At 41.9% G+C, this 61,159-nt stretch overlaps 1 protein-coding gene and 1 pseudogene across 2 annotated transcripts; both read right to left on the bottom strand.

Annotated features, from left to right (window-relative positions):
• Positions 1-22,792: 22,792 nt before the first annotated feature.
• On the bottom strand, positions 22,793-41,017 carry LOC121443630 (glutaredoxin-like protein C5orf63 homolog). 2 transcript variants are annotated; one of them, XM_041645453.1, is made up of 5 exons: positions 40,992-41,017; positions 39,106-39,207; positions 28,310-28,427; positions 24,359-24,415; positions 22,793-23,751 (listed from the first exon to the last, which is right to left on the bottom strand). In XM_041645453.1, the coding sequence occupies exons 3-5, from the start codon at positions 28,418-28,420 to the stop codon at positions 23,566-23,568; spliced, it is 354 nt and encodes a 117-aa protein (XP_041501387.1). In that variant the 5' UTR covers positions 28,421-28,427; positions 39,106-39,207; positions 40,992-41,017; the 3' UTR covers positions 22,793-23,565. The 2 variants fall into 2 exon arrangements, with proteins under 2 accessions (XP_041501387.1, XP_041501388.1); XM_041645454.1 differs by lacking the exons at positions 39,106-39,207; positions 40,992-41,017 and adding an exon at positions 38,195-38,312.
• Positions 41,018-55,326: 14,309 nt separating this feature from the next.
• Positions 55,327-55,796, bottom strand: LOC121443647 (annotated as a pseudogene).
• Between the last annotated feature and the right edge of the window lie 5,363 nt (positions 55,797-61,159).

Below are 61,159 nucleotides of genomic sequence, written 5' to 3'. Positions count from 1 at the left end.
GCATTGTTCTTTTCGCTCAAGATGGCTTTGGTTATCTGTGGTAGCCAAATATGAATTTTAGGAAATTTTCTATTTCTGTGAGGAGCATTTTGGGGATTTTGGCTGGGATAGCATTGAGTCTATGGATTGCGTTTGATAAGATGGTTGTTCTCACAATATTAATTCTACCCATCTATGAACATAGGGTGTCTTTCCATCTTTAGGGTCTACAACCTCTTCAGAAATGTAAAGGACTTGACATTCTACTCCAGAGATACTTGCTCTGCCATATTCATTGCTGTCTGATTCATAATAGCTAAGGAATGGAAAGAACCCAAATGTCCTTCAACTGTTGAATGGACAGTGAAGATATGATGCACACACAGTGGAATTTTATTCAGATGTAAACACACAATTATGGAATTTACAGTTAAATGGATGAAAGTAGAAAATATTATATTGAGTGAGGCAACTTAGACTCAGAAAGACAAATGTCTTGTGTTCTCTCTTATTTGTCCATCCCAGATCCCAGCCTGGTCTACAAAGTGAGTTCCAGGACAGCCAGGCCTGTAACACAGAGAAACCCTCTCTTGACAAAAACAAAAACAAAAGTAAAGACTAAAACAACAAAAACAGATCTAAATTTCCGAATCTAAGTATATAACTTGGAGTGATTCCAGAAACTAGGAAAATAAGGGGAGCAGGGAGGTAGGAAGTGGCGTTCTAGGGAGGGGGATAGTAGGACACAGGTGCTATGAATGGGGAAGTGGAAAAATGGAAATTTAACTAAGAAGGGGAGGGAGGGCAGCATAGCAGGAGAGGGATGGAGGAAAGATAAATAACACTAACAATATTTGAAAATGCCATAGGGAAACATTATCTTATGTTTACTTTAAAATACATGTTTAATATATATTAAGTTATAAAGGTAAAATGCTCACCCTAAGAAATCTGTACGCTAGCTAATAAAAGCTAATTGAACATAGGCCCACTCATTAGGAGGGAATTCATGCCTGGTACTGTAAACTTATCCAACTCCCTGTGGTTAGTGGGTGTTATTGACCCTAAAAGGAACCCACTGTGCCATTTTCCCGAAGCAGTACAATTTCTCACTGCGTTCTGAATATACATCCTTATACCCACAGGTAAGTAGACCTCGGAGAGCTCTTTTGCAGTCGATGGAGACTATTATAGACACCCACAATTGGTCAAAATGTAGAGAAAACCCGGCCATTGGATGTTCAACCCCAACATCTACATCACAAATTCCACATCCGAAAGCCTGGGAAACATTGTAGAAGAGGGGGCAGAAAGTTGGAAAACTCAGAGGACTAAAATGTCTGCCGTGAGATTGTGTCTTTTACATGACAGGGCTGTACCCATAAAATCTCAACAATACGTCTGTCTAAACAAGACCTGAACAATGACAATGCCAGTTGGCATGCCAACGTGGAGAGAGGAATCTCTTAAGGCCCTACCCTTATGTGAAGAGTTACAGGCAATTAGTGGCCACTTTGAGAAGCAGGATCAGTCTTCTTCAGAAATAAGTCCCTCATAGGTGATCCAATCCTAAGCAGTCAGCCTTAAACATATACACACATATGAGCAACACTAAATGGACTCAACAGGAGATATACATACATACATAATACATAGCTTTAACAACAATTAAGAAGTCATAAATTTGAGAGGGACTGGAGAGGGCATAAGAGGGCAGAGGGGTGGAAATGATACAAATAAAGTACTCAAGTATAAAATTCTAAAAACACATTTTAAAAATAATGAGAAGACTCAGAACCATGGATGCAGGATTTTCCCCTTGCGGATGAGAGGCAAATTTGTTTTTCGGCAGTGTGGTCCCTCTCTGACAAGCTATACTTTAGAACCTTTCAATGGGCTGGGACTGGTAAGAGCCATGAGTTTCAATCCGAACAACTGCCATGGTGAGTGCTTCTGGCAGTCACTTAACCTCTGTTTACCTTTCTTCCTTGGCTGTGAAACAGCTGGCAGAATTGTCCTGCTGCTTTTAGCTGCTCAGGGGGACCCCATGGCAGTGGTTACTATGCGCTGTAAATACTTTGCATTTATAGCGCACTGACTGCCGAAAAGGGGAAGAATGTGAGGCTGAAATGGGGAAATAGTGTGCTCTAGATAATTGCTTACATGTGCAATTTCTATCTATTTAGATTTCATTGGACTCTTGTCCTGTAAATGGAAATGAGGGGAAAGGGTCCTTTAAATCAAAGAATGCTTCTTTGATTGCCAAGTATTTCAAAAGATGTTAAAGAGAATACATAATGGCTGGCTAGTCATCTGAGAAGAGAGATCCTCAGTTGAGAAAATGCCTCCATCAGACTGACCTGGAGGCAAGCCCATGGATCAATCAATGTCTTGACTGATGATTGGCATGGAAAGACTGAGACCACTGTGGGCAGTGCTGTATCTGGACAGGTAGTTCTGGAGTGTATAAGAACAAAAACTGAGTAAGCCACGGGAAGCAAATCACTAAGCAGTGGTCGTCTACGGTCTCGGCTTCAGTTCCTTCCTTCAGTGGATTGTGACTTGAGATGTGTAAGCCTGACAAACTCTTTCCTCCCCAGGTTGCTTCAGGTTATAGTCCTTATCACTGCGAGAAAAGCAAACCAAGACCCATAGGGACAGACAAGAGGGCTCCTCAGGTAAAAGTCCTCATTGCATGGCCTGATAATGAGTTTGATTCCCAGAAAAGTGGAGGTAGAGAATCCACTCAACAAAATCGGCACAGGTAAAATGGCCACCCATCTCCCTCCTCCCCAACACACACGCTTTAAAAAGGAGAGAATTCATAATTAAAATGGAAAGAGTTGAACCCCGGCTAGAGTTGAAAAATCTGCTTAACTAAAGAGTATATTTCCCCTTCTTCCAGCCCCACCATCTCTTTTTAACACAGATTTACTTTGAGAATTGTTGACAGTTTTCGCTGGACCACCCAAAAGATTTTGTAAGGAAATGCAGAAATTTATAAATCCCTGCGAGAAGCTATACACCTCTTGGGAATCGTTCTGAAACCTTGAACAAGTCATTAACTTCATCAATTGTGTGACAATGCAGTGATATTTCACACAGATGGGAGGGATAACTAACAATAAAAGAGCCTGAAATACTAATTTCTGCATAGACTACAGAATATCAGAAGGTGTTTTTGGACAAGTGGAATGGTTTGTATACATTAACAAGAAGAAATTTTCATAAGAGATTTCGATGACACAGCATCTTCAGCCAGTGTGTCATCACCCACAAAACAGTGCAGTCTTCTGTTTGGATGTCAAAGCAACTTCTCCATTGGAGAGTTAGGTTGGTGAAGGTCCAACTGAGATGAAAATGTGCTAACAGAAGTGGGTAGAGAGGAGCAGTTTTTGTTCCACAAAAGATTGGGATTTTAACATACGTTCCCAGAAGAAAAACTTCGTTGAACTTCTTAAAAATTTATACTACGGAGGACAAATCTAATGGAAGACTCTAATGATTTTGAAAAATGCTGGCCTAGTATAAAACTGCACCAGGTGGTCAGGAGTCTACCAGGGGAAATTCAAAACAAACAAACCTAGTTTCAGTGAAGTCAGGCACAGTGGTGCACGTCTCTGATCCCAGCACTCAGGAGACAGGCAGGCGGATCTCTGAGTTTTGAGGCTGTTCTGGTCTACTTAGTGAGTTCCAGGACAGCCAGAGCTACTAATAAGAATGAGACCTTATCTTGTCAAAACAACTTGGGGGGTGAGGAAAGAACAAAAATCAAACAAAACACTTTATAGTGAAATGAGCAATCTCGAGGGATTAGGCAGTTGTTGTAAAAGGGAGGATTATATGCTCAGGGTGGATGTGGGGGAGGGGCATGGATTTCACTGTGGGGCCCTCCAGAGCAACAGAACCAATGGGATCTATATAGGCATACACAGGAAGAGGCTCACTATGAGAAACCGACTCACTCATGGAGGCCAAGAAGTCCTCTGATCTGTTTTTTGTAAGCTGGAGAACCAAGAAAATCAATGATTCAATTAATTCCCTATCTAAAGACTTGAAAGGCAGGTGGGTTGGTGGTCTTGACTGTTGAAATGACGAGTGTTCCATCTCAAGCAGGCAGATAGGAGGTGGGATTTTCTTCCTTGTGTTTGTCAGTCCTGCACAGATTGGAGGATGCTCACATTAGGGAGAGTGGTTTATTGAATGCACCTGTTCAGGTGCTACTCTTCTCCAGAAGCCGCTTTATTTCAGTGTACAGTTGTAGTCCACCATGCAGGGAAGTCAGGGCAGGAACTCAAGGCAGGAACCCAGAGGCAGGAACTGAAGCAGAGACGGCAGAGGAACACTGCTTCCTGGCTTGTTCCCATGGCTTGCTTAGTCTGTTTGTTTTATAACTCAGGACCACTTGCCCAGGGGTAGCACTATCCACAGTGGGCTGGGTCTCCTATATCAATCATTAATCAAGAAAATCCCCTACAGCCTCGCCTATAGGAAATTGGAAGGAAGTGTTTTCTCAACTGAGATTCCTATTCCCAGATAACTGTAGCTTGTATCAAACCAAGACATCACCACAGAAAGATCCAAAAATAATATTTAATCTAATTATTCTGTGGGTTGGTGAAACTGACACATAGAATTAACTGTCACAAAAGAATTTCTTGCTCTCTGAAGAAATCCCGTTCTTTGGAAATCCTATTGCTGAGGCTTGGGAGTATGGAGGTTATTAGATCCCCCAGACCCCATTAGCTTGTTATGAAGCTTGAGTGAGAGCGCAGGGCCAGGCTTGCAGAAGGCCCTCTACTGATATATTTACAGAATACTTACTAAATATCAATTCTACCTTGACCCTTTAACATGGAAGGACTACTCCCTTGATCCCCGTGACAGCCTGTCATCTCCCCTTCTTCAGAACTTCTAGGCTGAAGAACTATTATAGGAAAAAGAGAAGGCTGTGTACTCATAGGTCCAAAGCTCTTTGAATGAACTAGTGATACTATAGGAAAATTTATTTTTTTTATTGGCCACCTCTTGAACATATTAAAGAAGAAAATAGCATCTTTAACTAGCACTGATCTGTTTCAATGTGGAATTCTTAGGACATCACATTGCAATGAGTGCTTGGTGACACAAGGGAGAGGAAGGCCATAGAAAACAAACAGCGTTTTAAAGCCCGAGCCATTTCCAGGTCTCATTGTAAAGCTCCTAGGCGATTTAGGCTTCTAAAAAAAAATCTACATTTATCAACCAGATTTTAGACTTAATGGGAGCTAGTTCCCTGAAGGCAACCCTATTGGAATAAAAACTGGTCAGTCAAGGACTGAAAAAAGAAGAGGATTATCCCTTAGAAATGAATTGTATCATTAGTTATTATGAATACCCCAAATTATGACAGATTCACGTGTAAGCCTGCCAAGGAAAAGTAGCCGTGATCTATAATACACAAAATTGTTTATTACCCAGGAGAATCTGGGTACTAATGTGAACAGTATTGCATCTGTGAAATCCTGAAACCCACAAAGGATTTGAAGATATAAAGCCAAATAAAACATAATACAGAAGGAAGAGGTTTTGATTATGTAACATTTATATATAGCATCTCATTTTACAATTTTAAATTGCTTTTCAGTCATTGGTTTATTCTTCCCGCACACCTGGGGAGTATGCCTGTGCTGTTATCCTCTGTTCATAGCAGAGGCATCGAGACTGAAAGAGGCAAGGGGTTTTGTCCAAACGCACAATAGGGGCAGGGTGAGAAATGGTTCATTCAATCAGATACTATTCAGTACTACTCTTGGCAACGCACCGAAGTCTGCGTAGAGGCGGTGCACAAACGTGGCTACCTTATGTGTGGCCTCTGCCTCGCAGCAACGTGCATTCTGCTGGACCAGGAAGTGATCTGTCGATCAGGAGTGCCCTGTTGAGAAAGAATCCCAGTTTAGAGGAGGAGGAAGTGAGAGTTTGCTAAGATTCCTGGAGACAGTGGCATTCAAAGTCACTGAAGGGTGTGTCAGTTTTGACAAACGAGGGCTGTGGGAATGGCACAGAAACGTGAAACTGGGCAAATATTTTAATACAATCCAGGAGAATGACTAGCTGTTGCAGAGAAGTTGTGGGGAAGGGACCAGAGGGCAGACAGGAACAGGTTTTCCAGGTCATTTAGGTGCCCAGATAAAATATATGGACTTCAAGCCAAGCCTGTGGGTAGGCCTAAGGGGCTGGACTCAACTCATCTCTGACTTCTCTTATTTTCTCATTCTAACAGTGACTATATTGAATGCTAATATGTTCTTAGTCTGCAAGTATTTTTCTTCACATTAGCTTTCCATCACGTCAGTTTACAAAGATATGTTTTTTGTTCCTTTTTATGAATGTGTGTGTTAATATGTATTTGTGTGTATGTGCACATGTTTGCAGGTGCCCACAGAGGCCAGAGAGGCCCCGGATCCTCTGGAGCAAGGATTACAGGAAGTTGTGAGGGTCCCCCATGAGATTATCTACCCAGTAACTGACAGACATGGGGCTCAAAAACAGGACCCCTGACTTCCCACTTGGGAGGAACAGGTGCAGATGCTGGAGTGTGTGTGCACTCAGGATACCCAAAGAATAGCATGCCCCCTTCCCTAGCCGAGTATCTTTCCAGAAATAAGATAAGGCCTTAACATTCAGGGTGTTTATGTCTACATCCAGCTCCAGGACAAAAAGAAAGAGCATTTTCCTGTGTTATTTTTCTACTCTACAATTACAGTAAATATTGGCATTTTGATGACGTTCTTCTTGTGGCTGCTGCATACATTTTGATCTAGGCTTAGTCTTCAACTAAATAGACTCTTTCTAAAAAATTGTCATTTCTCTCACTAGTTCCTGCTCTTAGCACTGCAGTCTAATCCATTTAACCTCTGCCTGTCTGTTTATAGCTTTGCCTCTCAAAAACATTCTCTCTCTCTCTCTCTCTCTCTCTCTCTCTCTCTCCTCTCCCTCCCAGCTCCTTCTTCTTTCGTCCCTTCCTCCCTCCCTCCTTTCCCCCCTCCCTCCTTCCCCCCTCCCTCCCTCCCTCCCTCCCTCCCTCCCTCCCTTCCTCCCTCCCGATCTTCAGATACAGGCTATTCTTTGGCATTTTTGCTGTCTAATTATCTAGATTAAACAAGAGGAGTATTATCATTAACCCCAAAAGATTTTTGAATGAAAATATTGCTTATTTAAATTTTTCTACAGGGAGAAGAAACTCTGAGGAGGCTACTTATATAACATAAAACTTAAAACACAGAAACTTTTTCTATTTGTCAAATAGGATGCTTCTTTTCACTGATCTGGTTTAGAGCTAAAAAATTCTTACCAATAATCAGCAAAAACAGTCTTTAGACAAATAGGTACCGTATATGATGGGCCAGACATTTAGGAAAATATCAAAACGGGTCCTACTTCTTGCCTTTTAATCCTCCAGTGATGTGTTTGGTTCAGCTCAGACTTATGACCTAAATCATCAAGAATAGTTAAGAATTTCTCCATGTTTCTTGTAAAAGAAGTTGTAAGAGAAAGAGAAAGCAAAATTAAGGTACAAAGATGATTAAATTTTCATACAGGAATTTAAGTTTCCCCTAAAAGATGTAGAGAGCATGCATTAGGCCATAAACTTGTTGTCCAATCTTAGAAGTGCCGTGACCCTTTCCTCCAGTTTCAGAAACAGCAGGTAGAATACGGGGAGCTGACATGTCACCAAGGAAGGTGATGGAATGAGTCCATGATGCTTAACCTGGTGGATCTGCAAAGCAGAGAATCCTTACCTTAAGATATTGGAAAAATAGAAATTAGAGAGACTCAGAGGAAATCACATAACCTTTTGTAATCATGTGCATCTCTTTACAAAGGGAAAAAAATCTACAATACACCCTTCTGGGGATTTTCCATATTAGTGAAAGAAAGTGTTAAAGATACTTAAGTGAATCCCACTGAAGGCCTAGATTAGCATTAATATCTTCTGACTATTGCAATGAAGTCTACGTGGCTCTTTCTTCCCCTAAAATGCTCAGAAAAAAAAAATGCTGAGATCCTTAAAGATTCTTGAGGTCGAAACATCCTTGAATTAACCTTATTTTAAAACAGTGGCTGCACATACTCTATCATCTCTCCAACCAATGAGGCTCTGTGTACCAAGGCTCCTTTTCACTGGGGTTTCTGAATTCTGATTAGGGTCTAAAAACTATCCCGGGGCAAAAAATAAAAAGTATGTTTCAACTGCCTGTTGCCAAAGGTTAGTCTAGTAGTCCCTATAAAACTGGAGCATCAGCCAACCAAATTTTGGGGGGGAGGGTTCTCTGAGGGAGGCTGTGTTCTTCTAAGTGAAGGTCACTGAACTGTGGAAACACCGAAACATCTCAAAGAACTCAGGTAGGCTCCACAGCAAGGGCTGTGATATCACCCACACATGTCAGGATTCAAAAATATTTATCACATAGAATTTAATTGTTACAAATCTTGAGATTAACCAAAGAAATCAACTGTCCTCAGGGATTTAACCTACCCCTCAAACACCCAAAGAGATATGCATGAGGTCAAACTCAAGCGCCGGGAAGACCTGGCTCCTTTAGGCTTGTGGATCACATTAGCTAGTGTGAAGAGTCGCACTCCCCTGTGGATTAAACAACATGCAAAGTGAACCTGGCCCTTTAAACATTGGCCTTTTCAAAGCAAAATGTAGGAAAAAAATTAAAATACAGGATAAAAACCAGGCTCACTTTCTGCTCCTTCTTCCGAGAAGCAGAGGATGCCAAACTGAGCTCTTAGCTCTGGGTCAGCATGTTTATAAAACCCAGGCAGACTCCCAGGCGACAGAGTCCTGTCTCCTCCTTCTCACCCAGGCCCACTGTGACATGGAGGTGAAGGTCTCACTTGACCACATATTCTTTCCATCACTTGAGAGAAATGAGGCTAAAAGATGCAGAAGGTATCAGTGAAGAAGAATACAACTTCCAGCTTAACATCAGCAAGGGGTGAGAAGTGTTAGCTAAGGGACCTGTGTGAACATGCATACTTTTTTGCATAAATATTTTTCTAAGAATTGTTTTTTTTTCAACAAGTGCATTTATAGGTATAATCTCTAGTTGCCTCTTAAGTAGGTAAGAGACAGCAAACTGATTTCAGGACTTCTTTCTATATGTATTTACTGCGTTGTCTTCCTGTGACCACAGTTTGCGTCTGCTCGTTAGTTTTTGGGAGCGTGACAGAATTGCTATATGTTCACGTTGCGAAAGGATCTTTCAAATGATGATAAAGGTTTCCAGAAGGCCTACTTAGGTGTTTCTTTTGGTATTTGTCTCACTTTAAAAGGCTGTGACTAGGACTTCATACCTGTCTAATAAGCACGCATGGAACACTCTCGTGTTTGGTGACTGCTTTATAGGCCTCCATTAGTGTCTGTAGAATCCCTTAAGGGTGGGTCAGTACTTGCACCTACAGTTTACACATGAGGAAATTTAAGACACAAAAGGATTATGGGATTTGTACAAGGTCACCCAGCATGTGAATCTCGCTAATAAACGATGACTGCAAACTCTTTCCACATAAAAAGGGCTTACAGACGGGAGGCAGCCTTAGTAGCATAGTCTCAGGATGAGCGAAGAGCTGTCCAGGACTATGATGCTTGCGTCATTCTACATAATGAAGTATTCAAACTGCAGGCTAGCTTTGAGACAGTCATTCTCAAACTGGAAATGTGAATACCTGGCCCTTTCTCAGCCTCTAGACTGGCGGGGGGCGGGTGCGAAGAAGCCAGGTCATCTGTACCTGGAAAAGCTCCTGGTTGGGGGTTTCGGAGAGAGGTCTGATGCTCAGCCAGAATCAAGAACCACCACTCTAGAATTCAATCATAGGTCAAATCTAACCCCAGAACACCGTGGTTCAATTCAGGGAAGGAAGTCCAGCGTCTCCAGGCCTCCATCCAACCAGATCACGATTACGATCAGGAAAGGAACCACATGCATGAAATAACTATGACAACCACATGTTGTCCCAGGAAGTGATGCAGAGATTAAGGTTTATTTAAGAACCATCAGTCTTTGGAATTTATAATTTACTGGGTAATTATACCGTTGCAGTCTTTAGTTATTGTTTGGTTCACTTTAATGTAAGTACCTTGTATTTCTTCAGAAATCCACAGGAGGAGAACCAACAATACCTGCTCAGGCACCCTTCTGTCAAACAGGTACTGAATGCTTGCATAGTTATAGGTAAGACCAAATGTTTTTATAAAAAAAACTCTAGAATACTAAGCCACGCATTAAATGTTAATAAAAAGTAAAGGTATGTGTTAGGTAGGCATTCTTCGTAACAGTTTAAAGTAGAAACAACTCAAATGTCTGTATTCTAGTAATAAATAGGTAAATGTAATGAACCATCATTCAACAATAAAAAAAAAGGGCTGCAGATATAAACCCATGGTCGAGTTACACATGCCTAGTTTGTGTAAGGTTTGATCCCAAGCACAAACCATCACCACTAAAAGCCATAATAAGGTGTAATGGAATAAGTTTACATACTACAACACAGACGGACCTGGGAGACATTATGCTAAGTGAAAAACAGTCACAAGGAGTGTAAAAATCAGATTCAAAGAGTACATACTATCAATGCCATTTGTATAAAATGTCCAGAAGAAGCAGATACATGGTGGCCTCAGGCTGGCAAAGGAAAGGAAGAATGTGTGGACTGGCATCTAATGGAAGTGGGATTTGAAAGGCGATGAAAAAAAATCTTCAAAATTAATTTTAATAGTTGCACAAATGTTTTGATTATACTAAAGCTACTAAATTGGATGCTTTAAATGAGTAAATCAGATAGCTTTAGAATATCTCAATAAGGGAGGGAGGAGAGAGAGAGGGAGAGAGAGAGAGAGAGAGAGAGAGAGAGAGAGAGGGAGGGAGAGAGAGATTAGAAGAAGAGCAGCAGAGAATTCTGTGAAGGAAGCAGCATCTTGAGCTGGGTCAGGAGGTGACTCTGGAAGGTATATTGGGTAGTGAGTCACGCTCAGGGCTGACACACAAATAGTGGGTGATGCTTTTCCGCAAAGACAAATTACCTCGAATAAACCGAGTTTAGGACACATGAAATGGATGGTAGGTGGGCTCTGGACGACAGCCCGAACCCCAGAATTTGTTTTTTTTCTTACTTTTTCCCCCCCCCTTTTGGCAAGGGAGTCATAAGCTTATCAGCAGCACCAGTGGCTTTGAAAGGATTACGGCAGACAGATATCGACGGGGCGAGAGAGCAGTGAGAAAGGGAAACCATTTAGGAAAAAAGGTTTTTGAATTGTGTGAGTGAGAGATGGGTCGAAGGAAGGAGACAGATGTGACAAGATGGTTAAGGAGTAGAATTATAAAACCTGACGACACTGGGGAGCAGGCGGAAAGAAAAGCACAGGTGTATACCTCGCCATCTCTGACTTCATAGAGGACTGGATCTGGTTTGATTTGTTATTTAGAATCATAGTATAAAAAAATATTGTTCAGATGGCACCCGGCGACCAAACTGTAGCTGTTTAATGCCTTGCCAACAGAGGTTTGGTTATAGAAACTTTGACATTTTTAAACAAAGGAACATGCCTTATGCATCTAGAGTGGACCGGCGAGGAAAATAGCATCCTGCCATTCTGTGAGCACTTTGAAAACAGACCTCTCCCCTTGCTGGTGAACTGGTCATTTACAGCCTGTCCCAAATGACTAAGTATTTACCACTTGCTCAGATAGCGTCCCTAGAAACACTGTCTTTGGTGTGAGCAACTTGGATTTACTGCCTGGGCAACACCTCCCATCCACCACCCACACAGCTACTTGGCTCTGTCCTCATCAACAGGTGTTCTTAAGTATCATTTTGTTTTGTTTCTAGTAAGGGTACAGACTCCGAAAAGCATAGGCTGAATGGAACGCACATTTAAACTTTCCCTTACAAGTGTTCAATAGGAAAGATGGGAAATCGTGACGTCTTAAGAATGGGGAGACAAGGGCTGCTGTTGCTCTTAGTCACCTCAGGCCTTCTTTGTGTTTCCCATTAGGAGGAGAGGCAGCCAGATCCTGAGCTTTAGAAGTAGTTTCTTCCACTGACTGCTGCTATGCTGCCTGGGGACCTGTCAAGGCGTCCCTGGTGGGCTGTGGGAAGTGTCGCAAGGGCCCTGCCTGCTGTTTGTGGAATTTGAGAAGTGTCCCGGAGAGATGCCTTACCGGAGTTTACCAAGCAGGTTGCACCATTTAGGATACCACTCAGTGAGATGTGCTTACCTGAGCCTGTCAATGAACGACGATTGCAAGTCATTTTCATTGACACTTGTCTCTGCTGGCTAATGACAGCATTCGCAGGTGAGAAGACTATATATATTTTTATAAACAGTCACCTTTGAGAGCCGGTATCACAGGTTCTGTGGAGGCCAGAATATGTGAGCTTATTTCCACATTGACCAAAGGTCAGAGAGTTGGAACTTACCTCTATTCCTTCAAGGTTATTGTGTTTCTACTTCAAACAAACAAAGGTCTCACCTAGATTTAGAGCAGAGAGTTATACTCTCTCCTGGTGTGGTTAATAGCCAGACCTTGTATTTCAGGAATAGGGAAGTAGATGTGTTTCTATCTCAAACAATAGCCTAAGGATCCAACTGTGGTTCCAGTTCCTTTAAGGAGATACCATTGGATTCCACTCAGGGAGTGTTTTGCCTGCAGAATATTTTGGTCTAGGGTGTGAGCATGACTTGTTTTGTTCTAGCAACAGAATATTTAACTGTGGACGTAGCCTGTGACCTTCAACTGGTCTGTTGATTTCCTCGCGTTAATGTAGTTTTTTTTTTTTTGTCTTCTACCTTTTGGAATCAGGAGTACTTTAAGCAATTAAAAATTAAACGTGGGCGATTTCAGTATTCACTAGAACTCCCTCCCAATACTATTCTATGTTTTTCTGTCTTATTATTTTCATGTCTTCACATTCTTTACTAATATTTCTAAATCCCCACGCCTCTACCCTGGCGAGTGGTATTTTTGCCAAACCCTGACAGGCTCAGGACAGGACGTCTCAGGTAAGCAGTGGGATTCTTCTGACCAAAGATTGCTATAGAAACAATGGGGAGAAAGATCAAAAGGGTCAGATAAAGGTTTAAATAACATGGCACTGGTACAGATATCTGGTATGAGTTAGTTAAAATGGCTGCCACTGGCTATGTGGGCAACCATTAGTATACAATCATCTTGACTGTCTTGCAATTTGTTATGTAACTAGTTTTGGCAAGAGGCCACTTTTGTATGATTATTGCATAAATGTCCTTGGTACCCAGAGCACATTCTTTTTCCAACTGTTACACTGGCCAGTGGTTTGACCCATCTTCCTTAATTTCTCAGCTCTTTTAGCCCCTCAGACTCTGTCTCCTCCTAGTCCCAGGTAGAGTCTTTATTAGGGAACCTCAAGCTTTGTTTTCCACTGACTCTGAATAGTTCTTTAACGATGTTAAAGGTTTGCTTCCTAGCTCATAGTATATTGGGAACTGATGGAACTTTTTAAAGGGTAGGAAGGGCCTAGTGGGAGGGAGTTAAGTTGGTGAGGGTGTGCTCTTGGGGAGGGCATTATGAACTTGGACTCCTGTGTGTTTGCTTCCTGGCCACTATGAGGTGAGAACTTTGCCATGCCCACCCTGCTATTGTATAGTAGTACCTTGCCGTGGGCCCAAATACAGCAGAGCCCACGAATAATGCATTAAAAACTCCAAAATTATGAGCCCAAATTAACCTTTCTTCTTTTAAGTGCATTATTTCAGATGTGCTATTACAGTAACAGAAAGCTGACCACCACACTCATCTTTAGATTTGTCTCTTTTTCCCTAGTTACTCACTTACTTACTTGAGACAGGATTTTCCCATGTAGTCTGGCTACATGCCCTGACTAGTCTGGAACACAGTGATCTACCTGCCTCTGCCTCCTGAGTGCTGGGATTAAAGGTGTGCATCCCCACAGTGATCTACCTGCCTCTGCCTCCTGAGTGCTGGGATTAAAGGTGTGCATCCCCACACAGGGCAAGAGCACCTTTTTTGATGCAAATTCACTTCCAGTATAAAGTGTGGAGGAAGTCCCTAGAAATCAGAAAAGGCCAAGACTCTGTGACATGGCTTGAGTGTGAAATGTGCCCCAAGGTGTGTGTATTTGAACACTCAGTCCCCAGACGTTGGTGCTATTTTGTGAGGTTGTGGAAACTTTAGGGCAGATGGGGCCGAGCTAGGTCTTGTGTGACTAGCCTCACTAGTCCTCTTCTTCCTGAGCTACTGAAATAGTGCCTGTGTGGGTGGAGCCCCTCTGCCATGTCTTCCTCACCATTAATTCATTCTTTCCTCATTGATTTGCTTTCTCCAGGTATTTGGACACGGATGGAGAGAGTAACCAATACCTCTGCAATCATCCTGTCTCCTGTTTCTGTGTCTCTCATCTGGAGGATCTCTCTTTCCTGTGGGACACCTGACTTGGCCACCAAAAAAGCATCCCCTCTGTCACTCTGGGGTTTCAGAGGACACTTCCCAAACAGAATCAAAGAAAGTCTGTTCCAACCTATGCTGATCACATCTTAACTGAAGTCTACAACTATATTCCTAGTCCTGATGAAAATCACAGTGGGCTTCTCACTGGGCAAGGCATGTTCTCTTGTCTGCCAGTGCCATGCCAGTGATAGGAAAAGATCATCTTATGGGTTTAGTTAAAAAAAAAAAAGATTTAGTTTCAAAGTTTGAAGATTTAACTTTTTGAGAGAGCAAAAAGGTCAGAGCATTTAAAAGATATCAGTGAAAAATGATCGTGCTCTGTGAACAGAAGGAACCAGTCTTGATTTCGAAATAATAATGAAGATTTAGAAGGCTTGCAGATCCTTGGTTTAAAGATGATGATTTGATAATAGCATGCCAGTGGGACGACCAGACCCTTAACTGCTCCCTCCTGGTAAGGCGATGTCTCTATTTAAATGAACATCTTGTGTCAAGTGTTTAAAACTCCCTTCTTTTCTCCTCCCCATTATTTAGTTTTTTCCCCAATGTTCAGCATAACTAAAGAGTCTTAAGCAGGGAATTGTACATAATTATAGGTTCTGCACCACTGGCAAAATGAAGCTTCTTCTCAAGTGTTCAAAATCATCAGCTTTACTCTTCTTCTCTCAACTGGACACTTTAGTTAAAATGGCAATAGCATCTTCTGCTACCACTGAAGGCATCATCTGGCCTTACTGTGTACATTACAAAACGCATCAAGAACTATACAATATACGTTCCATGTATAAACAGACAATACCACTGTGCATGAATAGGGTAAAGGGGAGGATATCTGAACTTTTATCTATTAATAAGGCGAGGAGATTTAAGACTGTCGAATTCAATGTCCCTAACTCCGCTGGACTGGTGGTGGCCCGTGTCTTTCAGCAGCGGCCAGCGAGGTTGCAGGGCTGTGGGTGGAGCTCTGCAGCCCCACTGCTCTCTCCCCCTTTCCTCTCTCTCTCTTCCCTTCTGCCTTTCCTCTAGTCCTGGTTGTACGAAACCAGCATCGCTAAAACCCCTCACTTGAAAATGCTTTACAGAGCAGGATTCTTGCCAAATTCAGGGATCTTACTAGTCTGCAAGGCAAGAGATGTCATGCAGAACAAGACTGGTACTAGAAGCCAGTCGTCACAATGGGAATAAATCCTTCAATCTGTAGTTTCAGAATGTCTTAATTTCTCCAGCCTTCAGAGTGAGACTGGCTTTATTTTTGCTAAGTTTCAAACCCAGGACGAACGTCTGAGATGCCTATTTAACTTATCAAAACGGATATGTTTTGATATCTGGTATTTGAGTGTTTATATCTGATATTTGAAAACTGGCCTTCAGGTTCTCCCAGCATCCCTTAGTCTCTACCTGTTACAGGTATGGCTGGCATATCCTGCCCCTACTCTAAACTCTCCAACCAGGGGCTGATCTGCCCTTTCCCCAGAGGCTCTTTCTTATAATTCAGGCATTTTGGTTACTCTTCCCTTTTGGACCTTTGGCCTCCTGGCTGCTGCACCAGGTTCTCCCCTCTCCCTTCCCCTCCCCCTTTCCTCACATAGACAACTAAGTCTGGTCATGTCCACCCTGGATTCTCCCAGATGTCCCTGTCCCTGCCTCTACCTATGTCCTCCCTTTTATCTACAACACACTCTCTCCTCCACCATACCTAAGAACAGTCATGACCTTTCCTTTCGATTTCTTTTTTTTTTAAATTCAATTTTGAGAATACATTTACAAAGTAATATTGGATGAATTATAGTTAAGTCCTGAATCTCAGCTCCTCTGGCAGTTCTTTCTTAACCCATCCCTGCCCTGCATCTCTGTCAGTATCTCTTTTCTTCTCTTGACATTAAATTCGTAAAGAAGAACACAAAGCAATACTTTACTGATCAAGCCAAGGAAGCTGTTCTATGTAAGGAAGCTTTCCAAGTGATGGTTAGCTTAGAGCCATTATGTATTTGAACACTTTGATTCACCGTTTTATTTCTGTGTGTCCACATGGGTCATGCCTATGGAGCCAAAAGACAACTTGTAAGAATTGGTTCTCTCCTACTGTGTGAACCCCAGATACTGAATTAAGGGTGTTAGGTTTGGCATCAAGTACTTTTATTCCCAAGCCATCTCACTGGCCCCTTTATTCATTTTTTGAGGAATTTGTTTATATTTTTATATTGTTATAAAACTTGTCTCAGTGGCCAGAGTAAGGGTTGATCTTGTGGTGAGGACTTGGGAGGATCTTCTGTAGAACCCAGTACTGCTATCAGGGTTCTTCTGGAGAAAGTTATAGTATGTTGGTGCACGTGAGTAGCTTATTTTGGCGGACTCAACTTGCCTTTAGCTCGTATCATCTCCATATCCTGCTGTGACAAAATCACTCAAGAGTCTCTAGTGATATCAGCCTACTTTGCTCTTAAGGACAGAAGGCTTTCTATCATGAACACCTCAAATGGAGCATTTCTATACTCTCTTGACTCTCCTATGGGACCCTGGCCAGACTTGTTCCTATTCCATTGACTGGCGCTGTGTTTCAGTGTTATTATTCTCCATCTTTCGTATGACTCTAATATTTCTCTCTTTTTTTTCCCTGAAGGTTTACATTTCAGGTTTTCCAATTCAGAAACTTATCTTTGGTAGTCATTTTCTTTGAACCAAAGGGGTGGTAAAATGTAAAGTGTCAGTGCTTAAACTGGACTGGCCACAGGCCAGTCTATGCTGGCCCTGCCTCCAAGGTCAACATGGATTTCTGCCTTCATAGAAGATCTGTGGCAGATTCCTAGTATAGTGTATCCTGGTCTTCATGGTGAACAAGGGTGATGTATCTTTGGACCGAGGAGGGTTATCATAGTTTACTCTTCAGAGTTAGGGTTAACCTGGGGACCCCAGAACTACATTGCTAGGCACCAACCTTTCCTAAGAAAGGCTGAAGATAAAGACTGCCGAGGCCTGGTACTGCCTGGGACTGAGAGATAATTAATCTTTCAGATCTTTTCTGAATACTTTTTCTTAGAGGCTCAAGTGGGGTTTTTGTGAAAACTTCTAAGAGATGGAAACCTTCTGAATCTTTGACCCATCCTACTATAATTTCTTAGTCTACCTCTTCCTTCCCACAAAATTGTTCTTACAACGCCAACAACTGTATCTACTTCCTATTGCCATGGTAACAGTTGAGCACAATTTTGGTGGTTTAATAGAACACAGATGTATTCTCTTTTACTGCTTGTTAGTTATTTTTCTGCTGCTGTGATACAATATTAGACCAAAAGCCACTTAGAGAAGAGTTTATTTTGGGTTATGGTCCCAAAGGCGGTGCCCACAATGGTGAGGAAGACAGAACAGCAGGCAGCTGGAGTAGGGGCTGAGAGATCACATGGCAAACACAGACAGGAAGCAGAGAATGTGGAAGTAGAAAGTGGAAGAAGACTTTTAACCCCGCTTGCTCTCGGTCATATACTGCCTTCAGCAAGGCTGCCCTCCTAAAGGTTCCATAACAGCACTGCCAAATACATGAACCTGTGAGCAACATTTTTCATTTAAACCATTTCTGACCACTAGAAATAAAAAATAACTTTCAGTGGACTTGAGGTGTCAGCAGAGCTGCTCACGCTGAAGGCTCTGTGGCCGTGGTCCTCAGCCTTCCTAACGCTGTGACCCTTTAATACAGTTCCTCATGTTGTGGCTGTGGTCCTCAGCCTTCCTAATGATGTGACCCTTTAATACAGTTCCTCATGTTGTGGCTGTGGCCCTTAGCCTTCCTAACGCTGTGACCTTTTAATACAGTTCCTCATGTTGTGGCCGTGGTCCTCAGCCTTCCTAATGCTGTGACCCTTTAATACAGTTCCTCATGTGTGGTAGCCCCAACCATAATTAGTTTTCTTGCTACTTTGTAACTCTAATTTTGCTTCTGTTATGTATAGTGATATAAATATCTGAATTTTCTGATAGTCTTAGGAGACCTGTGAAAAGGTCACCAGACCCCCTAAGGGGTCATGGCCCAAAGGTTGGGAACCACTGCCCTATGACCTTTTGCTTTTTCTACACTCTGGAAGCCACCAAGGTTCCTAAGCTCATGACCCCTTTCTTGTGTCAGGCTAACCTCATGCTTCTGTTTCCAGATTTCCTCTTTCCTTCTCTGCAGTCAAGACTCCTGTCTCCCTCTTAATAGACATGCAATTAAATGTGGATAATAGAATTTCTCCATGTTGAGATTCATCACAGTTTCAAAGTTCCTTTTCACTATAAGAAACATTTCCAAGTCTGGGGACGAGGACTCAGGGATCTTGGGGAATGTTCAGTTTATGGCAGCACTGATTCCCTTGTTTTAAACCTGGAGTCTCTTTAGCCACTGTCCTAATTCTCCTGACAGTTAAAGCTCTCAGTATGCAGGAAAGGTCCTCTTCTAAGAAGACAGCTATTTCCATCGATGTGGGCTTTCTCTTGGATGCAAGCCCCCAGGAGAAGGATCTCTGGCTATCGGGTTTAGTGTGTTATCTTCGGTAGCGCTGGTACCATCAAATCACAGCTACCATATTAACAGGAAATGGACAAGCTCCTACTGTTCCCAATTCTGTCAACTCTCATCCCTCCAGTGGCAACTTTCTCTGTTTTTATGTAAAGATAGGTATACTCCAGGTCGCTTTCCTCCTAATATGCCAAGTGGATAAAATTCCAACCATATCCTGTGGCTCTTAAATATCTGCACCTCAAGCCTAAGACCTGTGTGTCACACTTTGGATTTTAATCTTTACCAGGATGAAGCACAGCATGGCAAATTCACCATGTTCCGTTTTCCTTACCTATCAAATACAACACAAATCTAACTTTCTCATCTTCTTACACCTTCTGTCTCAAGGAATAAGTCCCAGGTTTTACGCAATGGTAAAGCAAGAACACTGGCCATTAACTGAGACCTCACAGTTGTGTTCCCAAACTTCACCATCATCACCTTCCCAGTAATTCAATCATGCATTTCTTAAATTCTTGATAATTTTTTTGCCTAACATTCTGGTTCGAGACTTCTTCATTTCTACAAAGAGGGATATGAATGAACTCACCATCCTCTTGACTTTTGGTGAGTATAGTGAAATGACACATTTAAATGTTTGGATGTGTAGCAGTTACTGATCACTATGCCTGCCCTGCTTCCATTCTATGATGCATGGACAAGGACGATGGTCACGATCTGCATGCTACATGACCTTTATCACCACAGCCAACTGGGCTAGGGAATGGCCTTCGTCCAAAAGGTGGCTCATAGTTTCAGTACTCTCAGACTTTCAATTACCTTACAATTTAGGTGGCTGACTGTAAAATATCGGTAAAATTTCTACTGAGATTCCAAAATGGAGAAGCTGAGGAGAGCTGGCCTTAAGCCACTCAGAGCGTTGTACTGTGGAATAGAAATCTCAGAAGGAAATATGGGCATGGGCAGGCTGCAGCTTTGCAGTGGTCTAGCACGTGAGCAGGGGAATGAAAGAAAGGACGCCAGGACACTGTGAGAGGGCAGGATCTGTTTCCTATGGCTTGTCATGGCATGTTGTATTGTGTGTTGTATCACTTGTCATGGCATGTTGTATTGTGATTCTGCTGTAGATGCCCATGAAGCTGTTACATTATTAAATCAAAAGCCTTGTCTGAGTGAATCCTGTTTGCTCAAAGGAACTGCCCAAACAGTATGTACTCCAGGAAGTCCTTATGACACCCCAATAAGGCGTCTGTAAAGAAGAGACCAAATGACTACTTGAGAGCAGCAACAGAAGACCCTAACTCAATGTTCCTTCTAATCCTTAAAGTATTAGCTTAAAGGAAGGGGGTGGGGGAAGGAAAGCTGCATCACTTTGCGGGGGTAGATGTTGAGCTTATGGTATAAATCTGTACATTAAGAACAAATCAGTCTCTGTGAAGGTAATTTCAGACAAGCACCTGCTGCTACAAGTATCACAGGAAAATGCCTGCAAGTGACATTCTGAGACTTGTCAACAGTGGCATAATCAAATTGCTTTTTAGATACCACATTTCCAGGTATCTGGCTTTCTCTTTTGCCAGCTACCAGGACCAGAAAGATTGTTGAAGATTTCCAGGAATCTTCATCACATAACCACTGCTCTCTATTGAGAAGTAAATTAGTTGATATCTGCAACTAGGAAACATTAGGCTATGTAACCAATGCTCACATCATAGGATAGCTATAGTGAGCTTATAATGCTATAATAGATAAACAATACATGTAGTAAATATATCTATATTTATATCTATAAATTAATTTTATACTGAAGGGACCCTACACTAAATGCCTTCTTTCCTGCTTGGCCCACATTTGGTCAGGGAAGCAGGCAGACACGCAAATACACACACAGACACACACATTTACTGCTCTGGACAAACTTGTAGCTTTCTTCATAACAACTGTCTCTCCATTGACTGCCAAAGACATACTTGGACCACTGTATGTCTCACCTCAGGACATACACCAGCTTTCTGATCATCCTCTTTCTCTCGAGAGCAGGTGACCCCATGCCTTTGATTTTGGTAGGAACTAAGTGAGAGCTCACCCTTATTATGTTTTTTTTTTAAACCCTCTCAGTATCCTCTCCTTAATCTCCTGCAATCATGAATGTGACGTAATAGTTTCTGGAATTGGTATTATTGTTTTAATGTCTTTATCAATACCTTCGAATATCTTGGAAATAAGCACAGTGTAAATTTTTCTTTGGAACAAAGGGTATTGTTATATAGCTCTGGCTGTCCTGGAACTCACTATATAGTAGCTGGCCTTGAACTCACAGAGGTTTGCCCACCTCTGCCTCCCGAGTGCTGGAAGTAAAGGTGTGCACCACCACACAGCACCACATTATAAAATCTGACTGTGGAAGCTGTGATGAAGTGCTATTCTTTAGCTGCTGCATCCCTACACAGCATCACCACTGGGCGAAACTCAGCAGGGCAGTGCTTCAGACAAGCCAAGTTGCATGCTCTATGGTTAACCCTACTGTCTGAGCATCTGGAGTGGAGTACTTGGATGCTCTGACCAGAGACTCACTGAGCTAAAGTTGAGGTGCTACCTAGAGCAGTAGTTCTCCTTCAGGGCTAGGTCCTCTGTAAGCTCATTGACTATTGATAGAATTTACTTCCTTGAAGGTGTAAGACTAATGTCTCCACTGTCCTGTTGGTTACTGTCCTCCGGTTTCTTGCTATGTGGCCCCAAACAGGCAGCTCACAAGACACTTTCTTGCTTCCAGGATAGCTAGAAATGACCTCTTTGACGCCTCCGAAGCTTTCAATGGCTTACCTAATCAGAGCAGGAACACCCAGGACAATTTCTATTTTTGGTTTTTCAAGACAGAGTTTCTCTGTGTAGCTTTAGTGCCTGTCCTGGAACTTGCTTCATAGGCCAGGCTGGCCTCGAACTCACAGAGATCCACCTGCCTCTGCCTCCCGAGTGCTGGGATTAAAGACGTGAGTCACTACCGCCTGGTCCCTTTGCCATATATCATACAGCTACAACGACATTTCTATTCACTCATCGGGGAGGGAATTATTCAGGGGTGAGGACATCGGTGTCATTCTAGAAGTCTGTCTATTAAGGGGCTTAATAAATATAGTACCAACATGTGTAAATTATGAACACTGCTCTCCAGTTATAAGGACTTTTTGATTTTAATTTTTGTTAATTTCCTTATTTTACTGATTGTGTATGAATGTTTTGCCTGCATACATGTACATGTACCACATGTGTTCCTGTTGGATCCCCTGGAACTGGAGTCATGGATGGTTGTGAGCCAACATGTGGGTGCTGGGAAACGAACCTATGTCCTGGAAGAGCAACAAGTGCTCGTAACACTGAGCCATCTCTCCGGCCACTGTAAGTTTTTTTTTCTTTTTTTTAGACTTTGGACAGTTTATTTTGTGTTGAACCCATACTGGTTGGAGATGCTGTATTTGAAACAATACAATTGAACAACTACTGTAAGTCCAGAGAACAAAAGAAATGCCAGGGTTCTGGGCAAGACCTGGCCAAGAGGCCGAGTGGCTGGGTGACTATGGACTAACTCCCAAACTCCCTAAACTTTAGATTCTTCCTCAGGCATAATATAAGGACAGTGCCAAAGGGTGATTAAGGTGAGTGGGCTGTAATATCCTATACCTTAAAGACTAAATCACACTGCTCACTTATGGTCTAGTGGCTCACGATATGTAACAGTGTATAGAAAAACTTCATGGTGATCTGACTTAAGAGGAAAATAATGAATCCATTCCAATGTTTGACAAATCTGACAAAACACAAATAAGGGTACAAAACCACATTTTAATACTTTATATAACATGGTACTTTAGATTTATATACATATATGTTCAGTTATGATGAAAAATGAATTTTCCCAAGATACTAAAATTTGACAAAGTTACTATCGTACAATTAGTTGAATTGACTTAACTGATGAGAACTTAAGGCAGTCTTCAACATTACAAGTCAATTCCACGAAGACATGAACAGCGGAGTCTGTTATATACATTCTGGAGGGGTAAATCTCCTTTGTCTTTCTGAAGAGAAGCCTCCTTGGCTAGGATAATTATTCTCTTCTACTCAACAAAAGTGAACACTAATTTTAAACAGGTATTATTAAATTCCACTGAAATAGCTGCGTGCAGATGTATTCATTAAAACACCCCTTTATTGACTGTGCACAGTTATTAACAATTCACATTTCAGTTTATTTAGTGGAAGAGCATTTACGCCACTAAAAGTAATAGGGCTGCTTAGCAGCAGGACTGCAGCATCTCCTTCCCATCAGGGCACTGTCCAGGACACGACATGTGCTTCCACATTCACACAAAATAACCACCAAACAGACCCCTCCCTGTCTACAACTTCCCCTTCCATACAGTGCACTAGGTTACACAATGCCCATACGTAGACTTTTCTCATGTAGGTGCCTGCATCAATCAGAGGAGTAACGGTAACATATTTATGTTATACCATCATAAGGGCACTGTGAAGGTGACAAGGACATCCAAGACCCCAGTCACCCCCTGGGCAGATGCCTTCTGACAGAGAGGGAGGAACTCATGAGACATTTGTCTCCAGCACCTGCTGCTCAAGTTTCAGAAGTTGCTTCTCAAGCTTGGAGGTGTTTACTCGATGCATCATCAGAAACTGGCCATTCAGGTGGAAGACGGGGATGTCAAATTTATACCGTTCATACCAAGTAGCATTTTCTGGAAGTGTGATGTCCACCTCCTGTAAAATAAACTAAGACATGGAGAGGTTAAAGCCCTGTGTTTTACAGGCCACGGAGCAATGCACTGACTGCAATGATGCACCAACTGCAGACGTTGTAATGAAAAACTTGTAGGCCTACAGTAAGCCAGTGGCCCCAATTCCCAAAGCCTGACTGTTTTCATCACATATACTCCACCTCCTGATTTCCCTACTTCTCTGTTACACCTGCTCCACTCAGCACCAGGGTTCTGCCCTGTTCCTAATGTCCGAGCTGGCAAGTGGCCTCGAAATAAGGATGTAGGTGTTCTGGTGTAAGAATGGCCAAGCTAAAATGGTTTGCTAAAGGCAAACACAGCCATAGACGTTGCAAAGTAAGAGAAAAGGAATGGGACCAGAGTGGAAAGTAAGCATGAATGCTCTTGGTAGTTAACTCTGAATCAGAGAGGAAAAAAAATCCAGTAATATTCAGAGAACAGCACTTCGGGGTAATGGGTTTCATGGAAATCAGTCCCTAAACTCTGCGAGGAATAAAAACAAAATCTAAGTGAAAAATCATTTAATCTCTTTTCCCGAAGAAAGGATCTAAGCAGATACTTTATGCAGTAAGCTCTATTTACCCCATATATATGAAAGTTACCCTGTCTTTATAAGGCTTGAGGACTTCTTTGGCTTCATCACAGAGTGGGCATGGATTCTACAAGAAGAACAAAAGCTGTTAAGCCCACAGGCAGACATTTGGAGCAACACCTCCCACCTAAGAAAAAACCGAACACACAGCAAAGGCGTATTACATTTACTTCCAAGGATAGTCTTCTACTAGGTTAATCACACGGCTTTATTTCCAAAGCAAAACATCACCACAGAATCTCATTAAACAGCTACTATTTCATGGTAGATGCTCTCCACACTTTTTGGGTGTTGTTTTTATTTTCCTCATATGTGTGTATATACCTACTGGTGTGTGTGTGTGTGTGTGTGTGTGTATGTGTGTGTGTATGTGTGTGTGTTTGTGTGTGCATATCACATGTTCCTTATTTCTCACTGACCTATATACCTAGCTAAGGGCTCTGTCCTAAGTAAAGAGCCAACTTGGTGGCTCCATACAATGGACCTGAATGGTTTAAGCCTTTCCTGACTAGGAAGTACTGAACTTCATCATGCTGGTTTTCCTACTCAGTCCCGAGGAATAATTCTATCAGGGAGGAGTGGAACAGGGACCATTCTACCCTTGAAAGAAAAACAAACTCTCTTCAATTCAGACGCACGACTGTAGCACTTCACAGTGCTTTCTCAGTTTTAGTAGTAGAGGCACCCACAATGGGCTAATACTATTCTACCTGAAGCACAGGCAAGCACTAGGACCGGCTGTGGCTTGTATTCTTCAACTGCCTTATGGGGAAGATGGGGGAGAACACAGATTGGCAGATATTAATGGTCTCTTAGCTACTGTGCCTAAAAGTCCAGTTATAGGTTCTCTTATGTGAGCTCAAAACTGATACAGTATTAGTTGTGCCTGTGTAAGAGCTGTTCAAATAGACTCAGAACTACTGTTGCTTGTGTAAAAGCTGCTCACACAGATTCAGTATTAGTTCTGCTTGTGCAAAAGCTGCTTTTTAAAATACTGGGAAGAGATAAGCAATTACATAAAAGACAGGCCTTTTCTTCAGCTTAACTCAAAACATGTTTTGCAAATAAGGACTTGAATATTTCTAGATCTTTTCGGCTGGATCCACCTCATCAAATTGGTATTAGCACTAACAACAAACAGATTGTGGACAGCTTGTTGCTGTAAGACAATCATATTAAATTTTCTGAGAAAGTGTTACAAGATCGATGTAAGAGGTGAAAGTAAAAGCCAAACAAGAACATACTAAGTTGCAGATGTACCTAATGTCCTTCTTTATAGTTTGCTCTTACAGCAAAGTTTGAGACGAGCCCAGTCAAGGTGTTTTGCTTTTGAAATCAGGTTTGTTGAAGTTTGTATAAGCTGCTAATGCAAGTGTGTGAGTGTGGATCTATGTGGATCTTTCTTTCTAAAGGCTCACCACGCTTTGGAAAGGATAAGGAGCCCAGACAAGAACAGGTCCATGGCCAGGACGGCCTCTCTGAGGCTTCTCCACAGCACTTGTTCACCCTACTCCTGACCCATCCTTTCTTGTAGCAAGAACGCTACAGTTTTGTTCCAAGGAACTACTCGGCATGTGGCCAATTCCATCTCTAAGTAAGAAAAGGGGGAACACAGGACCAGGTGCAAACATTTAGGGTATCCTATCTCTTTTGTCTACGACTGGTTCAGGGATGGACCAATCAGCCATGAATAGTTATGGGTCTTCTGTTGAGATTTCTATAGATGTCTGAAGTGTGAGAGCTGGGCTCAGGGTTGCTGCAGTCATAAAAGAGGAGAGCCAATACGAAGGTGAATTTAATCCAGAAGATTAAAAGACTGAAGAAACTGGTAACCTTGTTTCCTGACTCAGGTGCTCCCTGGAACCAGGAACCAAAACAATCCACCCCCCCCCCTTTTTAACTCAATCTGCAAAGTATACTCTACTAGTCATAGATAAAGGGCAAATTCTTGACTTTTATACTTCTTCTATGGGACTGTGTGTTACTTATATCTTATTATGTACTTTGCAGGGTTCAGTATACATATTAAGATGAAGAGAAGATTGGCCTTCCGTCTGTTTGATTATTTTCTGCAAATGTTCTTGGCTATCTCAACTGCTGTTGGAACCAACAAACAGTGCATGACAATCATAGGCCAAGTAAGTACAACTAGTTTTATGGGGATATTGTCTCAGATAATGGAATATTTTTGGCTCTATAATTTCCAACAGTACAATACATATTGATGACATAAATGCATGAAATTAGATGAAATATTCTCAATTAGAAGTTAACTCTGTATTTTTTTTTTTTTTGGCGGGGGATGAGGATCAGATAAGGTCTTATTATGTAAGCCCTGGCTCTATGTAGCCTAGGCTGGGACCGAACCTTCTCTAATCCTCCTGGCTCACTCTGACTCCCAAGTGCTGGGAGACACAGGTGTGGACCATCACAATTAGCAGACTTGGTTATTAGACAACTGTCAGAATGTCTTTAAATTGTCAAATGGCTAAAATCTGAAAATCTACCAAAAAACGTTTTTTAAAAATTTGAATTACTGTGTTTAAAAAAGAAACTTCTGTTGTCTTCACATTTCTTTCTGATTATAAATTCCACAGAGTGAGGTTAACTAGGAAAAAGACATTACTAATGCTTGTACTACAAAATTACAGGGTAAAAAACTCTTAAAAATTTTAAATTAAGGCTGTGAAGGGATGGCTCAGTGGTTAAAGCGCTTGCATTACAAGCTTGGGGTCTGGGTTCAGATCCCTAGAACTCATGTAAATGCTGGGTGGGCCCGGTGGCTTTGCCTGGAAGTCCAGTGCTTGTAAGGTGGAGACAGGAGATCTCTAGGGCAGGTGAGTCACTAGACTAGCTATATCCCTTAAGTCTGAGAGACTGCCTCAAAGAATAAGGTGAATGAGGGAAGATTCCTGCTAAAACCTTAGGTCTCTATATGCACCTGCACAGGTGTGTGCACATATATAGAAAAGACATATATCTTCACATCTCTCTTACACACACACACACACACCCCTGTGGCTTAACAGCAGCGCTAGGTAGGAATAAGAAAACAAGTACAATGAGTCTTCATTATTCATAGGTTCTTTATTTGTGAATTTGCCTACGTGATAAAATTTGTAACTCCCCAAACAATACTAGAAGCACCTTTATAGTGAGTCACAAACATGCTTCTGCACAGAGCTGTACCAAGTCTGAGTGCCAAAAGTGTTCATTTCTACAGTAAGGTCTCCTAAGGTAATGCTTCGTCTTCTTGTTTTAGCTCCCTACTGTAAACATAAATCAGTAGCCTTACAGGTAGTCCCATGGGGTAACTGTATGGGTTATGCCATTTTTTTGTGGCTGGGTTTTTTGTTGGTGATTTAAAACAAAACAAAACAGCTCCTAAGCATGGTGCTAAAAGAAAGCTGTCATAGAGAAAACACAGATGTTAGACAAGTTGTATTATTGGTGGCCGCGAGCAACATGTTAATGACTAAACACTATGTACTGAATAAGACATCTTTAAACACAAACATACATAAACTAAGGTTATACATTAGTTAGTTCACAAAAGTACTGTGGCCAGGTGCTTATGGGAACCCAATCCAGGACTTTTCCTAGATTTTGTATTTGTTAACTCAATGTTTATAGTGTTTTGTTTGTTTGTTTCTTTTTTTTACAATGTAACTACCACAAATAATAAGAACTGACTTATTTCTAACTAGCATAGTTTTAAACATCATAATTATAATCTATAGTTCTTTTTTAAATGAGGGGGTAAAATGACCATTGTATATACTAATGTACCCTCAATAACTGAGAAACAGTGAAATGCCTGGGGACAAAATACCGGTTCTGAAGAAAAATTTTTCCTATTGCTTTTCTTTACAGATTTGACCACTTTTCATGGATATATAACTTTTTTCACCCAACGATAGCACTTTATTTTTTAAGTGTAATATCAGCTTTCACTCAGTACCTTTGTGAATAAGGTCAACACAGGCAGAGTGGTGTTAGAGGCAGAGAGATTTCGCAAGAGTCCAAATGAGGATTTGGCAATCTGCAGGCTGTTTCCTTGAAACCAGAGCATCTTAATTCTGCCAAAAGAAAAATAAGCCAACAAACTTAATGTACCATCAACTCTGCTCTTTAGAATACAAGCAGTAACCTGCATGCTTATGATTGGATCTGGAAGTTTCAGAATTGTATCTTTGGCTCCAGGAGTGTCAGAGAGGTCCAGATGTTTGGCAAGTGTCCACAATGAATATACTGTACTCCAGGCAAAACAGAACTTAGAATTTAAAAAAAGAAAAAGAAAAAAAACAAATCCTATTTATGGATTAGTTTTGTGCCTAATCACTTGGTTTCTGTAAGCAAACTGCATGAGTTTGTTAATTTGCATAGAAAATTAAATTTCAGCTGCAGATGTTGCCAGCATCCTGATGACTCTCTAAAAGTAGAGGTGTCCTGAGGTGGTTTTTAGTCACAACAGTTTAATCCTACTGGCAAGCATCCAACACCACCCAGCCCTTCCACGGTAAAAGAAATAGTTCCCAGCGGACAGCGCAAGGCATCGCCAAGGAGAGCTCTGCTCCTGCACTGGAAGAGATGGAGAAGCTCAACACTGCAGGTAGAGAAAGCGGAAGAGGGACGCAGTCTGAGCTAACTTGTCAGGAAAGAAGCCTGTTCAACGCCTTAAGAAGTGTTTTCAAAGGAGAGTGCCCTGACTTTCAAAAGCTTCACACGCAGATGCACTGGTGTTTCTATTGGAGAGATTCCAGAGGGAACAGTTTAATAGCAGCATGTCAAACACTGGGCTTCGAAGCCCCCTCCTTCTGCTCCTCTGCTTGACTAAGACACCCTGTTATTCCTAGTTGTTCCACGGAGCCTCCAGCCTTGTCTTTAAATCTATAAATGTTAAGTTTCACTTCTAAGGCACACGTGTATAGTTACCTTTACCATTTACAGCTATTCCCAGGATGAACTTACTCCTGGGATCATTATTTCTCAATTTCACCTTCCCTCTCTAACTCTACCTGCCACTTTCTCCTCCTCTACATGGGCAAGGGGCTCCTGGGAAAGCTCCCCTTCTACTCCTTGAACACCTAGCGACCATTTCCACACCAGTGGCACTGTGCCTGCCTTTCTTTCTCGAACGAGGAACACATAGCTTCTCCTCATTTGGCACTAGGACTCAGATTACCTCCCTGAGAAGTCTACTGACCACCTGGCCAATGCCAGCTAGCCTGTAATTCTCTATCCTCACAGTCACAGTATTTTTGTGAACCAACCTGATGCATAACCTCACTACATGTGCTTCCGTTTCAGGATGCCCCTTATTATTGACAGTAATTTCTGTCCCTTCTTCTACAGTGCAGCTCTGTAAGAGCAGGTATTGTTCACGCCAGTATTTCTCAGCATGCACAATTGATGTGCATAGAACAGGTGCTCAAGTGTTAAAATACTAGAGTGAGCCTCTCCCTCCCCCACCCTCACCTCTGCTCCACCACTTCGTGTGGACACCAGTCATTCTTAGGCCTGTCTCTAAGCTAAAAGGCACTGCTCTTCGGGGTGTCTATTGACTTTGGACTGAGGCACTCAGTTGCTGCTGCCACCACTTCAGACCTCCTATGCTCCACTTGACAGAGCACGCCTTTATCAAGGACTACCCTTCTCTGGCAACAGGCTTCTCAGCGTAAAGCAGCCTTAAACTCACTTCAGACAGAATGATAGGACTTTAGAAAAACACCCTACCAGCTCATACCGAACTACAGTAAGGACCACAGGACAAAAAGCTCAGATACTGATCCATGAAAGCAACAGTCTTTCCCCTACCTCTTTCACAATCCTCTAGCCTTCCACTTCTACCCAGATTTCCCTGCTAGCTAAATGACCTGGCTATGCAAGGAAGAGGAATGTAATAAGACTTCTGCAGGAATCTGCTGTTTAGAATCACTGTAGAAAGCGAATGTAAACAAAGCTACAACATTCTGTGAGATTCTCAACTGAGTGTAAGCTTGGGTATCCACATAAATTATAAAGTTAGCTCTATAAACAGTGCAGATATAGGCCTTGGAAATGAGGAGGATGGGAGGGGCAAAGGCAGTGTACCCAGACTAACCAGGATGGCGAACTACAGCTACATGCTTTTGGGGGAAGGACAGAAGATTTATTGATGTTTGGCTCAAATGGAAGGGAAAAGAAAACTTATTGCTCCTACCGAGCTGACTTGAGACTGAGGTGTTAAGGCTTTAAAAAAAAATTCGGCCGGGCCGTGGTGGCGCACGCCTTTAATCCCAGCACTCGGGAGGCAGAGGCAGGTGGATCTCTGGGAGTTCGAGACCAGCCTGGTCTACAAGAGCTAGTTCCAGGACAGGCTCCAAAACCACAGAGAAACCCTGTCTCGAAAAAAAAACCAAAAAAAAAAAAAAATTCACATCCACAATGGAAATTGGCTTCAGTATTTCCAACGTGACACAACACAGCATGTGGTCTTGGCTGCACCCAAGACAAATAAAGGCTGTCATAGTAAACAGAGCTGCCGTTCACTTCAGATTTGCTGGAATATTTGTTCAATCAACCAGACAACTAAGTAGAGTCCTCAGTGATGCTACGGCCACTGTGCGCACGCACAGCTACTGCTGTTCTCTGCTGCTTCTGCTTTCACACACGTTTTTAATTACTTAAACCGCGCACATCTGTTTACCGAGAAAGGCATCAACTCTGCAGCTTTACTTGAGTATTTTTTAATAGTCTAAGGTACATGCATTTTTACTATATTGTTCAATTATTTCTTTCACAGAAGTGTATTATAAATTTACATTAGAGCCTTATATGAAGAAAAAGCTCCATATTCTTCAGCTAGACAGATACTAAAGTTAAAATTCCTTAATTCTTGAAGTTCACTTATAGCAATAAAAAATTAAATGAAAAATGATATACTCCAATGGGAGCACTTTAATACTCTTCTGAGATCGTTTTACTAACTCTGTAAACCCTTACGCCATTGCTGTCAAAGTCACATTCACCAATTATGTTTTCTTGAAGTAAAATCTTTATGAGGGCCACTCTATCACTGTGACATTTTCATTAGTTTGATTATTTTTGAACCGTACTGAGTACTATTAAAAAACATCCTGAAAAGTGGTCTCTGCCTATTAGCTCCCAGTCATGAGCTGACAAAAGTTCACCCCAATCCCCTGTACTGGGAACTGAACCTAGGGAGTCACAAATGCTGGGCAAAAGCTCTAAGAGTCTCACTAAATAGTCCAGGCTGTCCTTGAATTGACCCTGTAGTCCAGGTTGGCCTTGAACCTGAACTCTGCCTGCCTTGGCCTTCTAAGCAGCTGGCATTAGAAACCTGTAATCCTAGGCCTTACTGACAACATTGTTTTAAAATTATGTCCCTTTAGTCATGAAATAAGTATTCTTACTATACAGACAGACACAATTTTATTCTTTGTATTTTGTTATATGTCTCTGTGACAGGAACACAAAGAACTGTGCTCATAATATCAAAGAAGCACAATTGGGTCACCTTTGTCACAGACTGGAAGAAAGTAGGAAAAGCATAAAACTGGATTTAGAATGTGCTTAAAGAAAATTCTGAAGCCTAACAATAAAGACAGTGACTCCTGCTGCTCCAAGTCTAGTGCTACTCAGAGGCACGGATCCCCTGAAAGAGAAAGGGAAACCAGCCTTCCCCCACGACAGAGACAGACTTCATTGGTCTTTATGGCAGAATCAAACACAACATGGGGGGAGGACTGATTGGACCAATTCAGCCTTCCTTGAAGCAAGATAGAGAAGGTAACTTAACTTTATAGCATTTCCCCGAGAAGCACTGAAGGGCACACCATGAAAGCAACTGATTATAGTGCAGGAGGATGCTATGGTTATTTGAGCCTTTATTAAGGATTATTCACTTCGGCATGACGAGCTGCCCAGGCTGTGGCTGTACATCACTTATGTGGGGCTCCTGGATTTTTCAACCACTGTGTGCATCTGATTAGGAGGGAAACAACATTGTTCTCGCTTGAGTAGAGAAACTGACCTTCACTGACCAGAATTCTATCCATTCAAAGAGTCCTTTGGCACACCAAAGCGCTAAGCTCTCATAATCATTCATCAGCAGGCTACAGTGTTAGCTCATGTGCAAAATCAAGAAGTCTATATAAACCCAGGTACCACCTTGGTTATTAACAGATAATGCTGGAGCTTCTGCACAAGACTATAATGTAAATTTAATGCTGAGCTGACATTAAGCAAACACTATTATCATAGCTCTTGCTAAACCTGTGTTCTATAGAGAGAGCTCAAGGTTTCTGTTTAGTCATCTGTGCCGTGTGAGAGGTTAAGTTTGCCACTTCATCTGCATTACCATCTAAGTATAACATTCCTGGTTCACCCAAATGAAAAGAAACACACACCCTCTTTGGGGAACCATCCCTATATTCTAGCAGACTGAAAGTTCATGTAGTTAGGTGAGGTTGTTGAGTTGTGACTCAGATCACTGGGTTCTACCTAAGCCTAGGGAAATAGGGACAAAGGATGCCTCCCTGGCTCTTCTCTTTGGGTTGCAAACAGCTGGATCTGAACCACACTCCCTACAACCTAACTTAAGATCCTTACTGAAGATCTTGGGTGCAAGAACAGGGGAGGGAGGGAAGGGCCCTTATGCCCCTGGAAGTGATGAGGAGAGACACCATACAGGGACAAAACCTAAACTTCTCAGTAGACAGATATTCTGAGGTGTCAATTCCAAGGGGTTAAAGAAGAATATGGAGTGTCTGTGGCAGGCAATAGCAGGTACATTCCCAGTGTCTGGCTCAGGCCTGGGGAACTAAGAAGGTGGCACAAATCAGACAGTGTCACACCAATGACCCTGACATCCACTTGTGGACCACTGTATGGAGCGCACTGTTCAGCTTCACTCTGACTACGCAGTTTGAGCTGATGATATGCTTGCCAGTTTCCCATGCGTTGGGGCATTTGTCTTTGACATGGTTGTGCTCATGTGAACACTACACATTTACTCGGACTTCATCTGCTCATTACACCTTCACTCAAGTATTCCCTGGCAAATCATAGAATACAGATCTGGGTATCTGTTTTTATGTTCAGATTCCATAGGTGCCACACTCAATGGCATTTACACGTAATCTGTTCGTAATAACCTTTTGAAAATGTTCTTTAGCTGTTTCAAGTTAAGACTTGTCTACACAGTAAGATTACAATCATTAAATTTATATTTTACATACCTACCACTTAATTCGTGAACACCCCTTCTAATTCTCAGTAAAATGAAGCCATCACATTTTCCCTTCTTCTATCCTGGTGTTTAGTTTCTTTCTTTCCAAGTAAAGCTTACATCAACTTCCTAGACTACACACAAGCAACAAGAATTCTAGATGGAGTTTGTGGATTCAGAAGGGTGGTTCTTAATTACGATAAAAGTTATATCATGTTTTATAGTATTAGCAAACTCATGACCATTTACTCATTAGTTCCACAGTGGCGAGGAAAGAAAAGGTTGAAAGGAAATAGGAGATGATCCTCATTCATGAAGAGGCAAAAATCTGGTCAGAATATTAACATGTACAGACAGGTAACCTAGAAGGACAGGAAGTATAACAACAAGGTGATACAAAATGCTGTGAGAGAAAGGAAAAAAACGAGTATTGTGAGCTAACGTTGGTGATATTGTCACAAAAGAAGGGCTTCAAATAATTTAGGATTTATGGATACACAGACAAAATGGAAATATTCCAAATCATGGGTTGGATATTGATGGTGGGAAAACATGAACAGAGCAAAGAAAAAGAATGGTGGAAAATCAGCTGGGAAAGAAGAATAGTACAGGACTTTAGAGAATGTTTAACAGCTATCAAGCTATGTGTGATTTATCATGTGTGTCTTGGGAACCACTGATGGGTTTGAACAGTGTTTTGTTTCCAATATTTTAGAAGATTAATTTGTTAGTTGTTAGAGAAATGTTGAGATTCAAGTGGACAGTGACATATACAGGTTTGGCACTCATGTAAAGAGCCAGAGCTAAACACAAAAATTAGAGTTTTTATTGGTATAAAGATTGCATCTGCAGCTGTGAGACTAGATAAGATAATCTCAGCAGTGCAGAAAAGGAGGGCTCAAGGTGGCCCTTTGAGGCAATCCAATTTGTAGCTATCAGGCAGAGAGAAGCCAGGACAAGCAGCACGACTGTGGAGGAAGGAGAAACGCCAGTGGGAAAGGGTGTTTCCAGAACGAGGGAGCAGTCCATCGCCCAGGAGTGATGAGGGCTTGCCTAGAATGGGACAGTGGAATGACACACATGGACCAGAAGAGATGTAGCTGATGTTGCTCCAAAGGCATTAATCCTAAAACCAATGTCTGCTACTAACTCACACCCTTGACTGGTTCCTGCCCGATTTAACAACTTAAAAGGAGGAAAAGAGTGGAGATAAAAGTTGATTATCTTAAAAGGGACAATAAATATAAAAATCTGTGTAAATCAAAACAGAACATAGAATCAAAGCTTAATTATTAATTATTAATAATTCTAAGAGCATTTTATAAAAAATGACAATGATCTTTCTTTCTTTCTTTCTTTCTTTCTTTCTTTCTTTTTTGCTGTTGTTGAAATTTTGCTTTTATTGGCCTCAGACAGCAGACTTACATTCCTAGCAACAGTGGTTTCAGAAGTGAGAAACTGCAGGACTGGAAAACACTTTGGATACAGTTCAATATTTCAGACTGTGAACACTACTTAAACGGACAGCACTGTGCCTATGTAAGACTGGAGAGCAAATACCCTGGCATAAGGTAGTGGTTTAATTCACTCAGAAATTTTCAGAAAATTCAAACTAGGACACCCAAACAGAGCTTTTCAAGCACCATTTTTCCATCGACAGATTTTAAACAAAGAATAACCCCTTCCAGTAGCTCTTTCTCTGTACTTGTCCTTATTTTTGTTGTTGTTGTTGTCCTTATTTTTTACAGACAGAAAAAGAAGTCCTTACTATAATACTAATGATTTCCTCAAGCCATGCATATCAGAACAGAAGCCCCTAAGACAATGTTAAGTTGGAATTGTTAATTATCTTTAAAGATAAAACTTGTCCCAAGCAGTTCTAATAAGCTTGCTGGAGAGATTGAAATAGTTTAAGTAAACATAATTCACTTTCAAACTTATCAATCAGAAAAATTAAGCATAAGTAGTTAAAAGTTCATTTTCATGTAAAGTTTACATTGGAATTCTATGTTTGAATTCCCTGAATGCATTTTTAGGTGAGGATTCCATAAACACAGATCCCAAAGAGAAATGCAAGTGCCACTAACTTCTGAGATGCAGGAAAACTCTTCATCTTTTTGGGCCTTAGTTTTGCCAACTGTAAAATGGAAATTCGACTACTTGTCCTGATCTCACACTTTCCAGGGACTCAAGAGAAGCATGTTCACAGGCTTGGGGTCTCACATGCCCTTGTAACCCAAGAAAGGACAATCCCATACTGGAGAAACAGCATGGGGATGGCCCATGCTTGCACAAGACCTTGAGCAAGTTTCTGTCTTTAGAAGCTGAAAAAAATGCAGCTATTTAGAGAAGACCAGAGTTCACTCTGCGATTCATACACAAGTGTGAATATCCTTGCTTACTCTTAATTGTTTTCTCTCACCCTTTTCTCATAACTGGGAAGCAGAGGCTTCAGACAGAGCTAAGCGGGGAAATGGGAGAGCTGACATCAGAGTGGCCTGGCACTCATCAGCAAACTGTTTAACCATGGGAGTCAGACACACTATTAGGACGTACTTAAAATGTTATTTTAAATGACATACCCTCTTCATCTTGGCATTCTTCCCCATATCCAGAGGCACTGCTGCCCTTGCCTTGGCCTGTAGGAAGCTGATAGATATGCAGCAGGAAAAGAATCTTCAGTGCACCAAGAGTGTTTTGGAACCTTTAGACCTCAGCAGTCACTCCCTCCAGATTACTACTTCAGAGGAGTCTCCTCAGTAATGGGATTGGTGCATGCCACAATGTCAAGGGTCAAGAAAAGGTTTCTATCAAAACATCCAACTCAGAAAAATAAAACAATGCTAATACTCCACAGCCCGTGCCTCAAAGTATCCAGGAGTCGTCTAGAGGGAATTCTGGACTAATTAACACAACGGGATCTACACGTGCTACCCTCCTTCTTCTGCCCCAACCCCAGATATGCTGACTCAGCAGCCGGCCTGGAGCCAGAGCGGCACAGTACAAATTCAGAGTGTGCAACAATGTTCAGTTCAACTCTGACAAAATGGCTGCAAACTCATTCCTGAAAGCAAGAAAACATAAATACTGTGCGTAGCTTATATTAGATATGAGGGCGTAACAGAGTTTAAAAACCAATTTAAAACTTCCATCCTCCCATAAAGACAGCATTAAGATTGCGGGCAAAATCATCCAGTTCAAGGAATGGGAACAAAGTGCATAAGAAATTATATAGACTCCTTTTGACATTACCCTTCTCAACCAACATGACCCAGTCCCTCTGATATTTAATACTGACTCAGCAAGAAGACAATTTCATTAAAACACTTTAGTCACACTATGCCCAGAGAGTAATATCAGTTTCATTGCTAAAAACAAGTTTGCAATTTAAAGTATCTTTCATTTGTCATTAATATTCTATTTATTTCCAATTCATCTTTCCAAAGATGACCACACAAGACCTGCAAAGTATTTTGTTGCAAATCCAGCGAGTCACTGGTCTTTCAATATCAATAAGTCATAAGCTTGTACAAGCACAGAGTTTAATTTGAATGTTGAGAACTGTCTACTCCGTGACCAGGCCCTGGAAACTCTGAGTTGTATAACAGTCTACAAACTCTGAGACTTAACTTTGTTCTTCCTCAGTTATCATTAATAAAATATTTTGAAATTTTGGAACTGGAAAGTGACTTTAGATAAGGAAGCTATGTTTAAGTCTTTTGTACATCATATTTTTTTGTTTGTTCCTATTTTATTCTTTGAACAAGGGCATATGCTTATGTGTTTTGTTTAAGGCTACTTTAAGGTTCATGGGAAGAAAGAACGAGGTTTCAGATAGAAAATTCTCTTAGCATAAAACAGGGTTCTGATCTCTACATCTAACAAGACTCACATTAGTTTCTATCTAAACATGAAAACCCTTTTCCACAGTATATTTCCAATGGCCTCAGCTGACTTTCTGTTAACTAATATAAGTGTTCTGTCTCTTAGCTTACCAAAACCATACACATTAAGAAGTAAAATATCAAATAATTCAATGCCATGTCCTCTCCTCCTGACTGAACTAAAACCCATTTTCCTATTATTTCATTATTAATATGAGAAAGTGCTAGAACAATAAGAGGAAGTTCATTTGTTTATAGCTATAACATTCTGGTTTTGGTTGTAATCAAGCTAAGAGACGGAAGCAGCATGTATCCCGAAACGGTACTGTTTTATATGTGTGCTGTGAACTTGAACTTGGGATGTTGTTAATAAAGGAGGGAAAAAATGAACTAAACCCACAACTGTGGCTCTTCTTTACTGCTATTTAAGCAATTAAGCTTAAGATAGCAATGTGACAGATCCTTTCCCTTGAGACAGGATCAAATGAAGATGCCGATGGCTTGGGTAAGTTAGTAAGCTGGCATACCTTCATAGATAATTCTTCAAACATTTGTGGAGCAGATATTTGGGTGAAGGGTTGAACGTGGTAAGCCTGGAAGGAGTGTAGAGGCAGAGCTGTTGGACCACCCAGCCTGCACAGTCAACTCAACACAGCAAATGCTCTACAGTTCGCCAGGCAGATCTGCTTAGAAGGCAGTCTGGTGACAGTCTGTGGATTTTCAAACATACCCTTCCCTGGTCCACGCTGGTAATCAACGCATTACATCCAAGTGCACATAGCTGCTCCCTGAAAGGTGATTCTAGTTTTCCTCCTTTTCTCTCTGCTGCTTTCCCAGTGATGCTTTTGTGTTCTTTATAGGTGTAATCTTCCTCCAGGGACATTGTCGTTTGTCTATAGCATGAACTGAGTGCATGTAGTGTCAGGTACTAGAAACATAAAAGTGACTAAGACACTGTCCCTGCCCTTAAAGAACCTAGGGGAGAGAAAAGACCGGACAACACAACAGCTAATAAAGTAAACCAGTCATTGCCGGATATAACTGACGTTAAGTGTTGGATACAATTCGAGCAAGTTCAAGTGCTGGAAGCTCCACCCCTAATGTGGCATCAGCAAGGTGACAGAATGTCTAAGAAGTGGAGCCTAGAAGATATCTGGTCATGGAACATTATGGTGAGAACGGGGAGAGGATGCTTATCATTGTCCTGTCTGACTGAAAAGTAGCCCTTTCTGTCCATGGTTGGCCCGCTCTCTAGTTTTCCAGTGTGATGGGCCATGGCTGGGGGACCCTTGCCAAGACTTCATTATCAGTGTGTGTACATCTTCCAGCCTCTGGAATCATGAGCCAAAGACTTTCTAACAACAGCAGACATTTTAAAATTTTGTTTATATCTCTGGGAAGTTAACTGTTGGATAAGAACTAGAGAAAGAAGAGAGGTATTGTCTTTATGTTTTCTGATCCCTGAGCCTACATGTACAGGGATGGGGCAGGGATGTAGAATCATGTATTTATGTGAATTAGCCACAACTTTTCATTTTATAGATTTCCCCTGAATGACTTTGTTCCTGGGACTTGCTATACAAACAAAGAGAAGAGCTGGAGAACCTTACTTGGTCCTGTTACATGTATAGCCACACATACCTGGGGGGTATTTTATTTTATCTTCAAAAAAATTGCCAGTAGGAATAAAATCCCATTCAGGAGCTATTCCAGCTTTCTTTTTGTTTCTTCTGATGTATATCCCTTGAATAAAACAGTGCAAAAAGTTAGATTTACAATAAGGAACATAAAACCCCTCGCTACTTTACATCACCTCAACATCATACTACGTTTGAAGTCCCAAGCACAAGAATTAGTAACTGAATATACTGGCCAGCTAGCATTTATACAAGATATGAAATACAAGAACTTTAGTTAAAACAAACTTATTCCGAAGGCACCTCTCTCTAGTGGCTCTGGGTACATACAGTGCCCCTGTGAGTACAACACAAGTAGGGAACCGGAACAAAACAGAAGCATAGCTCAATCAATTCTCAAGTTAGAAAAATAGTCCTCCCTATTACTAACCTGCCGATAGTCTGTCTAAATAAAACTGCATATTCCTCTAGCCAAAAAGACAAAAGCTATTGATCCTTGTCTGGCAGGTAGTTTCAAGTGGACCCCAGCAAACAGGGAGGAAAGCTTGGAGCCTGTTAAAGTAACCCATACATTTTAATTTTCACAACAGGGTCTTTGTGGTTCTAGCCAATTCCTCAGGAGAGCAGGACCAAGGTTATTAAGTCTCAGCAGCTCAGTAGAACCGTGATTAGTTCTGCTTCACTCAGCATTTTCCAGGGCATACTTGTTTCCTGTTGCTGGTGGTGGTTTGTTTGCCGAAACAAGGGCTCACTCCGTCTTCAGGCTGGTCCAGAACTCAAGATCTGTCAGCCTCAACTAGAGCGCCGGGATTGTAGATAAGCACCATTGCCATGCGGGACCCCTTGCATTTTATCCTCTGCCGTTTACCTGTATACACCTCACGCGTGCACTTCTAAATATTGGGAGAGTGCATCATGAGCACTGTGTAAAGCTGCTCCACAGAATGTTACTGAAGGAGATGACTGTGGCCTCTAAGAGTCAACTCCACTTGCTCAGCGTTCTACGGAGACAGCCAGAGCGGCTCATCAACCTAGGGAATGTGTAGTCACAGGAGCCCATCTTAGGTTGGGAAATACACTACTAATGTTGGGATATGACATAGTCTAAGTACCATCTTTGGGTCATGCTAGACCACACAGTTTATTTTTTCTATAAACACGATTAACAACAATAAGGATAAAGATTAGTCAGACAAAAACCCACTTTAGAGAGTCTTAGAAACAGTCAGATACCTATTCACATTAGTGACAACTGTCAGAGACTTGGGCTCATTAAAAATTGTATTAGCTGGTATTTGTCAGGGGTGAGCGACAGGGTTAAGTATTTGTTGAGAACTGTAATATCTGATTTATTCTTTTACTGTCCACAGCCCAGAGGGCTGCTTCTTCCCAATAAAGCAAAGACGGGGTCCAGACAGCCGGGTCCAGAGGGGCCTGGCACTCACGATGTTTCCTCTTGCACTTTTCAACCTTTTCACCCCAAATTAAAGGTCAACATGGCTGCTCAAAAACATTTATTTAAAAAGGCAGTCAACTCAGCAGGCTGTCAAGTGTGATATTGCCACTTCATAGAATTCAATTAAACCCGGGACCAGGGCATCTGTGAATCACTGGAAGAAGCATGAGTTGGGACATTTTCGGCTTTCTTCGAAAAGCTCTATTTTTCCTCCCGTCATTTAGTCAGTTCCTAGAGCGCCGCCACAAGCGCGCGTTCACAATCTCCCCCCAGCGGCTCGGGGATTTATAGCTCTCGGCTAAATTAAATCCCCTCTGACGGCCACCCAGGTCTGCAGCGCGCCGCACTGCGAAAGGATCGCGGCCTCTTTCTGCGGGCGCGCGCTAACCCCCGGCCTAGGGAGCGCTCCCGGCAACGCCGGCGCCATCACCCACCTCCGCACCCGGCCGCCGCCGCTTCCTCCTGCTGCACTTCCGCCGCGCGCTGCACTTCCGGCTCACGGGCGCCGCCCTGCCGCATGGGCTCTTACTTCTCAGGGCGTTGTCTCTGTTCCCTGGGAGAGCAGGGATTGAGTCAGTAGATGAGAGAGGCACGCTAAAATGTATTGAGAAGAAAGAAAAGAGGGAAGGAAAGAAAGGAAGGGAAGGAGGGAAGTAGAGAAGAGGCCCTGTGTGTTAAGAAACGGCCTGGGGGTTGAGAAGCAGCATTTTGAGATTGCATTTTAACCTCTCCCTGTATGCGTTCATTCATTTATTACGGGAGTATTTACTGTCTTCCTCTTCCTTTGGGTTGGGGGCTGAACTGGGTTATAAGGAACAGGATGAGAAAAACTGGGAACTGTACCTCTCCACGTTTACAACCTTATAACCTTGGAGGCAAGGCAGACGTGGGGGAAATTCTCCTTTAAAGAGGGAATTTGTTAGGCAAAGCATTTGGAAGAGAACAAGTATGACTTGTGAAAAGATAAGAATGTCAGCTGGTTAGTAGCTTTTGGACTAGCATATGACAGCCCCAGGATGCTGACAGAACCCCAGAATGAAGCTTGGGCCATGCACAGACCACTGACTAGTATGGCTAAAGTTCCAAGGGGATTGGGGACGAGAGGTGAAAAGAGGCCGAAGAGTGTGGAGCCCACCCAGGTAGCCAGGTCAGGCCTGTGCTATGGGCAGCCGGAATACTTCCTGACTGACTACATCCCTATGAAGAAAGGGGAGCTGGAATAATTTATTTTTCGTCTTCAAAAAGGATCTCTTAGCTTTGGGAAGTTAATGGCTTGGTATAGGTAGAACAAGCAGGGACGTCAGGAGATGACTAAGTAGTATAGGCTCCAGGTGTGGTGGTATTGTAAGTAATAAGAAAATGATGGGTAATAGGTATAATAATGCTCACCTTAATATTTATTGATTGCACATCCAAAGCTTGGTCCTCATTAACACATTTAATCCTGTGAACGGTCTTATTAAGTACCATTTTACGGATGATGAAATGGAGGCTCAGTAACTTGCCCATATCCTCAAGAGAAAATAGCATATTGAATTTCATTTCTGCTGCCAGTACCTGTGGGCTCATCACTGAACAACAACAACAACAACAACAAAAAATCACTGTGTATTTAGTGTTTAAAAAAGAGATAAAATGGGTCAGAAATGAATCCCTTAGACAAATAATATTGATTATATGATATTGGTAGAGGACACAATTTGGAAGTCGAATTTTCAAGTTCGTACTTTATCGCTTCAGCATCTGTTAGCAGCCAAAAGAGGATTTGGGGCCTGTAAACAGACCTGTGATTATGATTCTGTTGATACACTCTGATAAGTCCCAATCTTTCTGAGCAGGAACATGGCACTGTGTAAGAGTTACAGAGAGAGTCTTTCTTGAGAGCTAGTGCTGTGTCTAGCTGTAAGCACTAGAGACTGCATATTGTACATTTTGTAGAGTGATAGAAAGATCGTCCCAGAAATGTAACTCCAGGTCAGCTTCCAAATTTCATGTTTGTTTCACTGGAAAATGAAGCTTTGTATAGTTGGCTGGATTATGAAATTTGATTTCACAAACTGAAGGTGAATGGTTTTCCCCAAAGGTCATAATGAAAGCTTTGTACCGTCCGTTATAGGTAAATTTCCCCAAAGAGTCAAAGTTCGTTTCCAGAGTTAACAGTTCATTAGTAAGATTTTTTTGGGGGGTAGTTTTATGGGTTTTAAGTGGTAGCCCAGGACTCAGAATGCATACTTGAGAGAGAGAGTTTCCTGAAATGCTTGTGAATCCCTGTTTCTGTTATCAGTGCCCAGTCACTTTGGGAATGTCTGTGTTAGGGTTTTTATTCCAGAAGAACAGTTTGGCCTCTAGGTCCAGATTTCCCACCTCCCTGTGCCAAGCAAAGGACCTTTGTTTGAGAGAATTTCTGGAGTTTGAACAGAAAAAATGATTATCTCAAAAAAAAAAATTGGCCACAGCAAAATAAACATTTATTCAAGGGTCAGAGAGTAGAACATGTGTGGGTGTCACTAAAGGATGGATTTAGCATTCATTGAAAACAACACTCTATTGAGACAGTCTAGACACATGAGAGCTACTACAGTGTGGTGAATACTGAGACACTGTAGTGTATTTGTTGGTGACTTTAGCTAAATAATTACAAAAAACAAAATTATATATTTATTTTTATAGAAAAGTATACAGGAGCTATTCACAGCTTTTTAATATGTTTCAAATGATGTGAAGGTAAGATTGAAGGTCTTTAGATAGCACTGGGTCAGTATATTTTATTTTAGATATTCTTTTTGTAGGCCTTTGACCTATGTATTGTTCTCTGTGGACTCCAGTTCTAGTGTTTGTCCTGAGAACTGAAACAGCAGTCTGTGTTCTGACTTCTTTGGAACCTCAGTTCTGTACTTAGACCTCAAGACTTATCTCAGTGGTTCTGTCCAAGGCTTCAGCCTAACTCTGGAAACAGTCTGCTTGGAAGGGCTGGTCTTTCACTCCTGAGATAACTCAAGAGTACTTTAGACGGTACACTATCTCTTCTTCCAGAAATGACTTGGAGTCAGGCCTTCCATTTAAGGCCTCATGAGGGCTAGCTAGACTTGTGGTTGTAGGGGGTGGTGGCTTCATTCTTTCCTCTTGGCTTTGCCTCTGAGAAAGCAGAAGTAAAGACATGGCTGTTGGTATGAAAGCATTTCCTTCAGAATGCTTTAAAAAAACAATGTCTCGGCAGGGAGTGATCGTCATGCCTGCCCTAGTTTACTGTAACCTGGATTTGTGCTGCCACTCAAAGAACATGTAACCTGGACTTTGACTAGGAGGGGCTATCTCAGTAATTGCCACCGTTGGGTGATACGATGGTAGAAATATTCAGAACCTGGGAGGAGTTCCCTGTGTCTTTCTGCTCTTATGATGAACATATTTGTTTATCTCATCAGTCACTCTCTCTAGGTACTGCCAACTGCAGGAAATGATCTGAGAGAGCCAGATATTGGGTTATGTTTAAGGTCATGGAGAAAAACAGTGGCAGCCTCCCAAAGAAAAGATGTGCTTCTGAATCTGGGATGGGTTGGGTCATTGGGTCACTGTTGACTACCTACCCACCAACCATTGTAAGAGGAGACAGAATTATAAGCCTGTCCCACCAGGAAAGAATGGGCCACAGAACCCTGATTTCTGTATCCTCTATGGCATTTAAAAAACCCCTGCTTCTTTTTCCAGACATTTAGAGGAGAGTGAAAAAAATTTCAAAGGGGAAAAATGCTTATTTGTTTAAAGGCTTGCTCAAGTAATCCACTTATGCCATTTACATTAGTTAAACAACCTTTCTGTGTAAACACCATTAATTATGTAGTATAAAAGTCAAATAAAAATGCTAAAAAATAAAAGTAATTGTAGCATAAATTAGTGCAGCCTGAGTGCCCATACATTATAGAGAAACTGTAGACTTTTACAGGAATGGCCGTGTGATTTTTTTTCTATTGTTTGAGCTATAGGATGGAACCAACAGAAATGACATTTCACAGATGGATACCAAAATTGTTAAAATTTAAACTCATACCGGCAGTGAAATTACAGTTTTCACAGGGGCCCTGACTCCAGCCTCTCTCTTTATCCATCTTTAAAAGATAGTGAGGTGAAATGGGGTTGGAGTGTCCTGTGGATCTTCCCAGAAGATCTGTGAGAACCAGACCATTGTCGTCGACTCCAGAATCAGTAGCCTCCAACCTCCTTCAGAGTGTAATGAGAGGAGATTGCTGGGCCTGTGCTGAAGGAAGTGAACTGATGTACTGCCAGCTAGCCGCAAAAGAAAAGGTCAGGGGCCCGCGCTCCTAAAAGATGAGGGTGTCGGAGACCCTTCAGTGACAGCGGCAGTGTAGCTCCGTGCCAGTCTTGGTTAACTGATGGCTTACAGTTCCTCAAGACAGGTTAGACATTTTCGTCATCCCATTTTACAGACGAGGAAATGGAAGCTTCAGGAAGATCACAAATGAAACAGGAATTGGAAAACTGTGCTTCCCACTGTATTTTTCTACTATCTCATCCATGGGTTTAAATGTGAATAAAAAAGAACTATGGCTTTATCTCAAAAGACTCTTTTGTGCTATGCAGGATCTTTTAAGAATATCTGAGCACATTTCCATTATCCCTCAGGGAAGGTTTTGTTTTACCTCAGGAGGCAGGAAATGGTTTTGAGATAGGAAAGGTTTTTCATTTTTTATGGATTAAGCCTGTCTTCTATTATAATTACTAAAGCTGAATCATGAAAGAGCATAGAGTCCTCACAGCATGAAGAGGAGGGCACAAGGCTTCTCCCTGGCTTCCTGGTGTATATGCACCATTCAGGAGGCCTGTTCAGATAGACAGGGCAGCTAGTTACCAGGAAGAACTGCTCTCTAAACACACTCTAACATGCTATTCACAAACATGCCAACAACTTACTGCCTAGAAGAATTTTGAGATACAGTTTTTCCAAATTTTGAGAATTTGGCCTTCCTCCAGAGAAATATAATAAAATAATTAGTCATACCATCTGCTATGTATGTGCAGCCTAAACTAAAGGGAAATTGTCTTGATTCAGAATAATGCTTCTTGTGCCAGCAGTGAGCACTGAAACCCAGCTACTAAGAATATGCATGCCTCCTGCAGTGGAACTCACAATCCATAGGGAGATCAGTGTGAACCAGATGGCCAAGTTAATAAATATTTACCACTGGGCTTGGTGGAACACCCTAGTGATCTCAGCACTTAGGAGGCTGAGGCAGGAGGATGAAGAGGTAGAAGCCAGCCTGAACCACAAAGCAAGACCCTATCTCAAAATAAAACAAAACAAAATAATATTTGTTGTAAATATCCCTTTCTTCGATGAGGGTAATGTTTGTAACTTACTAGAAAAAGTGGACATGATATATACTATCTATATGCATGCTTTATTTTTTACTTAAAACCCATAACCATCCACTTGCTAAATTTGATCAGGCTAAGATGCCTTGTCTGAGAACTGGTCTAGTAACTGAAGTGTTACTTCGTCTTTCTCGTCTAAAGCCCACTCAAAATTATACATTCTACGTACAGTTTTCAGTTTCATCTACTTTAAAGTGGAAGGTGTGAAGACACCAGTGAAGAACATTTCATTCAGGGAAATTTTATTCTCCTCTCAATCTTTTACACTTCTTCTTTCACTCACGACTAATTTAAGAACAATCCCCCACCCACGACCCAGACTTTGTGTGTCTTTCCAAAGCATTTAACTTAGCTTTCATGGAAGCAACTCTCTTTTTATGCTCATATTTGAACAGTTTATGTGATACTTAATTAAACTATGTAATTATAGTCATCAAGTACAACTGTCATAAACAGGTTTGAGAACAAAAACAAGCCACTCTGAGTAAGCGTGGAGCTCAGCTGGTGGGAGTAGAAGCGGTGAGGACACCAGGCGGGCAGGAGTCACAAGCATCTGTCTCACTCTGGACAGTCAGTCAAAACATCTGACAAAGGGATTTGAAAACATCAGTTAAGTCCCAGAGGAGCTCAATTAAAAGTGCTTCTGTTGAAATTAAAAACTAATAAATATTTCAAGGAAAAGCAGTGGGTGCTATAAAGGTCTATACGGGGGAGCTGTGCTCTTGCCTTGGGAAGCCAGGAAAGGCCTCCGAGGACTTCACGCTTGAGCTGGGATGGAAACCCATTCGAATTATCTCAGGGAGGGGCTGAGGCAGGAGTTCTGAGGGAGAGGACAGCAGTGTAGTGGCAGCTGTAGGAGGACCGAGGGACTATGTGTCGAAAAGGAGGAACTGAATGAAGCTCATTGTGTAAAGAGGGGCTGGTACAGGGCAAGGCGGTGGGAAGACTGAGACCACTTCATGACAGCTCTAAGTAAGGCAAGTGCTTCTCAACCTTCCTAACGCTGCGACCCTCTGATCCAGTTCCTCGTGGTGACCCTCAACCATGAAATTCTTTTCAGTGCTACCTCATAGCTGTAATTTTTGCTACTGTTGTGAACTGTAGTGTTTTTCAATGCTCCTAAACAGTCCCTGGGAAAGAGTGGTTTGATCACCAAAGGGGTCGCGACCCACCGGTTGAGAACTGCTGACTTAGGGCTTTGACAAGCATGGTTGTCTTTATCCTCTCCACAGTGAGAAGTTTCCAGTGCAGGTGAAGCAAAGGTCTACTTGTTTTATAAAGAGCAACATTTACAGCGTCTAGACCTTCAAGTCTAATTTGGGAACTTTGATTTCTTTTTTTTTCCCCAATGTAAATACATCATAGTGATAACTTTGTTAAAGAAAAAAAAAAAACCCTTACCCTCTGGCTCCAGGATTCCTCTTAGGGAGGGAGCTGTGCTTATTGAGGAAATTGCATTCACCAGCAGCTTGTGGGTCAAAGATGAGTGTCTCTGGGTAAATGTCAAGACGACAAAAGGGATGCTCAATATCTCTGCTGAGAAAATAAGGCAGAGGGAGAGACAATTTATTTTCTAGAGCTTCCCTAATCAAGTGCCACAATGTGGGTAGCTTTAAACAGTAGATATTTATAAGTTTTCTCATTCTGGAGGCTAGACGTTGGAAATCAAAGGGCCAGCAGGACCATGTGCCCTCTCTGAGGCTCTTTCTGTTGGCTGAAGTGCTGGTGGCCAGCAATCCCGCCATTCCTGGTTGGCAGCTCTGCCTCTGCTGCCGCGTGGCGTTCTCCCTGTGCCTTGACATCTCTTTCTTCTAAAAAATATTGTTATATTGGATTAGCATCTGCGTTAATACCTTTTCCTTAAGCTGCTTAAGTTTGTAAATACTCTCTTTTACATTTTTAAGTATTGGGAGAAAACCTATAACAGACTTGAAGGAAAAGAGTTGGAAAGAATCAGAAAAACTGTGTGATTCTAGGTAGCAGGGGTGGCTATAACAAGGAGTTGCTGGCGGTGGGGTGGATGAAAGGACTAATAAGGGGTTTTAAACTACTTTCAGAGTAAGATACAAAAATGTGCCTTTACCGTACTCATTTACTGCCAGCTATAGATGTGTTAATAATGTGTTGACAGGGGAGATGAGAAAGCAAGTGACAAGAAAAGCCACAGAGAAGTTCTTGGTCCCCATATTGCTGTCTCTGACATGAAGGGTGTAATCATAGAGCATCTCTAGAAAGCAACTCAGTACAGACAGGAAATTGGGGGGGGGAAAGACCATCGAATATGCGTGTGGTGGTTTGAAAGAAAAATGGACCCCAAAGAGAGTGGTACTATTAGGAGGTGTGGCCTTATTGAAGTAGGTGTGCCCTTGTTGGAGGAAGTGTGTCACTGGTGGTGGAGGGCTTTGAGGTCGCTTATGCTCAAGATACTGCCCATTGTCACAGTCTACTTCCTGTTGCCTTCTGATCAAGATGTAGCCAGTGCCATGTCTGCCTGCATACCGTCATGCTCCCCACTATGATGATAACGGACTGAACCTCTGAAACTGTAAGCAAGCTACCCCCAATTAAGTGTTTTCCTTTATAAGAGTTGCTGTGGTAATGGTATCTCTTCACAGAAATAGAAACCCTAATTAAGGCATCTGTATTACCCATCTGTACCTTCAGATAGTCAGATATATATTTTGGCTTCTGCAGTCTCTGGTCTGGGGTTTTGGCAACTTTCTTTGGTTGGACTTGGTCTATAATGTACAATATAATTATGGAAAACTTTTCTGTTGCTTGGTACTGTTAGCCTCTTTAGGGTGAAGTGCAGGATTTTAGCTATATTAGGAACATTTGTGACCTACTTTTAAACAAAACAAAAGCTTTTGTATTCTGCTTCTCCTGCCCTGATATTTTCTATATATAAAAACTGCGAGGAGATTACAGCTGGGATGGAGAGAGAATGGTCTGTGAAGTTCTGTGTCCATTCTTGCCACTGTCTCCTCTCACTTCACAGCAAACCTTTGTGTTTTGTTTCTGGGGTGGAAACTGAGGCACTAAAGTTCTTCTACTCCCTTCACTCAGGTGGGTCCCCAGCTCTCAAAGAAGGGAGCAATTTCCCATAGCGAGTCCAGATGCTTGTACTCAGCGTTATTGCTATTAGCCATCAAGTCTGAATTGCACAAAATTAAATCCATCCTTGAGGCCTGAAGGGAAGACAGTCTTAATAATGGTGTAATGTCCTCAGAGTGAAATAGCCTGGAGTGGGTGGGGGGAGGAGCCATCATCTCTTGAATACAACCCAACACTAGAGCGTTTCTGCTCCTTTCTGTGGCTCATTTGCTCTGGTATTTAACACAAATGTGATTTTAAAGCTCCTAACAACCTCCTTAAAGCCCAAGTAACTGGCAAATGGTTAAAGCAATTAATAAATCAGCTTTTAAAATTCCTGTATGCAGCTCAAGGAAAATGACAACATATTCAATGAGCAACAGCGTAGTGATTAATACACCATGCTTCCGTAGGATCTTTCACCCCTATCTTATAGGTACTTCATGAGCACTGAGTTTGCTCAAGAAAAGTGAGCAGAAACAAAACAAAAACAAACTCAAAACAGCAGCTATCAAGAGATTGAGAGACTGTGAACTAATATGAGACCATGTTTGGATATTTAGGCAAGAGACCCCTTGGGTGTTCCTCCACTTGGTGATTCTTTAATGCATTGCCCATTGGAATGTTTAGACAATGCTCTTCCCTAACTTAGCCATCATAGGGATCACACCTAGGCTAATCTTACTGTCTGGTTGTGGAGGAGAGGGACAGCTATTTTGATGAAGCTTGTGTTCCTTTCCATCCTTTGAAAACTAATGGGTCTCGTCCTTAGAAGAAATCCTTTCTGGGTACCACCTGCAGTCTCGAAAGTTATTCTAGACAAGGCACTGGTGTTGAAGCCGACGGTCCTGAAAGAATGCTTCTGAGACCCCCTTTGGTTCAGTTCTATATCATGGGCCAGGCTCCATAGTTCTGTTTCTGGTTCTTACACACACACACACACACACACACACACACACACACACACAAGTTCATTTATTTTTATCTTATTTTTATGTATTTGTCTGCACAAATGTATGTATACCACATGTGTACTTGCTGCCTGTAGAGGTGGAAGAGGGTGTTGGAGTTTACAGGTGACTGTGAGCCACTGTGTGGGTGCTGGGAACTGAACCCAGTTCCTTTTCGAGAACATCTAGCGATCTTAACAGCTGCCTTCTCTCTTCGGCAACCTGAATATGGCTCTTTATTCTAGTTTCTGTTCCACCCTTAGTTCTTTCAGTAACCTTAGAAAGGAGTTATCCAGTCCGTGTGAAAAGTGTCAGACTTCCCTGACAACCTTGCTGGGTTCATATTTCAAGCCAAAGACCATCTTCTCATATTTTTATCCAAAGTCTTGAAAGCTACCACACATCAAAAAGATTAAAATGAGAAAAAAATTCTCATCTTGAACTGGTCACACCGCTGTCCGTTGGTGCTCATTACCCCACAGACATGAGCGTTCTTGAGGCTTAAACATCTTTTTTTATTTTTTATTTTTATTAACAAGTCAAATTGGCCAGGATTCAGAAAGAAAAAAAAAGTCATATGACATAAATTTTAAAAGGTTCTTTATAAACTCAAGAGTGGCAACGACTTTCAGGGAAAAAGCAGGAAGGATGAATGATAACAATAAGCTGGCAGATTATGAATGGTACACAGAGATTAGGGGTCAGTTATTCTCATTAGTCAAAGAGACAAGAGAGGAGGAATTGGCTAAAGCTTGGTGGACAAAAAGAAATGTAAGAAACAATTTATCATAACCACAGAGAAACTTTGGCATCGCTCTTCTGTACTGTTGGTGATAATTTAATCATGGTATGGTCATTTTCTTATTTTGTGACTTCATTAGTTAAGGAGCCTCCCTGCCATTTCTCTCTCTTCCTGAGCATGTATGTATGTGTGCATGTGTGTATTTTCATTTGTACGTGCCTGTGTGTGCCTTTGTGTGTGTGTATGCCTGTGTATATGAATAAAGAAGAGGAGACAATAGTAGAGGCATGTTGTTGTTACCGGCTCTAAGAAAAGCTCTAAACCTAGAGTTACTCTTTCTGCTGCAGCTTGTCTGCTGTGGTGACATGGATGGTCACGTTGAAGATCCCTACTTCCAGGTTTTTATTTTATTTTTTGTCATTACATTCCTAGTTCCAGGTTATTTGTAGTTTCACGTTATAGCATTTTCCCCTTTTCGATCACTGTTGACTCTAACACAGGCCTATGAGGGCAAGATCTAACCCAGTGGAATAGTTCATGTTTGCTCGAACTAATCCTATATTATCTTTCACAGGTTGTCGATTCTATATTGTCTCTTATAGCTTACATGAATTCATCTTTCCTCCTTGGTAGGGGAAGAGGGGGTTTCAAGTTGCTTTGTCATCTGATATCTATGCTCCTGCAGATAATTTACAGGCCACACAGTTGCTACCTTCTGTGTTTTGCATCTCAGTGGCAGTGTGACCTTCAGCAGCAGCTGAGCCTCTAAGTAGGGCAGAGGAGGCCGTTATAGAAAAGAAACAACACGTGGCTTCCCAAACGGCATGAAACCTGTCTATTGTGACTAGATGAATTACATATTCATGAACATTGAGAAATGAAGACCGTTTCCCTTGCCAAGCACTCAACCTTGGCTGAGCACAGCGCCTGGCAAACAAGGCAAAGCTCTGGCATTCTCATCTGTTTACCTGGCCGGTCAGCATGTGCTGCATGATTAGCGACTTCTGCAACATGTTGTGGGAGGAAAGCTGGGTAGGGACATGCGTTTCCAAAGACAACTGAATTCCATCGTTATTGTAATTTTATTTGATATCAGCGAGTGTTTATCGACTAGTCACTGCTCTCAAATTATCCTAACAAAACTGTAGAACTGTATTATTGGGGAAGGAATTTACTGGTTACAAAGAAAGTCTCTACACAAATACCATGAAGGTCTTCCTTCAGCCCATTAAGTAGACTGTTTAGTTGTTGCGTGTTACAAGTACTTAGCAAGATGATGAATTTTGGTGATTCTATTTCTTGTTAATTCCTGTTAGCAGAGAATTATGGAAACCCTCCCTAGTCTACCAATGGGAAAACTGAAGCCAGGGATGTTAAGTGACCTCCCTGGGGACATTATCAGTGGGAGAGCTAGGGATGTTAAGTGACCTCCCTGGGGACATTATTAGTGGGAGAGCTAGGGCGAACACTGCTCTTAACTCTTAGTTCATATTTATTCCATCAGAACGCCACACTCATGTGACTTTAATGTTAGTTTTACAATGTCAAGACTAATGATGGCCCAAAATAATTGAACTTTTAAAATGGGGTATTGGGTTCTGTTCAAGATCATCAGAGCTCCCTATTCCCCGTCTTTAGCTTATCCCCCTTCTCTATCAAATCCTCTCCATCTTATTGTCTTCTGTTGATCAAGTGAGTATAATGGCTCCTTACAACCATAACTCTTACAGCTCTTCCCATGTTCCTCTACTGTAGATGTTGGAAAGAGGCTCCTTTGTAGCTAGGTTTCTGGATGTGACTTTGGGCTCTTCTAAGCGCTGTGTTCTCACAAGACAAATTCAGACCCGAAATAAATAGTGAGACCAAGGATAATCTGTTAGCCTTTATTCCCACTTTCCACTCCTAAAGGAGAAAGTAATGTTACAACCCATGGAGCGTTGTAAACAAAATGTGTTCCCAGGGACCACTGGGTGCACTGGCAAACATCTTGATTCCCAGGCCTCCTGAAGATGCCATAGAAGGCAGCTGCCATTGCGGTTGCTGTTCTTAAGTATTGTTTGAGGACTCACTTCTTCAGAGTCCTAACAGAGGCTGCTGCTTCTGCTCTTAGATTTCATTAGCATTTAATTCACTAAATCCCTTTCTATTGAAATTTGCTGGCTTTCTCAGAGCTGTTACATGGTCATGACTGATCACCTGTCAGCCCACAACACCCTGAGTTGTCAGTCTGTGATCTAACATATACTTGTTATAGACTAACCCTAGTCTCCCACACCCAGCCTACAGGGTTATTTGTCTTAGTCCTGCTGTAGCTCGGATTATGCCTAGCATAAGCAATTCATTGTTTTCTTTTGAAAAAGTGAATGAATGACTAAATGTCTAGGTACAAACATTCTGTGATGCTTATTTCAGGTGAGAACGAAAAACTTGGTAAAAAGTAATTGCAATTCATATATATACATATATATATGCTATTAGCATATTTTATATAACAAAATGTGGAATGGCACCTACTTTTAGTCTGATATTAATCATTACTTCTTACTTAAACAGTCAAATGGGATTTGCTGCTTGGCAGTTAAATATTTTGCTGTCCCTGGAAGACTAGAAATGTGCGTTGATGAATGTGAGCCTCTTTTCTCGGCTCTGCCTCTTACTCATTTTGTTTCTTCCTGAGCAAATTTTGAACAGGTGCTACTAGATGCCTCATTAACTGCACAGAGCCGTGGAAACCATGGGTAAGATGATTCCTTTCCAGAAAGTAAGCCTTGCATTTTTTAAACACTGCACTGGATCAAAGGCATTGTGATTCATCTGGTGTTGCCACTGGCGACAGATACTGGCTTCAGATGCCAAGAGCTTTTGAATTGATGTTATGTCTTACCATTTTTTCTGATCCCACTTTCTTGTCATTATTCAGTATGCTCTATGTCATTTATCTGTATGTTTATATGTTCAATTATCCCATTAATATTCATTAAGTACCTACAGGTTGCATTGTAAACACACACACACACACACACACACACACTTCTTTTAAGGGCTCATTTGCAACTCATTTAATTCTTTTTTTATTTTGAGGATGGGTCTCAGTTATAGATCAGGCTAGTGCTGAGGTCACTGGGTACCCGAGGCTGGTCTCAAGCTTTTGTGATCCTCCTAAGCTCTCCCCAGTCTCTTAGTAGGGAACTACTAAGTATGAGCCACCACGCCCAGCTCATTCATATGTTATCACTAAAACTTCCTGAGCTCTCGAGGTTAGTCACTAACATTCTCATCTTATTAGGGGGATTTGAGAGCATAGAAAGGGGTCTCCTGAAGGTCATATAGCAGAGTTGGACCTTCACTGATATCAACTGATGTGTAACCTTATTTTCGGTGTTTGTTCGCATACCCTGTTTTCTACGGGAACACTAAGATGGAGACAATAAACAGATATCGTGTCATTAGGACTGTGTACCAGTGTATTACATCCATGTTGACAGCAGAAGGTGTGTCTTGAAGAGAGTTAGAAAAATCCTTCAACTTGATTATGAAAGATATTTCTGCATAAAACACCCACACAGAACACAGGCAAACCTAATCTGGTGATGAGCATTCTCTTTGGAATTAACAAAGTCACTGCAGCAATCAGGAGAGGTCACACACCTACAGCTCTCTGACTTGACCAGATGGCATTTATGGGACAACACATCTAAGCAGGAGCAGCCAGGAGAAGGGGATGAGAATGGGACAAACTCTCTAGAAACCCAAGCAAATGGGCATCGACTTAAGGGTTTAAAGAGGATAGAGGTTGTCTTAGTTAGGGCCACTATTGCTGGGATCTAATGGCAACTTGGAGAGGAAAGTCTTATTTGGCTTACATATCCTGAATCACAATCCACGGAGGGAAGACAAGGCAGGAAGTCAACCTGGGTGGGAACCTGAAGGGAAGAGCTGATACAGAGACCATGGAGGGGTGGTACTTACTGACTTGCTCTCCCTGTCTTGCTCTCCCTGCTTTCTTATAGAACCAGCCTAGGGATATTCTCACCCACAATGGGCTGGGTCCTTCCCTTTCAACTACCAATTAAGAAAATGCCTTAAAGGCTTGCCTGCCTATAGTCTGACCTTCTGGAGGCATTTTTCAATTGAGGTTCCCTCCTCTCAGATGACCTTAACCTGTCAAGCTGACCTATAACTATCGAGGACAGGGAGATGATGGGAGATAGGATAGTGGTGCCTTGTTTTCTTTGTGATACCAGAGAGTAAAATAACCCAGTAGTAGATAGAACTACAGGGAAGGAGAGCATGCTTTCTGACAGTTCCAGCTGTCTAAAAACGGAGTGGGATTGCACTGGAAGGTCACTAGCTCTTTGTCATTAGAGATACTTAAAAAAGATGGCCACATATCAGAAGTATGATTCTGGAGCCACCCACGTGGGGAGTGTAGATAGCTATCAAGTTGTCCAGCTAGCACATGTTGTGTGGAGCAGCAGCCTGCACTCAAGAAATCTGATATAGAATCCAGAGAAGCTTTTTTTTCAGTAAACTGCTGGACCAGAGCAGCAGGCTCCATAGTGGAAGGAAGAAAAGAAATGTCGTCTCTTGTGTACTTCACTGAGGTGGCTGACCATGGCCACAACCAAAGCTGACTCTAAACTGGAATTCAATTGGTGAGCCAGCCCCAGCCTTAGCACCAGAAGGCACAGCTTTCTATAGGTGTTTGCCTCCCCTTTTGTTAATCTTGCAGGTCACTCTGGACCATTGGGCTGAGGCCTGCCAGTTTCAGGACAGCTTCTGTGCATGGTGGCAGGCACCATCTCCAGGGGTAGGTAGCGGTCATCTCAGAGATACTCATGTCCTTGTTCATCATGTACCAATAGATATGTCTCCAGGCAAATGGCTCCTTCACGTATAGTCTCAAGACTTCAAGACTGCATGGCCTTCATTATATGAAGGTTGGGCCTATTCTTGTCTGCCCGCTCAGGGTATTTGGACATATGGACATCTTTCTTAGCAACCATCATTCCTTCCTTAAAAAGAAGTTCGTAGATGGCAATCTGGTTCTTCTTAGGCATCAACATCACCGAGGCCGCAGGGTTCAGGGCACAGGCTAGAAAGGGACATTTATGATGATTTTAATGCAGGGATAACGGTTTCATCTTTTGCTGTGTCACAAGAGGGTTGTGGATCATACCGGGATAAGTTAAAGCAGTCAAAGTTGTATAACAGTTTGTTTGACAAATAGCATGTAAATTATGCTATTTTCATATGTGACAATTGGCTGTTGGTAGTAGGCATATTAAAAATTTTAAAAACAAAGACTTACCTTCAATAGATTCCATTTTCATATGGGAGCCAGGCAGATTCTACTTTACATGACTTCAGTCATTGCTGTTATAGGGCTTACAAAAGCAGAAGCAGAGAATTAACTCCATGGATATATGAGAAAATAGAATCCGAGAAGAGAAAATGGGGGAGGACAAGAAGGGTAGGCTTTAAATGAAGTCTTTTAATTAGTCAATTAAACTGCCATTGCTTTTTAAAGAGGAGAAATCGGAAAAATAAAACAAATTTTGTGCTACAGAGAAAGTATTTTGATCATAATGGCCAAAAAATGTTTCCATCATTAATGTTATTTTCGTTGCCAAGGTTAAGTACAGTCTTAAAATCATGGTGTTGTAAACTTACAAAATGTAGTAATCAATTTTCAAGACTGTTTTTTAAAAGTAGTTTCAGTATATTTCAAAGGAATCAACTATTAAATAAGCAAAATGCGGTGAGTTCTAATTTGTGGGGGACAAAACAAGTGGTAGGAAAGGAAAAAAAACCGACACAGTTCCAGAATTGGGGGGTGGCAGGATCTGGATGTTCCGTGATGTGTGAAGGCAGCCAACAATTCTCTGTTTCTCTTGTATTTGGATGGATGTATTTTTGTGAAGCTTCCTTCTCAGCAATGACAGCCGTGAAAGCTGCACTTGACTTTCAAATCCCTGTATACCCAAAATACCAAGCCAAGATTAAAAAGAATATGAAAGAGCCTATTGCATTCTTCTTAGTCCAGAGGTGTTATCAGTGGCAGCACCCTTGTAGTGAGAGCAAATCTTCTTTGTTCCTAATAGCACAATCAAGCAAAAAATATCTTAAAACATTTTCCTCTTTGTCCTCTGTACACTTTTCTCTTTTGAATGCCTTATAATGATCGTGATGTATCAGTTCAGTAGTGTATGTATATAGCTTGCAAGGGATCATATAAAATCAACGGAGTAGTTTTAAAAATACTTTACTAAGATTGGGGTTTGCTCCGATCTTAGATGGGAATTTGGTCAGATGTATTTGGAGATTATCAGATTCGGAGTTTTCAGGATTCCATTTGTGGCTTTTAGTCTTTGATTTATAGGAAAATAATCTGTCTAGTAAGTGAGAAAATACAGATGTTAGGAAAAACATTCTATCAAATGCAAGGAACATCCCATTATCCAGCTCATTTCCCATGATCACACTAAGTGTGCATGCATGTGCACACGTGTGCACACACAGACATGCACAAACCTCTCAAAACAACATCGCTAAAGATCCACACTTTTAAGTGAGCCGCTTTGATTTAAAACTTGCAGACATCTAATGCCCTGTTGATGCTCAATAAATAACAAATTGTGATATTAATAATTAAGAATTGATGGTACTGCTCCTGTGAAATGATTTTCAGAAAAATTATTCCCCCCTCAGTCATAAAGAAAAACGAGAGGAAGAGACAGAGCAATAGCTTTTAAAGGACGTTAGCTGGAGCTACTTTGTGTGTGTAGGGTGTTTTCCCCTCTTCCTCTCTGGCAAATTTGATGATCACTGAGCAAGACAAGACCTCCACCCAGTCAAGGCAGCTCCCTCCCCCAATTCTTTGTCTTCATATCTTTAGGTGGGAATGTCTAGATTGTTGAATTATGTGAGTTTAAAGTACTTGACAAACATTAATTAATTGAGCGCTCTTCTTTGTTTGAAGAGTTCGGCCTAATTGTGGACATCTGTCTCCTGTCATCTGCCCTTCTTTTCTGATTGTTATTATCTGAAACATGTAGTACCTAATTTGCTTGTAGGGACGTTAGTAGTCTTTTTGAAATAGGTGGGAATCGAGAAAAAAGATACACACTGTTTACCTTAATATGAAACAACATAATTATAAGAGATTTATGTTTATGTTCATGTATGTTGCACTCCAGCCACGCACATTTATGCCCTCCTTTCTGGTTGTGACCATGCTCTTTTTTTTTAAAGTCATAGATTTTGACAATTTTAACCAGCCATACTGAACCAGATTCTATTTCTGCTGAGCTAGGGGGATTGTTGAGATTGGCTTTTTAATAGCAGAAACTCAGAAAAATTCTCCAGAAAAGTGAATTAATCTTCCTGCAAAAAACAAGTGTAATTGATCACCAGAGAAAACTGGCCATGCATGTCAACAGAGTCAAGGGAATTGACCGAGTGTTTATTGATTCATTACTCACTATGGACCCCTCCTCCTACTCCCCTCACCACCAAAAAAGAAGCTAGGTAGCTGTGGGGACAGCAGCCATACCTGACACCGGCATGTGGGCCTGGAGACCAGATGGATTACAAACTGTTAGAGATGGTTTGGGATAGGCTAGGCACACTGTTAATTAGGAGCTCTTCTTTGAACAATGTCTTAAATAATTAGCCAGGGCAGGTATATGCCTGCGCAGGGGCGGGGTGTGGAGTTTTCAGTTGCATAGAGAGATTTTTTTTTCCGTTATAAATCAAGAGTTTATTTCTTTATTCTTTTTTTTAAAATTTATTTATTTATTAAGGATTTCTGCCTCCTCCCTGCCACGGCCTCCCATTTCCCTCCCCCTCCCCCATCAAGTCCCTCTCCCTCATCAGCTCGAAGAGCAATCAGGGTTCCCTGACCTGACCTATGGGATAAAACCGGACTTGCTAAACATAGCAGACAATGAGGACTACTGAGAACTCAAGAACAATGGCAATGGGTTTTTATTTTATTTTATTTTTTTTTTATTGAGAAAAGGAAAAAAAAAGTTTCCCCCTCCTCCCAGCCTCCCATTTCCCTCCCCCTCCTCCCACCCTTCTCCCCCTCCCTCCCTCCTCTCCCCCTCCCTCTCCAGTCCAAAGAGCAGTCAGGGTTCCCTGCCCTGTGGAAAGTCCAAGGTCCTCCCCTCTCCGTCCATGTCTAGGAAGGTGAACATCCAAACTGGCTAGGCTCCCACAAAGCCAGAACATGAAGTAGGATCAAAACCCCGTGGCATTTTCCTTGACTTCTCATCATCCCTCATTGTTCGCCATGTTCAGAGAGTCCGGTTTTATCCCATGCTTTTTCAGTCATAGTCCAGCTGGCCTTGGTGAGCTCCCAATAGATCAGCCCCACTGTCTCAGTGGGTGGGTGCACCCCTCATGGTCCTGACTTCCTTGCTTATCTCCCTCCTTCTGCTCCTCATTGGGACCTTGGGAGCTCAGTCCAGTGCTCCAGTGTGGGTCTCTGTCTCTATCTCCATCCATCACCAGATGAAGGTTCTATGGTGATATGCAAGATATTCGTCAGTATTGCTATAGGATAGGGTCGTTTTAGGTTCCCTATCCTCATCTGCCCAAGGAACTAACTGGGGACATCGCCTTGGGCTCCTGGGAGCCACTCTAGGTTCAAGTCTCTTGCCAGCCCTAAGGTGGCTCCCTTAACTAAGAATTGTGCTGGATAGCGGAGCACGGAGGCAATGGGTTTTTGATCCGACTGCACGTACTGGCTTTGGGGGAGCCTAGGCAGTTTGGATGCTCACCTTATTAAACCTGGATGGAGGTGGGCAGTCCTTAGAGAGATTTTTGTATAGTAACAAAGGAAGAAATGCAAATTGATCCACAATCCCCGTGCTTCTGCTTAGTATGCATTGCAAAGCAGTCTTCTAAGCAAACCACCCACCCAGACCCTTCTGTACCTGTCAGTAACAAGGAAGTACTGATGGCTGTCACTCAGCCTCTTGTCTTTGCTCAGCTCATCAGCTGTTAGAGGCAGTGTTATATGATGATGACAGTAGACTGCCTGCCAGACAGAAACTGTGGTGGTTTGATGAGAAATGTTGCCTACAGGTTCGGGTATCTAAACACCTCCTTCCCAGTTGATGGTGCAGTTTGGAAAGGTTAAGGCTCTTTGGACGCAGAGCCTTGCTGGAGGAAGTAGGTCACTGGAGATGGGCTTTGAGAGTTTCCAGCCTTGTCCCACTTCCCATTAACTCTCTTTGTTTCATGTTTGTGGCTGAAGGTGTCATCTATCAGCTTCCTGCTTCAGGTACCTAGTGTCATGCCTTCCCTGCCATTAGGGAATCTCCCTCTGGAACTGTGAGCCCAAATAAACACTTTCCTGAATTTGCCTTTGCTTAAGAAAATCTATAGAGCAGTAGAAAAGTAACTAATCCAGACTTCAGTTGAAATCCTTTCCTCATCATTTTTTTGCACAGAGAAGACTTTAAGGTCCTTACCAGTAACATGGAAATCATAGTTCTAGCTACAGCTGAATTGTGGCAAGCTGTTATTCATGTATTAAATCCCTGACATTGGGCTTGGGAGAGGGCTTGCTCTACAAGCCTGATGACTGAGGCCCAGATGGACATACAAGTGAATTACAGTGGTGTTCATCTACAATCCCAGCACCCCTATGCTGAGATAGGAGGTAGAGACAGAAGCTCATCGAGAAGCTCATGTGCAGTAGGCAGCACTATATCCACATAAACAGAGAAGAGATCCTGACTCAAGGAAGAGGGAGGGAATGGACTTCAGAAGAGTTTTCCTCGTCTTTGTGTGCAGTGGCAAGCATGCGTCCACATTTACCTCCCCCAACACACTAGATAAATAATACCTTAGTGCCACAGAATGTGACTTTATTTGGAGACAGGACCTTTAAATAGGTAATTAAAAAGATATATGTAAACTGGGCAGTGTTGGCACATGCCTTTAATCCCAGCACTCGGGAGGCAGAGGCAGGCAGATCTCAATGAGTTCGAGGCTCATATGGTTTACAGAGCGAGTTCTAGTACAGCCAAGGCTCCACAGAGAATCACTGTCTGGAGAAAACAAAAAAAGATATAGGTATGTGTATACATATGTACAAAAAACGATGAAGGAAGAAACACACACACACTCACATATATACAAAAGGGGTAAGTAAGTTCACATGAGGCCACTAGGGAGCCTTTTTTTTTCCAGTCCGACTGGTATTATAGATGAGCAACTGTGGACACACAAAAGGGACAGCAGAGGTGCAATGTATTTCATTTTCCTCTTTTGGTTCTGTGGGAGGACTGCCACCCATCTCCCAAATAATCACACAGAGAGACTTATTCTTTCTTATAAATGCCTGACTTTAGCTTGGCTTGTTTATACCCAGTTTTTCTTAACTTAAATTAGCCTGTTTATCTTCTGTCTCGGG

Source organism: Microtus oregoni, unplaced genomic scaffold (genome assembly GCF_018167655.1).
Source record: "Microtus oregoni isolate MIOR12 unplaced genomic scaffold, Mior012 000110F_ref0000174, whole genome shotgun sequence".
NCBI classification, from domain to species: Eukaryota; Metazoa; Chordata; class Mammalia; order Rodentia; family Cricetidae; genus Microtus; species Microtus oregoni.
Note: the sequence above shows the minus strand (reverse complement) of the source record. Positions and strands in the feature narration are given on the sequence as shown.

Bases quoted from the DNA above. Each gene is read 5' to 3' on its own strand.
- LOC121443630 (XM_041645453.1), bottom strand. From the start codon at position 28,420: ATGCTCTGGTTTCAAGGAAACAGCCTGCAGATTGCCAAATCCTCATTT. The intron at 24,416-28,309 runs GTACTGAGTGAA...TTCTTCTTGTAG, and splicing joins TGTTGACCTTATTCACAAAG to AATCCATGCCCACTCTGTGA. The intron at 23,752-24,358 runs GTAACTTTCATA...TCCATGTCTTAG, and splicing joins TCAAGCCTTATAAAGACAGG to TTTATTTTACAGGAGGTGGA.